The sequence below is a fragment of the Hyalella azteca genome, unplaced genomic scaffold (genome assembly GCF_000764305.2).
Source record: "Hyalella azteca isolate HAZT.00-mixed unplaced genomic scaffold, Hazt_2.0.2 contig8316, whole genome shotgun sequence".
Taxonomy (NCBI): Eukaryota; Metazoa; Arthropoda; class Malacostraca; order Amphipoda; family Hyalellidae; genus Hyalella; species Hyalella azteca.
This window is the reverse complement of record NW_025938413.1, coordinates 128,005-200,093: the sequence shown is the minus strand read 5'-3', so window position 1 is coordinate 200,093 and position 72,089 is coordinate 128,005. Positions and strand designations below refer to the sequence as shown.

Genomic DNA, 72,089 nt, shown 5'->3' with positions numbered 1-72,089 from the left:
AACAGTGCATTTACATTTCAGATGTCAGCTTTGATACAGGAGAATAAGTTGCTGAAAGAAGAAAATCTCAAACTCATGCTGGCGCTCCAGGACACTTATGCTACCAATACCAACATGGCCGTCAAAGACGTTCTGGTGAGTTCAATTCTCTATTGGGAATCAATTTAATATATTAAATGTTTTTTTATCAACTCTACCTTTTTCATTTAATTTCAGTTGCTGAATTATTGGTGGTATAGTATCAAACCACTACTCATACCTACTGGCTTCAAGCGCCTGTCAGTTAATTTATTGATTTTTAAGTTGTTAATTATTTGCAAAGGTCGCAACAGCTCGAGAGAAAATGGACGAGAAGCTTAATGAACTGCAAGCTCGAATGGACTCGACTGTACAAGATCTCAACGATACCATTAAGAGCAATGACTCGGCCGTCGCTCCTGTGCTTGCCAGTAAACTGGAGCTCATCAAACAAGTGCAGCAGCAGGTGGCGGATTTGCAGGTACGTTCACGTCACTCATTGTCTTTGTGTTTTTTTTTTTCTGCTACTTGTTTTTTGTCATTTCATTTTTTGTCAACTTGTACTACTTTAGTATAAGTTTTGGGAGCGAGTTTGGAAGAAATCTATTAATTTAGAGCTACTATTGTACAATCATACCTTATTTCTAACGATTTTTGCTGTTCCTACTCCTCCAGAACACAATTTGGAATGACTTGTCCTTCAACAGTACTAGTATCAATGCTGCAGATTAGTGCGAGTAACATTTAACTTCATAAAGACCACCACAACCTGATTTATAATTAATAATTTTCAATTTATTGAGTTAATGACGTATGTGTGTTGCAGACGATGCATCGTGAGAACGAAGAGCAGCTTGTGAGCCACGAGCTCACGCACCATCAGGCTGCCGACATTTCTGCTGAAGAAGACGAGCATCAGCAGCCATCAAATGGCGACGGCAGTTCATCTCCTCGAGATAAAAGTGAGAACTGCTGGCTAACTGAGAGGAGAAAATCTATTTATAAATTAAACATGTATGAACATTGTACATCAGAGCCATTAGATAGCGACGGTAGTTCATCTCTTCAAGATAAAAGTGAGAACTGCTGGCAACCCAAGTGTAGAGAATCTATAAATTAGACACGTGTACGTTGAATGTCTGTCACTATGAAACTAGAAACTGGACACGTATATCCAGTACTATATAGTTAGGTTTGAACTAGAATAAATCAGACTATAACGGAAATATGAATTGGTATGAGGTTGATTTAAATTATAGGTGAGAAGTCTACAGTTTGGTGCCTGCTGTCCACATTAATCAGTATAAATCTTGTGCAATAATTGCTAAGTTATGAAATCTGGACCAAACATTTGTCACAAGCCTTATCAATCCTAAATAGCAGTAATGAGATATTACAATTAGCAAATGGAAAGAAATTCAACAGTTTGATTTCAAATCATTATTTACCGGCTGGTCACCACTGCATGGCTGTTAAAATGCACCAAGCCTATTAAAAAGTGTAATCTATCTATCCATTTATGTGTTTAACAGGAGACCACACAACACATAAAAATAAATAATCCATTATAATAGCCACCTGTACCTATTCACTTATTCAAGACTTGGAAATCCACCGTGAATATCCGTTCTTGTTTTCTTCCAGGCCAGGACGAGTCCGCCTCTCCGGCCGCTGACTGCTCTGTGGCCAGCGCCCTCATGCGCTCACAGAAGGGACAGGAGCTCGCCGTCAGTATTTACTTCTTCATAATCAGAACTTTACTGATTAAACCTAAATAAAACTGTGCTGCTTCTTCTAATATAACTCGCCAGTTATTATTAAATTCTGGGCAGCTCCCTCTGATTTATTAGATTGTAACAAAGCTATGTTCTAATTACTTCTCAAGCGGAACTTCTCAAATGAAACACACCATACTTGGTTTACTATTAAATTTATTATTAAATTTAAGTAATCAAATACAATGTAGATATGCAATTCTTAATAGTCTCCAGTGTAGTTTCATAAGAAATGTTATTGCAAAGATATCTCTAGTACTTTTTATGGAGTGATTTGTAAGATAAGATTCGATTGTGACGTGATGTAATTTATCGTAACCTGCTTGTGAGAAATTACATCAAATCACGGATATATTTTTATTTCTATGTTGCTTTGATCTAAAGTTTATTCCATTTCAGAGTCTCAATCATGCGCTGGCCCAAAAAGAAGAACTAATGAGGAAGATGCTGAGCAATGACAAGGACATCGCCAACATTCGGTCGTCATACGAGCGCGCCATTCAGGAACTGCAAGAACGCATCTCCACCGTCGAGCATGAGAAGGAGAGCCTGCAGCAGCAGATCGTTTCTGCCCCCAGCAACCCTGCCAGCAAGTACGTGACTCATCCTTTAACTGATCTGTATTGTATCAGGTCGCAATAACGCTTTATTTAGTGATTGATTGAGCAGTAATTAACCATGCCAGCAAGTACGTGACTCATGCCTTAACTGATCTGTATTGTATCAGGTCGCGATAACGCTTTATTTAGTGATTGATCGAACAGTGACCCTGCCAGCAAGTGCATGATATATCGCTTGATTGATCTATTTTTCTATTGTAACAGATCACGATTACTCTTCCATTAGATCATTTAGATGATTGCTGAAGCACTAACGCTGCCAGCGAGTGCGCGGCTTATCCCTTTACTGACCCATATTGTATCGCGTCAAGTTTATGCTTCCACTAGATGATAGCTGAAGCATTAACAGTGCCAGAAGTTCATGGCATATCTAAACATACCCACTTTGTATCACCTCGAGTTCACTGATAGATGATAAATTTAAATTCTTTATTCTTGGACCGAGAAGCAAGACATACTCGACACGTTTTCTGATAGTCTTAGAATAAAGAGAATTTCATCATATGATTCGAAAAGTTTTTAAAATCTTGTTCCAATTGTGAGTTGCAGGGGACTGAGAAAGAGCATCAAAAACAATACTGTAGCTTCAAGCAAGCGGGGACTATTGCTATTAATTGCTATTCATGGTTAGTAGAGGTAATCTTTAACCCTTTTAGCTGGAGGTGATGGGTTTCCAGGCTAATTTTATACATCGCTCTTGCTACCTCTCCTTTTGTATGCTTCACTGATTTATATTCCATCTAATTTCACCAGACTTAATTAATCAAACCTTTATATTTCCATCAGCATTCCTATTTAATTCATCACATGACTTGCTGCATGTCAATTTGTGCAGACTTGCGGAGCAGCGTCGTAAGCGAGTCCAGGAACTCACGCAGGAGATTAACGACCTCAAGCAAAAAGTCATTGAGAGGAACAAGGCCCTCAAGATGAAGGAAATGTCCGAGAAGAGGGTCGAGCTTCTCTCCAATGAAATCCAGGTGCTGTGTTGCTCATCTGTCAGCAACGAAGCAATCACTGTTATTTTCTTGAAGCTGTGCCGTAAGCTCTCATGTATTTTAAGTTTATACGTCGAACTTCTCGTAACTGAAATAATTATCCTTTTTATTGTACCCATTTGATTTTTTCCGTCACATTCAAACGTGTATCCGCTCAAAAGTATTCCCAGAGCGTATCTAATTTAAAAAATGCTTGATAAATTTATAAAACCACACGCTCATTGACACGCCAATGACTTGAACCAAGTCATTTAAGTCAATTAATCTATCTTTTCCGATATATGTTAATTAATGTGTATTTTCTTTTGTGACAGGCGATGAAACAAGCCCGCGTCAAGCTCATCCGCCAAATGAAGGAAGATAATGATAAATTCAAACGCGCTCAACAACTTAAAAACAAAGAGGTATCAATGTCTTGTTCTCATTATTGAATTAATTTTGTAAAATCATCCCATTAACAGCTAAGAAGTAGGTCATTTTTATCTTTATTATTGAACTACTTATGTGGAATTACTCCCATTCCTTCCCAGCTGTGTGCTGGTTTCGGGGTTGCCATTATTTCATGTTTGAAATATTTGAATTAGGCAGTTAATGTTTCTTCAAATTTTGTGTCTTCCTAGCGATCAAATAGGTAGATCATGTACGCCAGAGCAAAGGCAAGGTATTTGAAAGCTTCTTTTCTTTAACTGCGTATATTTCCTGCAGATCGAGAAGCTGAAGATGCAGGAGCGCAAGAAAGACTTCAAGATGATCAAGATGGAACGTATGAATAAGATGCAGCAAAACGTCCTGAGGCGGAAAATTGAAGAAGCTTCTTCTCTCAACAAGCGTCTCAAGGTGCGATCACTTGTGGCTTCAGCGGCCAAATTTGGACGTTGTTCGCATCTCGGCCACTAAATTTGTGAAAAATTCAGATTTCCCTACAGAGTGTATTTTATTGAATTTTTTTCGTTCATAATAATACTGTAAATACTTTATAATTGAAGAAAAACTTTACCAATGGTGGCGCGCACGCGCATGAGGGCATTGGAGAGCGTCTCATTGGAGACGTTTTGTTTGTAATTGTGAGAAACATTCTTCATTAATTTGTCACTGAGATGCGCTGTAGGATTTATATGATAAAAAAAATATCCACGCTATAATTAGTAGTTGTTAATGCCAGAAAATTTGCTATCAATCGCTTTTAGTGCTAACACAGTGGAGAAGTTCGTACGAAAATTTTGCACTGCTCGTTTTCTACTGTGAAATTCCCGGTAGCATACCTAAAAATTTGTATCTCTCAAGAGCATGCCATTGTCTTATTTTTTGCCATGACAATGTAGCCACTGCAAATATCTTGTTCATCTTCTTGGGACAGCATCGCAATCAGCAAATTTTTATGCCCCCAGGATGCCCTGGAGCTACAAAAGGTATGCTCGGAGAAGAGGGCAACGGCCAACTTAGCTAACCGGCAGCAGCGTCTCAAGAACTGGCTTGAGAGCGAGCTTGAGTTGGTCTCCGTCAAGCATCAAGCAAAACAAAGTCTCGAATCCCTTAGAGAAGATCGTAAATTCATTGGCAGTAAGTATCGTCGAGGTTCCCGCCAGAAAGTAGGTAAGTATACGCGATACCTCAGTAGAAGATCTCGATGGCTCAAGCTCCCCTTAAACGAGTTCATCGGTAAATGCCTAGGTTCAGATAATACGTGCTATGTAAGGAAATTTCTGCGCTATTGACTTTTTTTCTTCCATCAGTCTGTTTCCTTTTGAAATCAATACTTTTAATTATTTGTTTTCGTAGCCACATTCACATTAATGATAGTCAGACGTTTGACTGACGATTTTATTTTTAATTTATCCTCTACTTACAAAGTTAGTGGAAACATACCACTCCTGTCGTTTCTTGTTCTTCTCGAGCGGCTCGGGAAATTTTATATCAAAACTATCGAATGTGTTTCCTAACTTTTCTTTGCAACTCTAGCCTTTGATGGTTATTGCATTATTCACTTGAGTTCCATTCATTTCATCACTCACAATTCTGAACTTTCAATTCTAAAATGAACTAGAATATATTTTTTAATACTAAAAGGTTACAAAATGAGTTTAAAAGCATGCTTATTCTTAAGTAGTAATTTTTATATTATTGTAGGTATTGTTTCATTTGAATATCTCAGGCGCGACACTACTTTAACGTGGATTTTTGACTCAGGACATAGTAAGAAATGAGACGATTATTATGCATTTTTTCCAGCAGTTTCTTAATGATGGGCTTTCATTTACACTTGTGTTATTCACGTTACAGACAAGCTGACGAAAGTAGAGCAGCAGTTGCAACACAACGACCTCAGTGAAGAGTTCAGGACGGAGCTCCTGAACAAGCAGAAAGATCTCAGCACAGATCTGCAGCTGCGCACCGCTCAGATCAACGAACTACAGCAGAAGGTCCTCGAGGGCGATGGAGAGTCCTTGCTTGGTGGGTGCCAGTTTAAACCTTTCTTACGCAAGCGTGGGTCTGTATTATAGATTTAGCCTTACGCTTGTAGGTCTGTGCAGACTAAGCCTTACGCTTGGGGGTTAGTATAGACCAGTGGTTCCCAAAGTGGGCGATATCGCCCCCCTAGGGGCGGTGGAAAGATTTTGGGGGGCGGTAAAGAAGAAAAGGGCGATAGGGGGCGATTTGATCAAGGAATATCTCTCAAACTAATGAACTTAACTTGATGAAACTTGGTACACGTATTCATTAGGACCTAACGGTAATGTAAAGCTCGTGAAAATTTTTTGAATTTTGCCTTCTATTGTTTTTGCCATAGTTATATGGAAATACGGGCTGAAATTCACAGTTATCCAGGAATTAATTCCAAACTACTGAACAGATTCGAACGAAATTTTGAGTTTACAGTCCTAACTACCGAACGGTGATGTTTAGCTCGTGAAAATTTTTTCGACTGTGCCTTCGTTCGCGAGTGTCATTCGTGATTTAAGCAGCAAATGCGTGCTTAAATTCGCAGTAATCAAGCAATTTCTCCCAAACTAGGTACTGAACAAATTTAAACGAAATTTAGTATTTTAATACCTAACCTCAGCAACGGTGATGTTTAGCTCGTTACAATTTTAAGCGCATTTTCTCATTTATGGAAAAAATGCACTATTGTGCTCGCCATGTCCGTCTGTCTGTCTGCCGTCTGTCCGTCCGTGACCTCAAGTTTTCGTCGACGAGAAAATGCGCTCTCTATCACTTACTGCAGTGAGTACTGAGTTACATTTTTTCGCTTTGCCTTCGTTTGCGAGTTATACGGCTATACGTAAACGGCTCTTGGTTAAACCAGCCGGTAGAAAAGCCGGTCGTTCCTTCTATATCTGTATAACTTGCGAACGAAAGCGAATAAGGAAGTGTGAAAACAAGAATGACGGTGAAATGAAAAAAAATCTCGCAAACGAAGGTAAAATAAAAAAAAATTTTAGAATCTAAAAGCACCTTTTGGTAGTTGGGAATGTTTATTCAAAATTTCGTTCAAATCTGTTCGGTAGTTTGGAGGAAATTCTTTGATCACTGCGAATTTCGGCCTGTACCGCAATATAACTCACGAATGAAGGTGATATTTAAAAAAATTTTTCGCATGCTAAACATCACTGTTAAGTTCTGATGAATACATGTTCCAAGTTTTATTGAGCTGCGTTCATTAGTTTGGGAGATATTACTTGATAATTGAATTTGGAGATTGGTCGTGAGACCGGCCACGAGTCCGGGCCGTAAATTTGCCCGAGACGTGTTAGGTTTCTAGTACTGAAACAGTTACAACAGCTGAAAAACATATTGGTTCACTAAAAGGGGTTTTATTTGTGAAATACACATTTATGTTTAACCTTTATCTTTTAAAATTGCTGCGTACTAAATTTTATAGAAAAAGGCGCATGATTTTATTTGTGTCTGTGGGGGGCGCTAGAAATTCACTAGGGAGCCAAAGGGGGCGCCAGCCTGAAAAAGTTTGGGAACCACTGGTATAGACTAAGGTGGCATCCATTAGATTGGTGAATGAATGGGACACTTGTGTTCAGCAGTGTGCGAAAAATTTGCTACAAATATCAATTGAATGTGTTACAAGTACAATGTTAGAAAATCATACTTCTATAACAGGAAAAATATTTGGAGAGCAAATGTAATACTCCTGCCCAAGTTTTTGTACGATTTATTCAATTATGGTATACTCCCGCTGCGAAGTCGTTTCCTTCGTTACCTCGTGCAGCTCGAGTATCCTGTTCACTTCTATCATTATAAATGCATGAGAATATAGACAGTTGTACTTCTCCATGTTTATGTACCACTCGTTATTTTTTAATCTTTTGTACATTCATTAACAATTCAATTTATTTGGACACTGACAAATAAGAAGGCCATGAGGCATTAGTTTTGGGTTTGATTTAGACATTGTTTTCTAACGCAAATTACAAGATTGTATTATAAACTATATAAGTGCTATATGTATAAAGTGCTGGCAAGTGTGGTTTTCTTCATTCGTTTTATATTTTGTTTTTATCTCTTTAATAGTTCAAAAAATATCCCGAAACTTCATGGCACTCTATAATTTTGTCTAATCAAAACTAATCATCCAGTATCTTAGAAGTAGGAAGTGGAGAATTGTTAATTTGTTATTGAATATACTTTTGAACAGAACGGAAGCGGTTTGAAGGCCTGCAAGGCATGAGCGAGACGAAGGCGGCGCTGACGATGCTCTTCAACACGGCGGTGCAACACAAGGCTCAGTGCGCCTCTTCCCAGCAGGAGCTCCAGGAACTACAGGTATTTAAAAAAATATATTACTCGGTACTTACGTCAGTGAGTGACAGAGAGCGCATTTTCGCGGCGACGAAAACGTGAAGTCACGGAAGAACAGACAGACGGACGGACAGACATGGCGAGCACAATAATATCAATAAATGAGAATGTGCGCTTAAAACACTGCATGAGAGTTATTTATACGCTCTAAAGTCCTTGGTTTGTGTACCTCGGATCACTTAAAATAATATGACTCGACAGAATACTGGTTCTGTTACTCAGTCAAATCAAGGATTATATTTCAGCACTATAGGGCCAGTTTTTGGCCAAGGTATTTAGCTATGCGATACTTAACAATTGGTACGTATAAGTGAGTATCTAAGTTTATTTTTCGGTTGTGGGCTGATTTGGTGTTATTGTTTTTGCTTTGGCTGCTTCTTGTTTTCTCATTTCGCGCTATTAAAATTCATGTAGGTAAAAGGCATGCCGTCTGTCTTGCTCGGAAAGCGGGCATGAATGAAGTGGATCAGTGAACAATGATATACAAAAAGGTTCTTTTTCCATCTCCTGCAACTCGAAAATTTTTACATCCACTTATGTCATTTGTTCCACCAGGCGCAGTACAAGGAGTTGGTGGCCGCATCAGAGGAAACGGAAGCCATGCTTGAAGAAATTAAAGCTGCTCACGAACAGCAAATTATGAAGCTTGAGAAAGACCACGAAAACAAAGTGTTGTGTCTTCTGAGGCAGAACTTGTCTTCTGATCAGGAGGTGAGATCGCTGTTGCAATCGTTTACTTGTTCTTCAAAATGCTAGTGATGTGCAAGTCAAATATGCTTGGCCTTTGATTACTTCTATCCTTTCTATGGTATTATGAAAGGAGAGATTTATTTTATCATATAAAAACTGATGTATAGATTTTTTACTGAAAGTACGTCTCCTATGTTCCACAATATTTCAAAGGTGAATGTGAATTAAAATCGTTTTGGTTTAGTTATTGTGTGCGGCTGAATTCTCTATTATCGTTCTAGTTTCAACATCTTTTATATAGGCTGTCGATCCATCGGTCTTATTAACAATCATTTATTTTTGTTTCAGAAAAATGAAACCTCAAAAAGTTTGGAGTCTTCGAACACTAATCATCAACAGGTTCTGGCTCTTCAGACGGCTGAACTTGCCAAATTGTCAGATCTGCGCGACGAATTAGTTGCCAAAACCCAGGAGTGTGAAGAGCTTAAGACCCAGCTTCAGCTTCTACAACAGAAACAGTCGAAGGTAAAGTTAATTGTCTCGCTTTTTCATTTAAAATATGCGTTATGTTTTAATTCTACAGAAGCCATGAACCCATTATTCACTGCAGTTGAATAATAAATTTGTGAAGAGTGCCTAGTAGGGTGGTTTTCACGATATCTGTTTGTTATGGTTTCAATTGTTGTAAGTATTTGAAATGACAAATTACCTCTTATTGTTTGAAATGCCCCATTTTGATCTACAGTTTGTTTTATTTAAGCTTTGATTCTGGTCGCATTATTTGAAGTATACATCGATGCTGGATAAATGATTTGTGCCCAATGATTGTGAAGCTTATTATATATGTAAATAATTCATTAGATACTCGTACCTACTCGGGAGAAGGCTGCTTCCAACTTCCAGGTGCCTCCACTTCCTAGGCCTCAGCTCGCTGCTGCCAAGAATGAAAAGGTAAGATAAAAATAAATTATGGTTGCATTACATGGCAAACTCTGCCTGGATCTTCGTATAGTAAATCTTTCTCGGATTTGAAAATATTGAATTTCATCTAAAAAAAATACTTCGCGTCTCATTTTGACTCATATTTTTGACTTTTGATTTTGCTTCTCCTTTTGATTTCTTGAGATATCATCTAAAGAAATAGAAATTCTATGGATTGTACCTGAGAGACTAATGCAAGTTTATGGATTATATTTACCCTTTTGATTACCCTTCTATTGACAATAGTCGCTCTATGGATGATACTTACCCATTGATGATTCCAACCTTATCGACAATACTTACCATGGTGAAAACACTTTCCCTCTTGGACATTCTTTCTCTATTGATAATATTTACCCTATAATTGATTTTAACCCAATGCTATTCTTACCCTATGGATGATACTTACTCTTTTTAACCTTATTGATAATAATGCATACCTTATGTACAATGCAGAGAAGAAAGACCCGGTTAAATGATGATGAGGACTTCACCATATCCAGCGAAGATAGCGACGAGGATGACGACTTCGACAACATGGATCCCGCCTGGCGTCGGACACCACTTTGTGTTAGAATTAAAGCTATGAAGGTCAGTTTTTTATTATTACAGATTACACACCCGAACGCCATTAAAGGGGGCAAATAGCTTTATTTTTTCGTAACCTAAAATTATTTTTACATTGAAAAGGAGTTTGTTATCTGTGATACGGCAAATGGTTACTTGTTGATGCTATTACCGATGCCACCTAAATTGCTTGTTGTTACAGTTAATATTAATCGGCTGCAAAGAAGAGAAACGCTAATTTTTGAAAAGCTTTAAGAAGTCGTTATTGAATAAAGACAAATGGAGGTGTAATTATGAAGGGACTATTTTGAGACTAATTGTAAATACACCTTAATAATTTTAGAAATACTTCTTTGTTCGCAAAATAGAAACGTCCCACGGCAATACCACTTTTTGAAATATGATCCTATAATTTTAATGCAAATGAAAATGTATCGATAAAATTTAGTTTCTTGATCGTTCTATGAAAGTGATCACATTGCCCTAGACAAATGAATACTCTTGCATTGTAATTCTAGGATGCGTTTCTATTTGCAGCGCCGAGCTCGACCAGAAGCAGCGTTGCCTGAAGACAACAAAGAAAATAATGCATCGGTTAACCAAGACACTTCAAGAAACATCTCTGCCACAAAGCGCGAATCTGACGGAGGTTGGTGTTTGCCTTAGGTTCCAAGGGCGTTTGCGTAAAATGATCACCTATCGTAATATGAACTGCGTCGTTACGTTCATTCAATTTTTTGTGTTGCTGGCGTTCACTGAGCCTTAGGTACTTTCAAAGTGCGTGTGCGTGAAGTGATCACTTTCACCATCTGAACTTGATGTAACAATCATTAAATTCATTCAGATTCTCACAAAGCTCTATTTCAGAGTGTGTTTGCGTGAAGTGATCACTTTCACCATCTGAACTTGATGTAACAATCATTAAATTTATCGTGTTGATTTCATTCAGATTTTCACAGAGCTCTATTTCAAAGTGCGTTGGCGTGAAGTGGCCTCTTACCATCTGAACAGTGATGTGATACTCATTATTAAATTCACTGTGTTGCAGGCGTTCACTGTGGCTGCATGACTGACTGCCTTAGTAAACGATGCAAATGTCGGCGCAACGGTTCGTCCTGTTCCACCAGCTGCAGATGCAATGCCCTCAAGTGCGCCAATAAGTCCATACTGCAAGACGACAGCTCCTCTTTACCGCAATTGGTGAGTATAAGCACGAGACAGGTTCGTTGTATTAGGAATTTAAATGATGTTTGATACATTAGCAATTGATGGTTCTTCGTATTGATTGGTTATATTTTCAGCGTAGATAGTCCGGTCACCGCCAAATTTCAGTGTGTATCCATACGGGGTATGAATTCGGTACTGAAAAGTTATTTATTGCACATCCTGTAAGGTGGTGGTAGAATTGAAGCTTGCCATCTTGCATTTGAATTTATTCCTAATGTTTGCAAATGAACATTTAGTTTTCTGTAACAGCTCATAAGTTTAGTCTAAGTGTTTTAAATTATTTACGTATGATATTTTGTTATTTTTTAATGTTTGAATTGTTCTATATGATTTGAATGCTTTAGTGAGCTGTGAAGTTAGCCATTGATTCTTATTTTGCTTCCTCTATGTTAATTCATTATTATTTTTTCAGAACGCCATTAACTCGACCTTCGATATCAGTCCCAACGTGTCTAAAAAACTAAAGTAAGTAACTCCACTCGTACATATTAATCAAGTGTGAAGCAAACGACAGATAAGCTGTAGTCATAAATATTTGAATAATGAATGTTGAGCCAATTTTGTTATTGTGTAAGTACCATGAATTTGTTTTTTTTTCATTTTCAGGCTATCTTCCGAGACTGAAGAGGAACTTTATCAGCAAGTATGAAACGGCTGAACATTCTTCGGCACATATGACTTCCATTGTCTTTCTTGAGGGACACTTGTGGGTATAGGATGCGAATATTTTATGCTTAGCTTAGCTATTAGGTTGTTGAATTGAGGCACGCAACTGCAATCACCGCGAAAACTGCTGTGCTGGAACCCTCTACTAACCTGTTATGGGGCTTTAGATGATTGCTGTGAGTTACTAGAATGTTACTTTTTATAACTTACTACGTGAGAAGCATTAAATTTTCAAACAAGTTTTTAGTGGTTGTGATCTTACAGTTGTACTGGCTTTTAAAGCAACAACCGAGAATTTTACGTATACCGTAACTAAGATTTTTCTTTTTTTCCAATCTACGAATTGTACCTGCTATTTAATATTATCTCTGTCTGCATTTGATTAAGAGGCCATTTACAGAGAAAATATAGAACGTTCTATATCTAATCCTTTAAGTAGAAAAAAGTCTGTCGCGATTATGCATAATTAACTTTGGCGGAAGAAATAACGTTATGTATTGTGAGGGTGTTAAGTTGTTAACATTCCTGAGGATCTCTCGCTAGTTAGGCTCTATCCCAGATCATATGAAGTTTATGATTTCATCTAGTTTTAATGAGGACCGTGATTTGCAGTCATTGCTTTACGATTGCTTCTTTTAAAAAACTATGTTTTGTATGTCGATAAAATCGTTTAAATCTGTGCTGACTATAATTGACCTTGCTTATAAAGCAGTAGAACGCTCACTCACTGAAAATTGTTATCGTTCAAATAGGAAAACTTTATAACGTGGAAGTAAATCGATGGGAACAGCGTTTGATTTGTTTTCATTGTAATATATTATTTCGATAAAAATATAAATGAATAATAGTTGCAATATTTCAATATGAATTAAAACTTATAGTAAATGCTGCATCAACTTCAACTTTGGGCGCTTCGTATGAGTGAGATAATTTTGATGATTGTTACTTTGGTTTTTCCACTTCATTGTTAGAGTAAATTGAGATTTTAATTGTTCCTCGTGATTAAATTGGACGACGCGACAATTTATTTGGTTGGGTTGTCTTTACTGCTGGCCCCGCCCACCACACAATACATCCTCGGAATCAAGGAAGGGCTCTCCAAGTTCAAGGTCGGTGAGATTTCGATTTTTCTTTTCATAAAATAATGAAAGCACTCTCTCTAACGTATCTCAAAATGATTGATGAGTAAAATGAACGAATAACTCAAAACTGCTGCGTTATGTATAGGAAGAACGATTTTGTCAGTTTGAATTCTCGAGAACAAACGGCCAAGCGTGCGTGTACGCGCATGCGCTGGTTCCTGCCGCCCGAAGCGACACCACAGGGCGGGAGCTGTACTGCTGCTACACTTCAATAGCGCCACATAACTTGGCTCTCTAGCGCTCTACTTCCTGAGCTAAGGAGGTGCCTTGTATGACTTCTACTCAATTGCAGTGCGATAAATCTTTTTGATAAGATATCATATATGCATAAAAATAAACCGGAAAATGTTTAAATTGACATTTTTTCTTTCAGTATCATTCGTCTATACATTTTTATACAATTACTTGAAAATTTTCTTTTTAACTGCAAATAGTCTGAGCTTATTGCCACTGAAATATGTAGAAAAAAATTAGCTAGTTTTGAATATGTTTCAACGAATGTTTATTGGAACAAATTACTTAGACGCTGACGGATACATGAAGTTTCAGCGAAATCATCAAATATTAATACTGAATATAAATAATCAAAGAAGGAGGTGGAAAAATTAATTTTTTTACTCCTTCACTTTAAGTATTTTAAATACCCTAATCTGTGAATAAAATGTGAAAACACATATAATTACCATAAAAAAGCATTCGGCCTAGCGAGTGATACCATAGTGATAATGTCATGCAGTAACTATAAGTACAACTCATTTTATCGACGAGTCAATTAGTCCTTCAAAAACTTGACCAAATTCAAATTTCAGAAGATCGACTTGAAATTTTCAGCTAATTATATCATGTAACGTATAATTTAGAACCCGCCTATTGAAAATGGCCATAAGCTAACTTTTATACCGGAGTGACAAACGAATATTCCCGATTAGAATGAATATATACATATAATAAAGAAAATAATGAATATATTAAATAATAAACCTTTTAAATAAATACATTAATTATTAATTTTACTAATAATTATTTTAGCCAATGAGGCAGGTAGCAAAAGCAGCAAGGCAAAAAAAAAATGCTGTCGGTAGTCGGAATGACCAAAATTTTCTTTGAATGTTAGTCGTCATCCGAGTAGCATCAGGTCATCCTGCGTGTCCCGTTCGAGAGTTTCAGTCAACAGCACCACATAATACAGGGGTACCGGATTAGCCCACTGTTGCAGGGTAGACACGTTGCTTTAGGAAAAACACTTTAACGCGTAATTAAAAAAAATCCACGTAAACCATTATTATCTACATAAACTAATTGAAAATTATCGTATAAAATTATATATACATTATTAAAATTATTTAATCGTTTTAAAATAAACAGAAATTAACATGAATAATTTTGGATTAGTTTGCACCAGTAATAGTTTTTTACGAAAGATAGTATAGAAAATTTATAGCGTAAACTGAAATAAATAATTATGTTATATATAGTTCAACTGGGAACAGCTTACATTACAGAGGATAAGTTTTAATATATAAAGTTACCTAACCATATAATGATGGGTTCATTCGTGTGTAAGCGATTTTCTAAGATAAAATGTGCATTGAAGCTTTAACACAGATTTATAACAATTATTTTACAGGCTGTGGGTGGCTTTGACGTTCGATTCGAACTTCGATGAACCGTATAATTTTAGAATTGAACTCATTTTACAACACTTCTCTTTAACTTCACTTCTTGTATGCCTGCTACAAATCTTGTTATTGACATTTAACACACTTCTACCTGTCCAATCGATCTAAAATTTTGCGCACTTGCGTAAAGTCAGAGACAATGCATGAATGAATCAATTGACAGATCGAATAAGTAAAAAAATCAAATTTTTTATATAATAAAAAAATATTATATATTAAAAGAAAATTGTTTAAATAATTTGTTAAATATATGGAAATAAAGTAAAAAAAACTCATTGTACAAGTGTAACATCGGAGACACTGGACTCTTTAGAAGTGTTGTCCTTAATAAAAAGTAATTTTTGAACGCATATTATTAAGAATTATTGTTCACCAGAATGGCATGAAACAATTTGATTCATAGCAAAATTATTGATCGAGTTTATTGTCATAGTTGGAAAAAATCTATAGTTTAACCGTTGTAAAAAATTCAATCTTAAAGAAACGTACATTCATTGTACAAGGCTTCGACGGAACATGCGCTTTTGACGGTTATTTTCATCATACACCTATAATGACCTAGACGCCAGTGAACTTGGATATCACTTTCAGCATGGAGAATGTCACTCGGGAGCTGTAAATACTCCAGATGTTTCATTTTATAAGCCGGTGTACTAATACAGCGTATGTCAATTATCAAATATTCTACGGTGCCGATCAAGTGACCTCGTTCTATTCGGACACGGCGATTCTTTCGACGGTGACTATTCGGACACTTTACTAGAAAGTAAAGTGTGTATCGTTTTCTCGTGTAATATGGAGGTAAAAAGTATATTCTCACCACTCCTCTCGCTCTGAATGCATACTTAGGGGATGAGGTGTTTCACCAATGTAAAAATCCGAACGTATTGTCAATCAATTGCCTCCGATTTTGTTATTGGAAAAAGGATAGTGTTTGTTTGTAATATGTTACAGAGATTCCGTACATGATGCTGACTAAATTATGGCTTAGCTAATAGTACTCTGCAACTTTATATCAAGATGAAAAAATATAACTTAGTACTCACTGCAGTAAATGACAGAGAGCGCATTTTCTCGTCGACGAAAAGGTGAAGTCACGGACGGACAGACAGACGGATGGACATGACGAGCATAATAGGGCATTTTTCCCATAACTGAGGGAATGCGCTAAAAACGAAGCTTTGAAAAGGCTCATTTTCATTGAGCAGAATTATCCATGAATCAATCTAGAGTTAATCATCAATCTTATTATGAATATTTTAATTTTTTTAGGTCCAAAATGATATGGATTTGGGTCGATACTACCACCCTCACTGGAAATTCTGGATGTTGGAACTTTGAATGAGAAAGTTATAGACGGTGATGAAGAGAAGTCGGAGGTATTTGCAGCAGAAAGAGTTGCTAATATCACATATCAACGGTTATGATTTTGAGATACGTTATGAAGTTTACGAACACAAAACGACAACAATATTTACTGCCTACGGAAGGAAGAGACGTGTGTGGAGCAGTTGAGTATTCCAGCATCATATAACGTTGTGAAAATTAGTTGATACTCAAACACAATGGAAATTTAACCTTAACACATGCGAACGTTAATTCCGGTCTGCAGAAATAAATACAAGTAACTTACTGCCGGAGGCTGTTAGGAAAGTTGTGCCTTCAAGCGCGTGAGGTCTCGCTGAGAAGCCGAAAGCAGTTATTACACGGCAAGTATTGGGCGAAAAACACATATCTTGCACATAATTACGAATTAAGTAAAGCTATAAATTAATACGGATGGTTTAGATACAAATTACCTTCAAACATAATAATAATTACATTATTGGAACTCGTGTTTTAATTAACTGTTTGGCATCCTTGAATTATTTTGAGTAGCAAAAATTTCATTATTTTGACCTCGTTTGTGTATTCGAAGACATACTGTTGGATATCGGGATTGTGCACTAAAATTAACAAAGCCCTTTGATTTTACAATTCTCAAAAATGTTCAAGTTTAAACGAGGATTTGTGACCAACCGTTAAAGCGAATATACAGAGGAAGATTCTTTTCGTGCTCCAAAAAACTAGCGAAATCTGTTCATATATGCCCAACCAGGTCTCGACTGTGAACTTTTCCGCGAGAAAAATAGCGTTACAAAGTATGTCTTATAAGTTTCAAATAAAATTATAGCATTTCACAACAGTTGTGATGCATGAGATCGCCACATCACTTAAATACAGCCTGTACAAGCTTAACTCCCCTCAAAATGGCGTAATATGCCGATGCAGGATAACAAATCGAACGTAGGGATTGTTCATGGTGAAAATTTAGTTCAACCATAGGGATAGTTCATCTTATTCGAAGCGCACTAAGGACCCTTTCACACAAGGCAGTAAATACCGCCAGCGTCCGACGGTATTTACCGTCGAACCTTAGCGGACATACGAAATGTGCACTGCTCTTCACACTGCTTTTAACGCGGCGTAGAATTTGACGCCTGACGCCCGCGCGCGTCGTGCTAAGCTAAGGTCCACGCAACGAAGAACTAGTCGACTGTCGCATGCCCACGAACGCCGTTCCAGTTCCCGTTAATCATAACAGCAATTGAACGCTATGTCAGCACCGCAGAATATTGCTAATATCTGCCGGTAGTGACTAATTTACGCCTTTAGTTCTCTTGTGGATCAGTCACTTGCCCCTTATTCAATTGTTAACTTCTAACAATTGTGTAATCATTTGAAATCCTTACCTCTTTCCACCACAGTCATCGGCAGTTCGCGTCAAGTACTACTCGGCACAGTTTTCCCAAATCGAGTTAAGTAGACTGGTATAAGCAGTACATAGAATTAACCCATAAATTACTCAAACCTAGAATGACTCCTTTGACCTGCTCCGTTTAGGGTTTAGTTCAGGTCTAGGAACACACATTCACTACTGTCTTTCTTCTTCTGACAGAAGTTAAACTATACTTCGGCTAACAAATTATTTCCGAACATTATCAATTGTTCTAGGCGATGCAAGAATTCTCTAGAAATTTACCAGTTTAGCAAGTCACTAGGGCCCCATGCAATGTAATCAATAGCTTCATAGAACCACGAAAGCACCGAAGGAACAAGCGAATCCAACTGGAGGGACCTTTACAAGGCCTCAAATAGTTCTCCACGACCCAAGCATTTGTGCTGCAACTGAACTGAACCTCACCGTGGGCATTCAGCCAGCATTCGTTCTCGAAATGTAGTGCGTGAAATATCTGGACCATACTCAAGTTTGCGGTTGCTCACGTGGCGCGGATTATAGAAGGTCAAGGTTGCTCGCATGATTGATTCCGGTAATGACCTATAATCGCTCCAGGAGTTACGCAACGAGCGAAGCCAAATTAGGAGAATATTAAGAAGCGCAGTTATAGCTATCAGCTAAGAAAGGTGCAAATACATCTTGGATGCAAGGATGTTAAGAAGCAAGGTAGGGAAATTTTTAATATTAAGGAGAAAATCGGACACTGCACCATGGCTAAAATTTACATTACGCACATTAATTATGGCGATTCCATAGGTAAAACGTATCGCCTAGAAGAAGGAGTCTAAATAAGGTTAAAATTACAGGATGCGAACACCGTCACATGCGAGGTTTCACGCCATCGGCTCCCCTGCTTCAGTATTCGCTGAACTGTTGCTTGACGGAGTGGCAGGGCTCTCTTTTCGGTCTTGCATATCCTTCAGGGTTTGCATCATGGATTTAATGTACTGACTGGCCGCGCAGACGAGATCAAATTCGTCGTCCACCCTCTCATTAGTGTAGCCTCTAACTGCATTCCGCAGGTCTTCATAAGCTGCGGCCACTGCCGCCTCGTCTTCGCTTCCCCGACTCGAGCTGCTTTGATGGCCATCCCCGTCGGGACCTGTGGGTACACCGCGTTGATGGCTCCTCTCTCGATTGACAAAATTACCAATCTCCGATGGCAATCTGGGTTCGTATGTAGCCATTCGAAATTCACGGTTTGGACGATCTCTTCTACCAGAGGGCCCCGTATTAGGCAATGCAGCCGAACTACTCGCTCCGGAAGGTTCAGAATATGCCTGCTGGTAGACCACCGCATCAGATGTACTTCTAGACCGAAGCTTCCTCAGGCAACCAGCGTAAGGTAGAGGTACTAACTCTACCAAGGCCTTTAAGCTTTCCAAGAGTCCAGCGGTTTCGTCGCCGCCGGCATCAATCCTGTGACCTGAACAACGCCTGCAAGAACGGGCAGTGGCATCCATACTCTGCGGCGACAGGTTGCAACTACATTGGCGGCGATCCATCTGAAGAAGGTTATGTAAAGCAGATTTAAAGCTCCATTTAGATTACATCTGCACCTCCAATAATTATTGAACGCACTGCATTCAATGCTATTAACCTACGTGTACAAAAGTAAGAAACCAATCACTACGGCTACCAAATCTGCCTTAACATGCCATGCTACGAATAGAATTGATCTGCCTTAACATGCCATGCTACGAATAGAATTGGACGAGCAATGCGGGCCGAAAGACACTTCACTACCTTGACCAACCGACTGCATACAGATATGACCATCAGGCAAGGAAGAACAACACCATTTCTAGCTTCGCATGTCCATATCACTTATCAAAATTTGCTACACTCCTCACTATAGCACCACAATTTAAATTCCTATACTTCCAATAAACTCACATTGGTTAATTATCAAAATTTGCTACGCTCAGCACTATAGCACCACAATTTAATTCCTATTCTTTCATTAACTCACCTTTGTTAAAAGATTGCGCTTGTTCTGAACAGAAACAGCGTGTCCGTGGTTGTGACTTCTGACGGACTCCATTCAACATATTAACTTCGAATGAGAAATTAAGGTCGGCTTAGAATGTTACCCTCGAAAGACCTTGGAGAGCTATTTTCATAATCTTGAAGTGAATCAGCTCAGAGAAGCTAGAATAATTTTGTTTCGTGTCTGAATAATTTAAGCTTTTTCAAATAAAGCAGGGAAATTTTTAGTTTGTGTATTTTGGCGCATTAAAGATATTTCAACTAATATAAATTTGCGGTTTATTTTGATCTTGTAATGTTGACGAGTTTCCTGTTGCGTAAAATCAAATGAGATTCTTAATTAATGTTTTATTGCGGCTCTGAAAGTGAAGCTAAATCTAGACATATGATACGTCACGTGATACGATAGGATTTATTACAGAATTTTACGTCATTTTGTTTTCAATTAAAATGAAATAATATACGTTTAAAAATTACTTTTTAAAGACAACACTTCCAAAGAATCCAGTATCTTCAATCTTACAGATGTACAATGAATTTCTCATCTAATTTTCGAAAATTAAAAAAATTTATTTTTACATTTTTTAATAGGTAAATATAATTTTTTTAATATATAAATTTTTTCAAAATTATTTATTCTATTAATTGATTCATGCATTGCCTCTGACTTCACACAAGTGTGCAAAATTTCAGATCAATCAGACAGGTAAAAGTGTGTCAGATATCAGTTATAAGATTTGTAGCTGACAAAATTATTTTTTCAATTTTTTTAAACTTGAAAAAAAAATTTTTTTTATTTTTTAAAATCTTTTATTTTGACATTTGATTCATGCATTGTCTCCAACTTTACACAAGTGTGCCAAATTTCAGATCGATTGGAAAGGTAGAAGTGTGTTAAATATCGATTATAAGATTTGTAGCAGACAGACAGACAGACAGACAAGAAGTGAAGTTAAAGAGAAGTGTTGTAAAAACACAACTTTTGCACAACCGATCAGCTAGTAAGTCCCTCAATTCTGAAGGGATCTTCCTAAAATTTATTACATAGCTAAAAGTTAGCAATAGGCCTAGATGAGAATTATTACAGATTTTTGCGACATTTTAATTAAAGCGGAGAGTTCAAAAAATTTGCTTAGGATATATTAGGATAGGTTAGATTAGGCTGTTTATTATTAAATTGTAATGGTCTAACGTAGCTAATCCTAGCTAAACTTATCCAAACCTAACCTATATTAGCCTTATTTTTCGTAAGTTTTGTCCTATTTATATACAAAATAATTGCAAAAATTCTATTATATTTTCTATTGCGGCGTATTGATGATGATTACTCCTGATTTAAATTAAATGATATGTAAATCTGGGGCTTGCAGCGCTCAAGGGTGAGTTCCAAAAATTATAGTTCTTCGTTCGCAGGCGGTTGTAGAAATAAATATGTACCTGAGTTCCCTTCAATCTCACGTGTCGGTCATTTTTTAGCACCGTCTCTTATTCTAGGGAAACATGGTACATGAATGTATAACAATACAGATACCCGATGATGGTAAAGTCATGAGAATTTTTTTTTATTTCGACTTCCCTCACGAATTATAGAAGTAATAATGGAAAAAGGTTCTTAAAATATAGCAACCTAATAATAACGTCAGATTTAATTATCTTCAACTCTGGGGCTCGGGCTGCGCCATTAAGTCAGTTAAACTGAAAAATATATTAAAATACTCATAGCTCGCAAGAGAAGTCAAAATTTAATTTTTTTTAAATCTAAATATCACCGGTAGGCTGCTACGAATTTATGAGTGTAGCTACATTAAAATTAGATGCTATTTAGGCTCGCTATAAATTCTGGCAAGCACTACCAAGCCCACTTTTGATACTTTAAAAACGATCACCATGAGGAAAACTCCAAATCCCGTTGATTTTGCGACATTTGTAGATTGTTCCCGACTGCACTTCAGAATAAATGAGACATAAAAGTTGTGGGCCTTCTAATCAGGAATTCAAAACTGTTTTGTTAACTACATTTCCCTGCATGACTCTTTAACCAACAGGAGCAACGACTCCCAATTCGCTTACAAACAGCAATGCCTTCTAAACCAACAGATATTACGATTCCTGATTCGCTTACAAACAGCAATGCGGTCCCAACCAACAGAAATTACGATCTTAATTCGCTTATAAACAGCAATGCCTTCTAAACCAACAGAAATTACGATTTTTAATTCGCTTACAAACAGCAATGCCTTCTAAACCAACAGGTATTACGATTCTTAATTCGCTTACAAGCAGCAATGCCTTCTAAACCAACAGGTATTACGATTCCTGATTCGCTTACAAGCAGCAATGCCTTCTAAACCAACAGGTATTACGATTCCTGATTCGCTTACAAGCAGCAATGCCTTCTAAACCAACAGGTATTACGATTCCTGATTCGCTTACAAGCAGCAATGCCTTCTAAATCAACAGGTATTACGATTTCTCATCTACTTACAAGCAGCAATGCCTTTCCAACCAACAGGTAATACGATTCCCAATTCGCTTATAAACAGCAATGGATTCTCAACCAACAGGTATTACGATCCCAAAGTCACGTATGAACGGAAATGTGTTATTTGCTCAACTAGAAAATTGTAATAATATATTTTTGCAATATCTTGTAGAATTTGTAAGAAATAGATGTCTGGAGATTGATAACTGACGAAGATTTAACTACTGTGTGATTTTTTTTTGTCTCCGCGGTTCTCTGTTTTTTGGTTCTCCGCGGTTCTCTGTCTGTTTTTTTTTTTTGTCTCATAGTTTACATTGCATGAGATATGAACAGTTCGCCACGGTTCAGCGAGTTTAAACGAAGTATTAGGTGCCACATTTTTGAAGAGTTTGAGTCTATTAAATGGTAGTGGCTCAAGTCTGTCTCATGTAGGAGGTCAAAGAGAACTTGTAACCAAATGTCATTGCAAGATTTAATTTGTATTTTCTAACAGAAAGCTTTGTCTTTTGTGAGGAGAATTTGATTACTTAAGTAAAAATATAGTTAAGTCTTACTTTTGCCAACGAAATCGTTTGTTTCTTTGTCGAAAAATCTCTGCCTGTTCGTCGGCTAAGTACAAGATTCATTTATTTGAAGAGTAGGACTTTTTTCTTATATTTTCAAGTCCCATAAGTGAGCAATTAAGAACTATCTGAATGATCGCATAAATATCATCAAAATAGATTTTACTTGACATCGCATCGTGCATTTGTAGAGTTTCTTGGTTTTCACCATATGTCAGCAATTCTAGAGATCTAGATCAGGAAAAGAAGTGGCAGCTATATATATAGCTGTAGCAGTAATGCGGCAGTTGTATGAACAGCAGTAGTAATGAGACCTGTACTAAAAATAACTGTAGTAAGAGCGCAATAATAAGAGCATCATTATAAATGGCAGTAGTATAGAATAGAATAGAAGTGTCGGCACTGAAGAAATAGGCCCATGGCCTGTTGCCGATTCTTGTTCATAGAATATAATAGAAGTGTCGGCACTGAAGAAATAGGCCCATGGCCTGTTGCCGATTCTTGAACTTTTCGTGACTTGATTCACAAGGGATCCGGCCTTTGGAACCCGATCTTTCTATAGCTGACGATTGATTGAGATAGCTGCTGGACTTATTGCCTGGTCCGTAATTTGCTAGGCATTTTAAGACTGAACATATGCTCCTGCAGAATAGATAATCAGAATAGATAATCCTGCAGAATCCTGCAGAATAGATAGTAGTAATAACAGTGGTGGTCACTGCTAGTAGAAAATTGGTAGAAAAAATATAACTCAGTACTCACGGCAGTGAGTGACAGACAGCGCATTTTCTCGTGCATAAATCAGTTTTCATTGCGATTAGTACAGTGCATTAGAGCTAGAGATGTCGTATCTTTGATACGGGCATGCCCGCTTCTTAAAATCGACGAAAACGTGAAGTCACGGACGGACAGACGGACATGGCGAGCACAATAGTGCATTTTTTCTATAAAGAGAAAAGGCGCTAAAAATTGTGCACTTCCTATGTAGATGACCTACAGTTATCGTACAAGAGAGTATCTATAATAGACGCTCGTCGCGCCTCCTTCTACCGCTAAAGTTCAAAAAAAAGTTTTGTCACGAATCTACACTTTTTATCGAACTTTAATGGTCCCGTAGAAATCCTTTTTCATTACTATTCTTTTCTCCGTCCTGAAATTGGTTTTAATAAGATATAAGATTATAGCCCTGCATTAATAATTACTTTCTTGCCCTGATTCCCTATAATTTTCTCGATCTTTAATGCATGGATCTGTAGAAATCCTTTTCATAAGTAGTTTTTCCATGTTCTGAAGTTCTTTTTTATAAGGTATAAGTGTGAAGCCCATCATCAATTAAAATAATGACCCTTATTCCGAAATCGTTTGCATTAGAATAGATTTTATCATCAGAGTCACGATCTTGATTTGTAAAAATTTTTCTCAGCTGCTGAATTGTAACAAATTCAATGAATAAAACTCGCCCTATTCTCCTCACTCCTTCATTCCTTTTTCGATTCTAATCAATAAGATGAGATGTAGTGAACCTTTATTGATATTAAATCAGACGTTCTGATAAGTTATAATATAATATGTCAAATAAACTTTAATAGTAACATTTTCTCGGAAGCTTAAAATTTTTTCGTTTACCTTCGGAACAAATCCCAGTACAGCCAAAATGTTCATAATAGTAATTTAGATTGTTATTGTTGTCACACTCAAACATTTGACATCGCACATTAGTACAACTCTTCTAATGTAGCGGTGTCATCTCCGTCGGCCTGTCGCCGATTCTTAACCACCCAGGCCACTTAGCTGATTTCGACCAGAATTATCACATCTTGTTACGAGTTTCGGAACCCCCAACTCACTGCTCCATCCTAAATGATCTAAACAACTCGATCATCCGAGCTGTTATCTGTTTTGATAACGCCACAAATCTAAAACTTACATATCTTTGCATGCATAAGAAAATTGTTAAATTTTCATAATATCAGGTTTTAAAAGACTCGATCTGAACTGATCAGACACTCTATGTAGTTATCGGACAATAGTTCGAAACTATCAAGTCAATCCTGTTCTTGATGGTATTTTATTCTACTATTATGTAGAATAATTTCAATGCCAATATTATTTTGTAACTATTATGTATAATAATTTCTAAATAACTTAAGCCGAGCATTTATTCATATATGAAGTTTTGAGTGGAAAATGAATCCCCTATCGCGCGTTTTGATCTTTGCACCAATGAAGCCTTATTTTAGACAGGACACTGCATACCTGAATTTGAACTGGGCAATGGGCATGGAGGCGTGACGCGGTGACCGTTTGGCTTCATTACACGAGGGACTGGAAGTTCATGTACCGTGCGGAAGGCCGAAAAACAAACACAGCTGTGTTGCCTTTAGCTTGTAAACAAATAATCCCAAGGTCCCATACTGGACGATGACAAATGGTTACAGGTGTCCTTATTTTCGAGAGAAAAACAAACTGTGGAACACAGCAATGGTGTTGTAAGAACTCAAAGGCTTGTAGGCGTTTTTTGTTCCAGCCACGATTTCTGGATTTAGTGAATACAAAGTAAATTATAGCGTTATGATCAGGGCAAATAAGCAAAACTAGACAAATTTTCAGGGTTTTATATGAATCGATCCTACTGATAGTAGGATGCTTAAATAGCACACAAAATGTTTTGAAGATAAGTAGAGTAGAATCATTATCATGAATAACGATACCAATTATGCGTGAATAATTCTATTTCCATAATTGTAAGTACTTCACGTGAAACTTGAACAAATTTTTGAAAGAAATTGAAATAAATAATCGAATTAGCGCACAAGTACCTTAAAATGTACGGAAAAACCAAAGGTGATTCAGTGAGTAGTCTCAATGTTCTGCGTGTAATACTCATATTCTCAACGACCTAAATTAAAGCCTTACAATTACCAAATGATAATTGCAGGTGTATGTGCCTAAAAACTCACTTGATCGTACGACTGTATATGTGATGCAAAGCAGTCAAGAAGAGCTGCGTAGTATCACGGACTGCGTCGTAGCGACGATTGAATACAGGCAGACNAAAGTGTGACCCCGGGCGTCTCCCAGCACGTTTCTCGTGTTAAGTAATAAACAACAGGCGCGTGGATACAGCAGTTGACAACAAAACTATTTGTAAATATAGTCTTACAAAGAATTTGTCATGCTGGTACTAATATGAATTTGGATCTAATTTATTCCACAAATTTATTCAGGGTCTCCAATTTATTCTGATTCGAAAATATGCCAATATTATTCCTACCATAATTGGCGGTTAACAAAGTTTCATAAGTATTTTAAATTTCGTTATTGAATAAGTCGCACGTTGACCTAGAATTTAGTACGTCATATTCAGACGGCTGAAGAGTTCGGCGAGCAGCTGATACAAGCAGCAGTTTTTGCTGTCGTATGGTATGGGACGATACCGATCAGCCGCTCTGACTGTCATCACTCTCCACTTCGAAGAAAAAGTTTATCTTGAAGCCAAATTACTGAAGCGACCACTCAACCGCGCGACCCCATACTCGTATACCTGCTCAAGCCGAAACTGGTTCAGACCAACATTACGGACGAGGCAGATGCAAAATTGATATTATTATAGTACACCACTTCAGGCGACGTGTTTCGCTGTAGGTAAATAACCTGAGTCAGATATGCGTGCTTTTATGCGACTACTTCGTGCTAATAATGAACACAGCGTTGAACTATAAGCTTGAATCTTAACAATTAATGAACTCTACGCATTACAATAAGATTAGCAACACACTTAGCGCTTAACTATAAGCTTAGCGCTTAACTATAAGCTTAGCTCTGAATAATAAGCTTAGCGCTTAAATATGAGCTTAGCGCTTAACTAAAAGCAAAGCGTTTAACTATTAGCTTAGCGCTTACCAATATACTTAGAAATGCGCTACAGTGGAACAAATTTAAAGTTTAATAGTGAATATAACATAAATCTAGACATTATTGTAGCACAACTTGGTCATCATGCTTAAATTTATAAGTTATTCAAGTACTAATTAACGCGTCACGCATAAACTCGAGGAGCCGTCAATTGCTCACGAAATTTGTACAACAACAACCGTAACAGTGCAACTTCAACTTAATTGAGAGGACCTGCTTTCAGAAGATAATTTAACACAAACTAATTGATTTAATTGTAATTATTTCATCATATGCAGAACAATCCATCTATTTCATCTACTCTAGAATCTAAGAATATCCTCAAATAAAAAAATCAAACTAAGTATAAAAATTTTATTACCTGTATACAATATATTGCTGATTGTGTGTCGCCAAATTATAAAAGATATCTCAAAATGAATTTCCAATTTACCAGCTGAAATTACAGGTAAAATGGCCAAATTCCCATGAAAACATTGAAACGATAACTGTGCTTAGAAAATATCTGAACCTGCCTGAAGTTACTTTTAGGATCAAAACATCTTAAAAATAATTTATTTTAAAAAATATTTACCTTGAAAACTATTTATTTTGCTAAAAAATTTTTATTTGTGAAAGAAAAAAATATTCACATTCTTAAAATCGGATATCATTACCTCGTTGTTCACTCATCCTACTTTATTCTCTATGTCTCCGTTCTACCATTATATTCATGAAGCAAGTGTTCCAGTATATACATAGCAAACCTCGCAGCAAGAACTGCTTCTCCCTCTACAGGATACACTTCACCTCCCCCCACTCCTCTATAACGCACTCCCCCACGGACGTCGTGAGCCCCCCGCTCTAAAGGACACCTTTTATACGCCGTTGGAGCCATAAAATCTCGGCAGGAGATGTGTTAATGTGCGCTCGACACTGCTATTTAAACTGGTTTACGGCTACCCACGGTCAGGCCCAGACTGACACGGCACCAATGGCTACATCGTCTGCCTTATCAGGCTCGAATTACGGGTGAATCATCGGTGGCCGCCTGTACGGACAAAGGCCTCTAAAGACGCACACAATAGACATTGGAGCTGGAGGCGTATTATCATTGGTCATTAACGGGCAACTGATGATGCTTTTAAACACATTACACGATTCTTAACGTATCAATTATAAAAGCCGTGTGACGGAAAAGTAAAAATTCGAACAGTTTAAATTAATAAATTAATACATGGGATAAACATGGGATTTATCAAAATGATGATGGAACACAATCAAGAATTGAGCAATTTGAATTTTATATTATATAATTTATCAAGTGCGATAGGAAACAATCCGTATGCCATCAATCCGTACAAAAATCCAATTCTACACCACATAATGTTTTTATCTTCTATACGTCTTTATTTACTCATGGAACTCTTTAATAAAGAAATTATGTTGATTAATTCAAGGGAAATGGGAATGTTCTACGAGATCCAATCGGCCTTTTCCGGAATTATATTCATCAAACTTTTAACTTTTATTAAATATGTATGAGTATAAACTCTTTCTAACAACCCCCTTTACCAGCCGTTCAAGTTCTTTGCGAATTACATGAAAAAACTAGTAAAAACTTCTAAAGCATCGAAAAGTTTTCCGCGCTAAAGCCTCAAGAAACAATAGGATTAATATTTTCGTAATTATTTACGCTCAAATTGGACACTTGAAGCTCATGAAGTTGGTAAAATAATAAAGCAGCTACGCAATAAATCAAACATAAAATTTGAGTTTTCCGTTCAATCAGCAGCATGAATTTCAAAGAGAGCTTGTGTGTGATTTAAACTTTTGAAGAAAACCTAGTTTTTAAGCTACCGTAATGTCACGCAAGAATCTACAAACACATTTTAGGAGATCACGACCCAACTAGATTACCTACTATAGAGGAAATTTGCTTGACCAAGTACCTACAGCACATAGTTTATTTCAATGAATATTCCAGTTTATACGGCATTTTTCTAAAAATGACATTAGGAAACGATGAGAGTGAAACTGTGAGTGACCATTTTTAATGGCGACCAATTCAGGCTCGTGAGGCTACAGTTAGCGACGAAATTATTCGTACACCTCCTTCTTTTCAATGTTTTCTTGAAAAACTCGAAAATTAAAGAATGTGTGACCTTAAGATTTTATTGAACTAAGCAGTATATAATTTGGAAAATAACACTACATTTTCAGAACTAAATGTAATTTCAAAACGTTGTAACAAAAAATGCAAAAATTACACAACACCATATAAACAGACACAATTATTCCTACACTTGGAGAAAAGGAGAAAACTGTGTCGTTAAATAAACATGAACCAAAGAGTGGTGTTGAAAGACATTGCCACATCTTTCCTTCCGAAGAACACAATCCCAACAGTCAAGCATTGGGGTGTGTCAATGATGTATATTGTTTTTTTTTTCTCTTGAAGTGGCACCGGGAAGTTAGTTTCAATTGATAGAATAGTGAACTCAAATGTTTATATATCGATTTTGAAAGAAAACCTGCAAACATCAGTTCTGAATTTGGGTCATGGATGACGATATGGATCTTAATTACAGCAAGACAGGGATTTGGAAGCTGCGACCACTTGTTTTAATAAAACAAATATGACTGTTCTTCCATGACCAGAAAATAGCCGCGGCTTGAACCCGATTGATAATTTATGGCAAAAATTGAAAGTTTGAATGGGATAATATCAAATCAGATACTACTTCGAATCTCATCAAGAACTATAGGAAGAGACTGCTCGAGATTATCTAGATGAAAGTACCTGCCATTGATAATAAAATGGAAGTTGTTAGTATTTTACAACTGTACGAATATTTGTGTCTGAAGGTGTCGGGAAATTAAAACGTTTTGAAATTCAATTTTGTTCTGAAGTTGTTGTATTATTTTCCCTATTATATACTGCTTAGTTCAATCAAATCTTAGGCTGTACGAATAATTGCGCCACTAACTGTACAAGCGACTTCTCTAAGTTCAGACGAAAGTACGATCGACCCAAAATTAATTAATCGTTTTTTTTTCAAATTTAAACGTCATGAATTTAACGAAAGACTCAACAATTAAGAGTTCTTCACTCTTGTACCACCAGTAAGCCGCAGGCGGCCAAAGCTGAAGGCAAGCAGCGAGGCGGTCTTCCTCCAAGGAGCAACAATCCAACTAAAAATTTCCAGCCGTCTTGATTTTTTGTGCGTTTCTGCGGCGTCGCAGCCTAGTTATTAGGGCGCGATTACCGGCCTTATTGAAGTGCCAGCCATGCTCTTTTAATTAGAGCTCTATAATTATATTGTTAAGACGCTTACTAGGTTATGAATTAGCTACCTCGGTTTCCGCGATTAATTGCTAGGCCTCGAAAGCTTGAAGAATCCGGGCTGGCTTTGGAGCAGTCGCTTGATAAAAGAAGATTGAGTCCTCCAAAAATGACATTAACTCCTACAAGTTATTGGCCATAAAATGAACGGGGTGAGAGTTGTTTCATTGTGTTCCCAGCTACTCGATGATTAGATGCCAGAGATACGAAATGAGGCCTCAGGGTTATTTTTTTTAACGTTGACTCGTGATTTCTCGTAATACGAAGTTAACAATACTTTTACAATAACATTAATGAGAAACGCTTCTTTCCGACCTGGAATATTTCGTGTTAAGCCACAAATAATATTTGTTCGTTTAAGATTAATTATAAATTTCATCACACAGCGCAGTCAACAACTGGCAACAAGTCTAACAATTTATTTTCATTATACTGTAAAAAAGTTAAACAAAAAAAAAATTGAATTGAACTAAGTAAACTCGAATTAAGAACTCCTAAAAAATATAATTTGCAGTCGATATAATAGCTAACACTCTTTGAGCATCGAGGAGCTGTAGAGAATATCATTTATGGGTGTCAAATAATGCTCTCTGTTATCATTAGACACCTTTTCGTTGTAAAATGATGATTTCTGTTATTAAAAGAATTTTAATAACTTTAATAACTTTAAGAATTTTAATAACTTCAATAATTTTAACAGCTTTTCGTGTTTTCTGAGAGTATTGCATCTATTAGTGGCAAAATGTTCATTTTTGTTCCTTAGGATCCATTAAGTCGCAAAATATATGTTTTAGTTTCTGGAATAATTTTTTATTAACAAAATTTTGATTTCAGTCATCAACTGAATTGATTCATTCCTGAATTATTGGTTACTATTGTTATTACAATATCTTAGTTACAACATAAAGTTGTCTAGTATTACTAGAACCGAACACAAACAACTCAAATGGATGTTGCACAATAGTTAATATGACTAACAAAGGACAGAAAGAGACCTGATGGCCTCATAAAAATTTCGAATCAGCGAAAATCTGAACTCCTTATACGATGAATAGAAGAAAACATGATTGCCTTGAGAAGCTCATTCTGGTATTTTGATTAATTGGATGACCAATCATTATTAGTACCAAGAAAAAATTCAATTAGATTCCAGTCAAGAGTTTTAAAATTCTCACTCTATAAGCTAAGTGACCGGAGTTTTCATATGTCCTCACCTAATCAAAGCAAACAGGCTGTCCATGGAACAGATTCCTGGTGGGAATGATTATTGACATGCTTAGATATGCCATAGTCAAGTACCCTACCTTCACTCCGGTATCTTCATAAAACGCATTCTTAAAATTATGGTTTATACATTCTTAGCTGCATGAATAACTAAAGTACAGGAGTTGGACCAAATAAAGGAAACACCTGACATTTTGATATCTTATTTTTTGAACATGTTATAAACAATGAAAATGTTACATATCTTCATGTTTTATTGTTTATTGTTGCTGCTATATGATATAATTTATCTTTGCAAAGATACTCTTAGTCGATATTTCTGTCAATAACCTAACCCATAAACTATAAATAGCAAACCTTTTTGGCTTTCAAAGAGGCCAAATTTTTGGTGCCCGTATGGGCAACAAGTAAGTTCACTCCCTTTATTATGTCACCTGACAACTAAAAGAACAACGCGATGGGCAAAAGTTCACTCACCTTTATTATGTCACCTGACAACAAAAAGAACAACACGATGGGCAACAAGTTAACTCACCTTTATTTGGCGAGCTGCCGTAATCAACAGAAGATTTGACGGTGAGGTTTAGCGGCTCGTCCTCAGAGACGAGCCGGGGAGGATGCGAGTCCGGTAGGTAATCTAGTCTTGGGTTTTCTTTCCGGTACCCCAAAATATCAGCGATGCTGTGGGACGTTGGGGTCTTTACCGGTGGGCCGTATACGTGGGGATGCCAGGTATGGGGTGCTATTCCGTGGTAGGAGGTATTCATCATCATATGTGACATGTAGGAGGGCAGCATATTTGTGATCGGTGAATGAGTCATGAGGGAAGTGTCGGTGACAGGAGGAGTGGTCGTCGGAGTGATAGGCATGGCAGATGGATATTGGGTCTGATGAGGTGACAATCCACCCCCTGTTCTGAGTGGCAGCGGATAGATGGGTTGGAACGGAGGAGGCGATGTGGTGGCAGTCATCGGAGGAACGCTGGTGTGCACATGAATAGGTGAGGAGGTGTAAAACCCAGTGGTGGGGCCAGTCTCTGTTTTGGCGCTCATCAGATCCCTTGGACTGATGGAAATATCAGAGGATGGAGCCCTGCATTCGGGGGATCTTGCAGGATCAGTAGGCGCAGGTGATCCCGAATGGCTCTCGTCCGCGTGACGGTCAGGCGACGAGTTGCCGCCGCTGTCAGACCTCAACGACGGCGAGCGCGACGAGGGTTCGGGTGACGACGAAACGATTGTTGTTCCTTCTGCCGAAGCTGACGACGAATGCAAGTTGTTCCTTAGCTGTAGGGACGCCTCGTGAGGATAAGCAGCCTCAAACCTAACCCCCATCACTCCCATAGGCGCATCCACCACCACGTTCACAGATGATGAAGTGCTTTTCAAAGAAGAGAAGCCCGAGCTCATATCGAACTCGCCACTACTGGACTAGGGCTCGCGTCCCGCGGATGTCAAACAACATTCTACATTAACCGTGCTCTGATAACAAATTTTTTGCAGCAAAGATCGTCACAAAAAATCTGTGATGTATCTTCTTCAAAACTACCTTACGATGAAAGATTTCTCAAATAGTAATAATTTTTCACTTGAATTCAACACTAAGCGTTCTTGTGGTCAGTGTTCCACTTTCCAATTCACATCAAAGCTTCGTCACTCGCAGACAAATATTCGCGGAACGCGCCCACAGAGCTGCGCCCTCGCTTATTAAGGTTTCGCTAAGAACGGTTTCAGATTAAATTTACTTTGCATAGAACATTTTTTCCGAGCGTTTTTCCCATCTGAAAAGTAAATATAAGTGAGTACAAAACTGTAGCCTTTTTCTTGGTAGATATATTTTAAAAATTCAAAGACCATTCAAAAAATATCTCAGTAATTTCGGTCTAATTCAACAAAATTATTTCGTGAAACAAGTGATTTATAATTAATTCTCTATTCACATTTCCCACCCATTCATTAAAAAGAATAAAAAAGAAGAGCGATAGAAGGATGATTATTGCGTAAGGTCTAAGCCTCAAATGCCTATAAAAAGTTATCAGATTGATGAAGGAATAGTTCGCATATAAATGAAAAAAAATCTTACAACGTGTCACTCAAAGCGCCTGCAATTGTTTCGTGCAGGGTTAGTAGGTCGGCTTTTGGCTCATTCACGAATTCCAGTATATGAATCCCAGTGAGACTAGGTCGTGCTTGCCGTAACCTATTCCGCTTTTCGTGCTAAAATAGCGCCTGAGGATCGTATGGGGAATGGAGGACCCAGAAGTGGCAGTTGAAAGTTGAATAATGTGAGATTAAGAGAAATAAATGATGAACGTCGTGGGAAGCTCAGACCTCGTCAAACCAAAGCACTACAATCTCTCTTTGTTTATTGAGAAAATCTAAACGGAAATTGATCCACTGGCCGCCCGCGTCTGCTTAATAAATCAAGCAAGATGTACAAGACGTGCGTGACTGCACCGCGTCACGAACTATACGTACGCTTTCAGAATACAGAAATTTAAGAATAAAACAAAGTAAGATTGAAGAATTAAAAAGAAAGGTGATCATCAATCGGCGCTTCAACAAACTTTAATAACAGCAAACAATAAATTGACGCTGTAATTAAAAGGAGTGCATCATTCGTACGTAAACAATATACCACATAAATTAATAAATAAAGAAAAAATGGAAAAAAATTATGACGGCTGAGACAAAAATAATGAATATTGTTTCAATTTTGGGCGTTAAATCGACACAAAACACAAAAAATTGTAATCATCCATGAACAGTGTGATTAAGAAAATATAACTCAGTACTCACTGCAGTGAGTGACACAGAGAGCGCATTTTCTCGTCGACGAAAACGTGAAGTCACGGACAGACGGACGGACGGACCGACGGACATGACGAGCACAACAGCGCTTTTTTCCATAAATGAGAAAATGCGCTAAAAAGACCCTCAAACTTTAATTAGGAAAATATGGAATGACAAAATTAAAAGTGTCTTAAATAATGGCTAGTTATAAATAACGCCTTGATTTCATAGTTAATTAAAAAATAAATTTATCGGGAAATCCAACGTCTAACAGAAAACTAACTTTTCTACCATCAACGTCTGGAACATATAATCTGAAATTTATTTGATCACAAAAAAAATCCAGCAAGACGCAAAGCGTTCACATCGTTCATTTGTTTGTATCACAAATTGGATGAAAGAACCAATAAACTTCGGGGCAATTCATGGCAGCAATTAGAGCCGGCAGCGCCGGCCGTGCCTTCAACGGACCGTAAGTTAATTGCGAGTCAAGACGCGCATTCACCGACGTTGCGGTGGCGTTATGACTCGTCTGTTTCAATTACCTCATAATACTCATAATACTCACTGCCCACAACTTCAGTCTGTTCTCAGCGTTTGAACGTTTGCTTGGGATACAGCGGCTCGAGGAGATAAGTCTGCTTGATGCCGCGAGCTGACCACACACTATAATAAGGTAATCGATGTCTTGAATGCGCTCGTGGTTCTACAGTCAGAGGGAACGTATATAATTGCGCTAAGAGTTACGTTTTGTATTGGATTATTTCTAAGCAAGTAAGATTGTAGCCAGTCAAAATAAAGATAAAATCGTTAAAATATGGAAACAAATTTTTAAAATAAAATTTACTGTTTACTTTTGTACTTTTATCGAATATTCAAGACACTAATTGAGAAAAAATAACGCGAAAATCATAAGATATACAGGGGTTACAGAAAATTCTGAGTCGAAGTCAGAGGCGAGCCTGGGCCACAAATAGACTTGTAATTACATTGATTTTTGCCGCGGCGGAGACGAGAGAAGCGGCGCACTATACGTGGCCGTGGACGGAGCCCGGCAAAATTTTTTCCTAGTTTCCGAGCACATCTAGTAAATGTTCAACAAACACGTCACAATCATATTTAATAATAAGAAGATGGTCTGAACCTCAAGATGAGCACAGTGGTGGCCAGGAATAACCTTATGACTACAGGCGACAGCTCTTATGATGTTACCAAGTCCTATAGATACGAATAGCAGTTACGACAGTTAATGTACCTGCAAATTCATGTTGAATAACTCGTATAAGAATAAACCACATATTTATCAAGAAAACGTAGAATCTTGACACTTCTGTAAGAAATTCTTATATTACGAAAGATGAAAATGCAAGGTTAGACAAATTTCACTCAGAAGACGCATAATTGAAATATTTTCTCTGTTGAGGTGTTTAATAAGCACTTATAGTGGCGATCGACTGCAGCCGTCGCTTGAGATCTCATTGAAAACACAATGCTAACGCACAAAAATGGTACAACAGGTTTCATGTTGTGGTATACATTTCCGCTCTGGCAACGAGCACTCAAGATGCTGCACTTATCGCACAAGTTGAGGTGAATACCGGAAAATAGAATCAATAAAACCGGAGTTTAGCTTGGATCATCAGTAGAGTAGCGGTTCCGCAGATAGACGCGCTTGCGCATTTCATGCGCGGCTGGCGCTAGTCCGGACCTGAGGGCCAAATTTTCGTACGATGGCCGATTGCTGTCGTCGTAGTTCAAACAACACAGGCTATTATGCATCATTAAAGCACCATAAACTGAGCTCAACTCCACGCAACGAGTAACTCATCTAATAAAACTGTGAGTTTCTCACACTCCTCAACTGACGCTCTAAACCCAGCGTATTATAAAATATCCGAGAGCTCCATTGCAGAGCCGCTGTAAAGAGTCCGTTTTATTCATATGCCACGCGCGCTCTGAGACGCAATCAAACTGATTTCATTCTTGACGCAAGCATGCACAGTCTAGTTACGATACGGTCCGGACATTCCGTTCCGGTATAGTCAGTGTTCCTTTCCGGGTACACTGAGTGTACATACTGGTTACAGTGCACAAGTAACGCAGACAGCCTCCAGATGCGGTGCACGATTCTCAGATACAGTATAAAACTTGTAACTACTTTATGGAGAGTTTAAAACAACATATACCGTTCAAAACGTCTCGAAACCCTCCAATTGATGAATGCAATGTCTATGATCCATATACAGCTTCCCAATCCTGAATGCTACAGCATGTAAATGCTGTACCAAGATGAATGCTACAGCATGTAAATGCTGTATATAGCGTCCATACTTACATTACAGAATTTGCACATACTGCATAGATCAAAAAATAAAGTATACAGCATCTAGAAGCAGCACGTAGCAATCAGATAATCATATTACTGCTTTCAATTTATTCAGAGTTTAGATACTAGAAACAGTTGCCAGATACCGAATGCAACGTCCAAATATTGGACATACATACTTACAGAACACAATATCAATATAATCCATGAACTGTTCACACACGGTAAACTGGTTAATGAACTATGTATCGTCGTGATGCTATTTAGGCCTCTCAAATAACTTACGCCTTTCCAAACATACCATAGATATTCTATGGTATTTCCATACCTTCCAGATAGGGTGTGTACGTCGTCTATAGCATCACAGTTCAGTAACATACCGTGTAGATAAGAGCTGTGACTGCAACAAATATGAGGTGAGGAGGTCGTCGCTGGTGGTAGCTGACCTCATCACAGCTACATACATTATACAGGGTGCGGCGTGGGAACTTACTCTTTTAAAAAAATCACAAAGTAAAAAGTATTAAAGATAGCGTTTTAATTCTTTCTTTTTTACAAAGAGCTACATTTAAAGTTTCGTTGGGTTTACTTACAAGTTTAATTCTTGAATATTACATCTTGTAGGTGACCTCCATGCTGTTCAATACATTTTGTCAGACGAGTGGTTGCAACGATAGACCGGCCACTAGAAAAGTACACAGAGACTGCGAACGCGCGCTCCTCTCTCGACCACTGCATGGTCGCAACTGAACTGAGTGGACGAAAAACTTCATAGCCCGCGCACCATATTGCGCATGGCGCCACCTTCCTAGGACTAATGGCCGCCACGTGGCGCGCAATTCAAATAAGTAAGTTCCCGCGCCGCACCCTGTACTTGTCTATTATTGAACTCCCCTTGAGTAACTCCGGAAGTAATGTCAGGAGATTAGATTACAAATGGAGTGAGTCATAAATGAACTTGCACTTCTTATTAAGAACTGATGGATAACATAAGCTTGCAATAGCAGAGGCACAAACAGAAATTACTCAGTCAACAACCGATATCGCATATTATTTGCGGAAATTCGAAATATGGATTGAATTTCAATGAACGAATGACCATGATGAAATACATCACCTAAACAAACAAATTAAAACCATTAATATTTTCTTGAGAATAGTACTTCTTGAATGCCCGTTCATGGCAACAAAATTTCACTCATTATGAAAGAAAGCTACAGTAGGTGCTCGTTTGGAAACAATTCATTTAGATTTCTTTAAAAAGTTGAATAGGAACAAGTAAAAAACATTACCAGTACTTAATGATTGCTGAGGAAAATAGTATAATTCTGTCGGCAGAGCCCCCGAAATGTAAAAAAATACGTTGTTATGAGACAAAGAATCTATTAACCTCAATCAGGACAATTGTGGCAGAACAGAACGTATAGAGCTCCCATCCACGATGATTGAAAGCTTGCTAGAGTAAGAGAAGACAGATCGAGGTAGGCTCAAAACCTCCAGATTATTAAATTATTAGTTTATGTGAGCACATCATTTCCAAAAGTAGACAAACATGTCTGCTTTTGTAAAAAACTTAAAGATAACGTCGTACTCAGAAGGTTTAACCCTCTTTCAAATTACGTCAAATATTTGGTGGCCATGCGATTGCCGGCTGTGATTTTGCAAGCGGGTTCAGCGCAGGCAATCAGTAGAGATTTATGGTAATTAGGAGGGAGTTCAAGAACGGTTGAAGAGGCGCGTCAAGTTAGCAAAGCAAACAAGCCCGGGGCCACTGGCTTGCCCACGCCCTTCGTTTCGCCTCCAGCGACCATCGTAAAAATGCAGTCAACCGTACGGGGAGGGATCGCTGCAGCCCCTCTATACGGGAGCCCACTGGCGGAATGAGAGAACCGAGGATAAGCAACACTTGAGGTTGCAATACAAATTTTCAAGTTTATAAGGACGTAGAGATAGAAATCGTGTAGAATTGACGAGAGTGGACTAGTAGTGAGACTGAAAATAGTATTGTAGCGCTTAATACATCAGGGTAGCTTTCATTGTTTCTGAGTAAACTTTCCTCCATGGCTTTCTTCCCTGGTTTCCGTTTTAAGAAATGACTATCTATGTTTATGTTGCATCTCTCCTGCGTCAGTGTTTTTGTAATAAGTAGGATTCAGTGAATTTTAAATCCAAACTAAATAACAATTGAACATCTGCAACAATAATTGTTCGCTCATGAGAATATTCAGTGAACTCTTTTGGCGCGATGAATCTGAAGCAACGATCGCCGAAAACAAGGTCGTTGTGTCGATTGAGTTTTCAGTGAAAATTCGTGATCGCAGCGGAGGACGATCGTTCAAAATCGCTTAAATGTGCGAGCAAATCTATTTGTTAGCTACAAAAATATTATAAATTATTATAGTTAAAAAATGCTTCAGAGGAGGGAGGGGCTCAATGCAAAAACTTTAACGTATGACAACTGAGATCCAAGTAAAAATTAAACCATCCCATGAGTAACTTTCTCACAAAAAGAAGACATGATTTTCAAAACATAATTTGTAAAGTCAGAATTTGGTCAAGGGAGATCATTTTCACAAAATATCGAGACAGTGTACGTTTGTTGACAGTGGATGTTATCTCAGCAACGATTTTGATCTGACCATCATCTTCCGAAATGCTTTAATCGAATCAGACTGTTGTTTGTCGGTGTTTGCTCTGACCAAATAGCGATAAACTATAAGGACAAAACGAATTGTAAATTTAAATTTCGATAAAAATTTCATATGCCAAAATACATGAGCAGATATTTGTAGACGGCAATCGAACGTATTCCACCAAAAGCCAGTTTGGAAAGGACTATAGACTTTTTATCTATTTTTTACACCAAATATATTGACAAAAAGTATATTTTCACTATAAAGAATTATAATTAAGGAAAGCATTTTGAGAAAGAAACTTTTCATTGCACATTATTTAAGTTATAAATTTACCGAGTAACTAAAAACGTGTGTCAGAGTGTCAACAATTTATGTACGCTAAAATACGAGCTAAATTACTGTAGAAGAATAACTCGCGACACAATCTGCTCTTTGATGCAGAGAAGAGCCATTATCTGTATAGGATTACAAAGTTCCCCACTCTCTATAGGCGAGTTGAAAATTTTAACCAAAATCCGAAATTAAATAGAAAATACTCTAACCCCGTTCCAGATGACACCGAACGATCGAACGAGTCTACCACCAACGCATGCAATCCGTTCCGTTTGTCTGACCAACGCTTCATGGGAAGAGTTTCAATAAACAATTTTACCATTGACGGGATTGTGATCGTTTATCCCGGAAGAAAATGAAAATGATTATTTCGATAAAGAACGAATGCATACAGACTCATTCCTAAGCAATTCGAAAGATAGATCACTCAAAAAAATATTTCAATTGCTAGCTGAAACAATAAATTAGAAAACTATATGGAAAAATTTGCGAAAAAGAATAATTTTGTTCATATTTTATATTAGAGACTAGAGAAAAAAGAGACGGCAGTAATCGGATCAGAGTTTAACTATGGAAAAAGATTGAAAAATAATAATTTAAATAAAATAGGAGAACGATGGTGAAGAGACTGTGCAGATGACAGTGAAAGGGAGAAAAAAAAAACAATTTCTATGTTATTGCCGTAAACAAATTTGCGATTGTTTGGCGTGGACGCGATGAAGTAAGATCGTCCGACTATTTGAGCAAACTTGGCAGGCAGGATCGCGCGCGTACAAGTACACAATTAATTTTTCTCTTCAGTCGGTGAAAACGCAGGCAATATTTCAGAATACTTCAATGGAGTGTATTATGAACCGAACTTCAGAAATATATTAACGCTAAAAATGGCTCAGGAGTGTTTCATGACCTGAACGTCTGGGTGGGGCGGAAGCAATGAAAATGAAAGAATAATATAATAAGATAACTAATTCGCAGACGAGCTATTGCTGGTAAAAACTCACGAGAACTTAACGGCGAGGAGAATGGTATGCACAGTAAACGGAGTCTTCTGCAACAAATAGAAAATTAATGCATTTAGCAGAGCATGAATTAAATAACAAGTGTTACGAGTAACTCGAAAGTATGTTACGACAATGGCGGCGCCACCAATACTAACTCAAATTCGCTACATTTAAGCATGTAATCTTCGAGGAGAATCCGGGCAGGAGAGGGGCGGTGGAAAATGCGCACGAGAGGAAACGGTGCGCAGAGGAGCACCTAATTAGTCCGATAGGCGGCTGAGAGCGGACGCCCAAACGAGACAAGACTGAGCCAATCTCAGGAGGTCGGCCAGCTTGTTGTCCTCTTGGGGCAATAGGTACATCCAAGAAGATATGAACACGCGCAATTGGGGCTGACAAGCAGCCCTTCAGCAGCACACTCGTCACATCCGCACTCCCTAAAATGCCGTTAGCTCTGCGAAATTACTCCTGCCGCACGGAGTAAGTGGAACTCCTGAGTCGGGGTTCCCCGCCCTCACACAATCGTGGTAGAGTTCCCGCCAAAATGAGTACAGCACGTGTATTTCACCTACCCCTTCTGTCAACGTACAATCAAAAAACACCAGGACTATTTGACTTATAGCATAAAATAATCAATGCTTGATGAAGGACACTATCGTGCGACAGCTTCAAGTAATCAATCCGTCTATACGAATGGTGCGTCCGCTCGTTATGTAATTTTCCCTTTCACTCAAACGCTTTAATTAATTGGCATTTAGCAGAAGCCAACAACTGGGTCTCCATTGATAATAATTGAAGCGTGTTTTTTTAAACACATCTTCTGTCATTCTGTCTTGCCACGTCCAAGACAGAATGAACTGGCTGAGATAAATCCCATCATACTCTCCGTATCAACTGTCCCTTGTTTAATTTCGACTATTAGCCCTGAATGAAATCCAATTGCAGTTCGGCCTTTAGAGATTGTAGATTAGTAGAACAGTCAGCGAGTGAGGCTTATCTTGTTTCCCTAGAAAAGTAGGCAAGTCATGATCTATTTGGCACTTTCATGATATATTTGGCACTTATTATGGGCACTTTCGACACTCTCATAATTTTGAACCTGAATTTGTTGCAACGGAAATAGAAGACTCGTAAAAACTGAATAGAAGCCGAGCATCGTGAATATATGATCTCAATATATTGATTGGAGCAGCAGAGAACGAGATTAGCGCGTGTATCCTGGGGATGAGCGAACCATGCGTGTACGTAATCCAGCGGAAGCCATCACTCGATCATACTAAACTTTGCATGAGCAATAATGCACAACGACGCCGCCCTCCCTCACTCTTCTTCTTCAAGACGAACCCTGAGCAACGGGTGTCAGATAACCTGTGACTCGTGAACTCCGTGCCCCCGGAACCCTGATCTGGAGCAAACCTAATCCGTGAACTCATTTGCTCAAAGTTCATAGAAGACTTCATGAAGCCAGGTCGATTAATTTATTCGCTTATCAATGAGCGGTTAAATGCAAACGATTCTAAAAGAGTACCTACTCATTTATGTAAGATTTTCAGGTCACTTCAACTGAGCTAATCGATGTTTCATGCAGAAATGGGCATGGAATATGACGAAGATTGCGGGCACACACTGGTACTACAAATTTAATGAGTACCCTTTACTATCGCAGTGTTTTCAGAATATTGCTCATCTCGATATAGATAGTAAATTAATTACAGTATCAACAGAATGTGAAATAGCACCCATGTTAAATTTTTATTTCGCTGTAAATTTAAAAATTTGTTAAACGGAAATTTCGACAGCGTGTCTTTCATTCGTCGCGTTACTCATTAAATGATCCTCAGAATAATAATAATAATAATATCAACATTAAATTACTAAACGAACTTTTTTTGCCGGAGTCACGGTGGACAGTGCAATCTAAATGTCTTACATCAACCGTTGAATCGTTTCTTATGTCATTTTCCCTTAATATTTGTAGCATTGAAGGATATTTTTACTAGGCAGTGAGGAAACTGACTCATTTTTGTCACTCTTCTTCACCAAATTAAAGTTCCCGCACTTGCAGGCTCCAATCCGTTACCGTGCAGATCAACTGTGATTTGAGCTCCCTATCGCCCATTAGCAAATAAACTAAAACCACTTCCAAAGTCTTCTGCTGCATTATGCATTATTTTGATGATGATGAGCATAGCGTTAATTACGTTCATAATATCCATGTATACAAGAATAAGTGGCAATTGAAAGGGGGTATTTAAAGTCGTCGTATCACAATGATATTATTATGAACCAGTGCAATAAGAATTTCGCTGTCGCTACAAAGTAGGGCATTTCAATTAATGCTGGGTTAGGTGCGTAATATTAGCCCACTCAGGATGCGCTAGAAAGCGAGCAGAGATCAATAAAGCGATACCCTCCGGAGATAACCTGGTCTCAGGGTAATTTGATGGAACTGAGGTAATGACGCTGTTTGGGTCATGAAGATGATTAAGGCGATGAAGGTACTGCGGTATATATAGATGATGCTGCTGCATGAGCATGATCATAATTTTAACGGTAAAGAGGGTATCTAATTTAATATAATATTGAATGTGATGATGATGTGTGTTAGAACAATGAAGATGCGGAGAGACAAGGGGTGTAATGGTGTGCGTATGATTCTGGTGCTATAAGGGCAGAAAGGAGAGGTAATGAGTAATCCAGCTGAATAAAATCACCATGTTAATCGTAATTATGGTACTAATGATATTGCACATGCGGATGATACTGCGAAGGATGATACTAAAGCCAATGACTGTGCATGGGTAATGACGATGGTGAGGAAGATAATATCTATCATAATACACATGCTGTTATATCAAGAGCCACTAATCCAGAGATGACATGGACCGACGTACATGCCAGACGTCTGTGTATACATAATTTATATTGACAGAGCATGCACAAACGAGCCTATACAACTATTCAGTGTGAAGAAAAGTAGCTTTGTTCAAATGTGTATTTTTGATTAGTGAAAAACCACTGGCCCAATTACGTGACAGAGTGTATAGATACGCTCATGCTTAGCACAGCAAACAAATCTTTGTTTTTGTCGGTCGCTATGAAATCTCAAACCCGCTTGCTTGCCTTATACGTCTCATCTGAGAAATCTTGAAGCCTGTGTCAGCATGCATAGTAAAGATGGATGAAATTGGGTTTAAAATCATAAGGAAAAGTGACTGCTTGACATTTAAATACAAGAATAATTTAGACAGACGCACATAATTTATTGTATGAAGTTTGCATGTGTCGCGCGTATCCCTTTATTGACACCGGGACTCCGTAAATGTTTCACTCCACACTTGCCATAAATTCAACATTTAAACATTGAACGTTCCCAAGCTTACATTTCTGTAATTTAATAAGTAACACTAATATTCGTGCATGCTACTGGGACGTTGGAATCTCCGGCTGCATATGCATTTTCTTTTTAAATACAGAGTGAAGTTTGATCAAATCTGAAAAGTAACGTCACTTAGCCTGCAAAAATTGCCTGAAAGAATTTTCACGATGAAAAATGTCAGGATAAACTGTGAAATGTAAATAACTTGATCTCATTTCATGCATTACTAAGTGAATATAAAACGAAGAAAACAATGATCTCGTATTGATCATGAAGTGAAGGCCTACACTCGAAACAAACCATCAAAGATTTTCACTCAAAGAATATTACAGTCTCTCGCTACGAGCAATTAATAAATGACAAGTTGAATGTTTTAGAAAGCGTTTCGTAATGAACGCTTGTAGACTAAATTCATGCCCTAATTCTTGGAACTTTCCGCTTGGAACACACGAGTTAAAAGTAATGGTCATCAATTAAACGCACCCATAAAAACGTGTTCAGCGAGTTAATCCAAACGCTGCTTCTTTATTACAAGGCAATCAATCAGAGCCGGAAACGAGCGTCAAATACAGAAGTCGGATCAGCTAGGTCCTTCGATCATCTCATCGAGATCGAACAAAGCATTTAATAATTGAACACATCAAGTAACTTAGAACAAATGTCTGCCGCATAATGATTTTAAACACGACTGGGAAAAAAATAACTTGTGCCAAATTTTTTTTTCCTCCCAAATCATAATTAAGTACCGTATTACGCTCCACTGCTTTGGGTTCATTTTAGGCCTGGGCATAACTGGAATGATTCTATCAGTTTAAAATAAGCCCATGTCTTAAGAGTGTGCAACGTCTGCTCTCTCTCTATATATATATACACGAGAACGAGTCTAATTTTAATTATTTTAAATACGAAAATTCTCATTCAAATATCAAGCTCGAATTGACGGGACTGTGCATCAAAGATCGCCGAGGAGATACGAGTAACAGACTCAGTAAGTGACGTCACTGGACCAAGAAAGCTTAGGGCGTTATTTGTGTACAATTACGTGGGAATTAGTCACCGCATGACGATGCCACACGATAACGACCGCTTCAAGAATCCGCCAGGAAGCCATGCTGGTGATAGGCATCGCGTTGCGGCGGAAGCAGCGATGATTTTGCGTGCATCGCGCGGGCTTCGGACCGACGGTTCAGCCTTATGATCGCAGGCTTAATTGATGCCTCGAAGGATGGCAAGGACGTGAAGAACACAGCACTTAATTGCGCCTGGAAATAGAATTGCGGATAAAATAGCATGAAAATAAAAACAATGTTGGGAGTAGTACGCAGGCGAAAGAAATCATTCGCGAGAAAATCTGAATGTAGAATCCATAAAAAATGTTTTATGTGAACTGAAAAATAAATATTGACAAGAAATTACCGCTTATAGGATAGTAAAGAACTAATCATTAGTACATAGATAAAAGGGAATAACAATTGAAAAACAGAAAAAAATCGCAGTAGGTACGTGATAAAAGATAAAAAACGTATCTGAGGATTAGTACAGTTAAAAATACTAGCCACTCTAAAAACAATAAACAAATTCAACTTGATAAGAGATCTAGGTGTAGGAGAGGACTTAGGACCATACATTGTTTTTGGCTTCTTTTTAGAGGACTACCAAATTGAGTGGGATTTAAAATAAACAGTCTCGATGAAAGTAAATTGTCTTGGGCCTCTTATTAATGTTGAAAATTTCCAAATATTTCTTGTCCACCGTAAAATATGTTAGACGAAGAAATTAAAATGGAAGGAGCGATAAAATTGGTTGGTTTGAAAAATAAGTGAATCATCTGCTACCAACTACCAGCTCACGTGACCTGTGATGAGAATTGCTCCAGCAGCTGGAGCTTTGTCCTCGAGAGTTGGGGGACGGGGCAGCGACCTCGGGATGGACCACATACTCCTGCGCGGCCCGCAGGAGTGTGTGGTCCAACGGGAGTACCACGACGAGGTGCGTGTGTGACGAGGTATCGTCATGGTGTCCATGGAGTTTTCACGAGTGGAGTGCATGACGTGATAACTGAGCGCGCCAGGGGTCATACTTGCAAAACTCGCTAAGTGAACGTAAGTACTTACGCTCTATTTTCTTGTCTACGATTGGTGGATTTTGCTTGAAAGGCCGTCAATGATTGGCTGATGAACTTACGATCTCTTAACTTTTTTTGAAAGTATAAGCCCAGGGCAGCAGTCGAGAAGGGAAAGGAAGGGTACGTGCGACGAGGCAAGGGTACGTGCCTGGGCGGCAGTCACGAGTGGAGCGACGAAGCGGCTTGACGAAGCAGGACAAGAGTGAAGTGAGGTGACTTAGCGAGATGTTGTTCCGTCAATGTTCACTTGTGGGGTAGCCGGCCGGACACGCCGCAGCTGTAATCAGCTTGTATGAGGTCATTAATGCCTAAGACAAAGTAGTTCCGCTATGCCAGGTTATGATATCTCACTGGATAAAAATGACAAAATTGTTGTAGTGAGAACCGCTTCACTGGTACCATAAATAACAAAATTGCACAACAGCCACATTAGAAATATAAATAAAGATTGATGTCACGGTTGACGAAAAGTGAACAACGTCAGCGCTATTACGCTCATTTAAGATTCAGAGCGCAGGCACCAAGAAGGTACAGTAAAAAACTCGTGAGCTTCGAGTAACGCAGTCAGAACTCAGAAGTGACGCCGGACGAGACGTGAGGAGCGAGCGCACATGGGGGCGGTAGCGGCGAGCGCAGCTCTGAACTGAACGAGTCTTTGTCGTGGCCGCCCGACGCGACCGTGGAGCTCATTAGCACCACATAAAGCATCGCTGCTATACATAAAGCATCGCTGCTATATAGCACTCATGTGACGTCACCACAGCGTCCTCCCTCCTACACGCTTATGGTGATGCTAGCGTTTGAATAACTGCACTTGTGATGAAATTGTCAGTGTCATGGTGATGTATTGTGCACTACGACACTTATCCTTACACTGCCAGTGTAAGGTGATGTTACAGCATCCATCAACACAGCATCCATCAACACAGTATCCATCAACACATTAGCCACGCATACAAATAACCAACAACACAGTAACCACTAGAGCCGCAAGGATGACACGCTCGATGCTTGTGGCAAGAGGCGGTCATTAGAGCCACTGACAATTGAAGTAATCCACGCAGGCATTTAGCCTTTGCTTCTGCGTGCGAGTAATGAAGAGGAGGCACAGAGGTCTCAATGGCAGAGCTCGGCCACGAAGAAGCCGCCATAATGGCTCCCCTAAGTGGCATCCAGAGGCGTTCTCAAACAAACCCAAGGGAGCTGCTAAGCGCTCGCCTTTTTGTGCTCGTCAGCAGCACTAAAAATATGAAACCTTCTCGGGCTTCATTTGCGTCCTCTTGCTTATCAAAGTAAAAACTCGAGACGGGCTTAGAATGTAAGCGCGTACAAAAAAGTTGGTTGTATGATATTTGAGGTAATGCCTTAATGCCGCGCCCGATAATAGTCATGATTATTTGAGAGGTGAATTATAAATACTAAATTCTCGGTGATTTAGGTAGCTCTAAACATCGGCTTTATTGGAATTTCAGTTTGATATGAAACGCTTTTGATGGCTCGCCAAAAAGAGTAGTAAATAAGAAAAAGCAGAAACAGGAATATTAGAAACTGTATAAATAATTTGTACTACGAAACTTGAATTATTCTGGGGTTTCAAAAATTACTTATAAATAAAATAAGTAGAAAATACGCTTTGCATTGTTAGAATCTTCGATCGATGCGAATTATTTCCAAATCAGAAACTTAATCATGATGGAACGATTAACATTCGTACAAAATATGGCATAATTCAAGAAAAATCTTAAATAGTAAACGATCATACACGTTCGCTCACTTGGATTGAAATCATGAAGTTGATCTCACGCCGAGCGATCATAATCTGTTTGAAATCTGACTCTCAGAGAGCACTGCCGTAGTCTTTTAATACTTCTCGTGGTAACGGAAGCTCAGCGAGTGAAAGAGAACGAAGATATATCGCATATAAGCTATAACGGCCAGGCCTGTGCATGGAAAGCACTGCAGTAATTATCGGATAGATTTTAATCGCGCTCGTTCGTCATGCGGGAGGCTTTTCAAATAGAGCCTGCGCCTCCCGCTGAGGCTCTCAATGGCTTTCGAGAGAGAGGACGCGTCTTGCCAATAGCCCACATCCACCCCCCGTCGTCCAGTTCTTCTCTGTCATTAACATGAGCAGCAGAGCCATGTCCATCAAATCGTCAGCAAGCGGACCTGTAGCGACCGCTCAACTCGCTCTAGAAGCAGGCATGATGCGCAGGATGCATGTTAATACCGTCTATTAAGAGGGAACTAGGCTACCGTGCTGAGCCAATAACGACCTTACTGCGGCCACCCTTTGCGGTGGCAGGCCTCAAGCAAGCTAAAATAGACCTTAAGGACAAAGCCCTACGATCGCTTTGGTCTCGCTAAGATTGTCTTGGAAGGTCTATTAGGTCTCGTTAGATGGCAGCTTGTCGGTCTCCGTCAGGAGGGTAGACTATTGCTGTTGGGTCGGCAGTACTTTTATATGATCTCTTTAATTGGAACTCAGAGCTGAGTACACAGTCGCCAGCCCGAGGGTGAAGCCCTCGAGAAAATGATCGTCAGGATCATGTCTCGAGACCTCCGTGTGAAGTAGAGAGAACTGATGCAATTAGGCTTACCTATAAAACATGGAGGAAAACAGAAGAAAAATGTGTCTTAAGACGTTATATATTATAACCCAGAGCTTGGTTGCTTGGTTGTCTTGCAAACGACTCTTAACAGCAAATTTTTTTTTGTCGAATTGTGTTGTCAGCGCATACCTCGCAAATTTTTGTTGGTAAAAATGTTTTAAAGAAGCTAATTAATGTTCTTGAATTTTTCTGTGCACTAATCATAACCGTTTCTTATAATGTGACTTCAATTAAACGTGAATGTTGAATGTTTCCTGATAGATTATCTACGTTTAAAAATTTCAATGTGTCATATCGCCCTTATATAGCGAAAAGAATTCTAATATAATGCACAAGTAATGAGCGGACGTAACACTAATACGCTCTTTTGACACGCCAAACTGGGTTAGGACGAAAACTCAATAACAGAAAGTGTATCGCAATTTAATCTAAATCTCATTAATTGGTCTGAATGTTCATTAAGTGCATGTGGACGCAGTCGGTACCTGGCAATACAATGACGACGCGGTATATGGTCGCCGTCGAGGGTGGTGCTTTCAGCATGGCCTTGGGTCCGTGTTTCTAAACTTTGTGTACATAAGAACGTAGCGTATGTGCCACTACTACGTGACGCACGTCGGGCATTATTATTCGACATGGAGATGCCAGAGCATTAATTGCATGCATTTGCGGACAATAGAGTTTTGCATGCGCAAGTAAAATTTCGTGGAAAGCTACAAAGTAAAAAACACATGCATCATAACCAGATGCATGCAGCGCCTTACACGCATCACAACCGGATGCACGCAGTGCCTTACACGCATCACAACCGGATGCACGCAGCGCCTTGCACGCATCATAACCGGATGCACGCAGCGCCTTACACGCATCATAACCGGTTGCACGCAGCGCCTTACACGCATCATAACCGGATGCACGCAGCGCCTTGCACGCATCACAACCGGATGCACGCAGCGCCTTGCACGCATCATAACCGGATGCACGCAGCGCCTTACACGCATCATAACCGGATGCACTAAAAAAATGAAGAAAGCGGAAAAAAGAAAAAGAAAACTTGACTACAGAATAATCTTAACCAATACTAGATTACAAAAAAAATACTCCGAAATGACGGAGTATAACAAGGTTTGGTATAGCAGCCTAGACTATGATGATATAGACTTGTAGACTTGTGATAGTAAACGGTCATCAACCCTGTCATGTTTTTAAGCGCGCTTGATACGATCGTTGTGTGTTCAGTAGCAGCGATGAAGACCTATTGACAGATTTTTGAGCGCTGTGCAATACGTTGGACACCGGCTGCCTAATTTATGCATCAACATTATAAGAGCAGCCGCAGCGTGTGTCACCAAGGCCCATTGTATTCCACAAGCACTTAATAAAAACATGCACGGGCGCGCATGTTTGACCGAGGGATATTATTCATTCACGACCAGCATGTATTATAGCCACTGTTCAAATGTGCGCGATGATTCGCATCGCAACTCAAATCGAAGCTGGTGAATAAGCTAACGGTTAGCCGAGGAGGAACGAACTTGTCTCTAAGGGAGTTATGACTGTGTAATGAAGGTACAGTGGAGTACAGGTGATGTGGTGTCATGCTATTCAGCACTTTAATCATGACCGATTGTGGTCATAACTGTGTAAAGAAGGTACAGGTAAGTACAGGTGATTTGGTGACATGCTATTCAGCACCATAATGGAGAAGAGTCATGACTTTGATGAGAGTACAGTGAAGTACAGTTAATGTGGCGTCATTGCAATTCACCACCTTAATGTGGGAGTCATGACTGTAATGAGAGTACAGTGACGTGCAGGTCATGCAAGTTATCACCTAAATAACTATCCAAATCAGAGTTAATTGTAGTCTCTCAGTCACAACATCTTTCGTATTTCAAATTCAAACCTCGCAAAACATTAGTACGACCGTTCAGATTGTGCGACCACTGAAAGGGCTGAACATACTGCCGGCACAGTTTTAAAACACTCCATTGTATAACAGGAAAAAATGTTGAATTATTGTAATTGTTGAAGCAATGAAAACTTAAATGTGTTCATGCAAGGCGAAAGAGTTTCAAAACATAACCAGAGCCACTATTAACTGAGCCCTTGCACCAAGCCAGAGGATTTTATTCTTCGTCAAGACAAAAGAGTATCGCCGGCCAGTTGCGCCGCGCAAAGCACGACAAGAGTGGCTAATTTGAACGCCAAATCACCAGATTGCGTTCAAATAAGTCGTCTTTATTGCCGCAGCTGCAAAAAGCCCATGCATATTTTTTTATGTGCCGATTACCGTCGTTGTCAATTGGAAGAAACGTCCATGGCTGATAATCGCAGGTGCTACTTATGGCGAATGAGCTCTCTAACTTCTTCGTACGGAGCTCCGCGCGTCTCAAACTGGCACGGTGTCGGCGTCAGCCAACCATAGGTCATTACAAACCACCTATGTAATCAAGATTTTAAACTTGAAATGCAGATAAAATTATTCCGTCAGTATTTTTAAATAATGTAGTCGCATTTGAAATTGAACAATGATTTGATCTTTATTTCATTTCCGGCCCAACCTACTTATCTGTGATACATGTGGGCTATAAAATATGAAACTAAAACGCAGACATTTTTTACACGGTGACAAAATACTTTCGGCACTCGACTGATTGCGAAATATGAGGCATCTTTCATACCACGTTTCAGCTGTTGGAACGATAACAATGTGCATGCCAATTGTTTGATCATTACCGGTTCAAATGCAAAAAAAACACATTTAACAAATCTTAAGAGTTTAGCTACAAGACTAATTTTATGAATTTTAAATTTATGAAGCTTAGAGGCTCAAAAAAGTTAGTTTTGCAGTAAAGCTACGCAAGGAGTGCAGGGTTGTGAGTGAGCCTCACAGAGAAGTCATTATCTGCCGCCATCGCTTACTTCTGCCGCGCGTCTAGCAGCTCAAGTATACCTATAGCGTCCCGCCGCTTCTATAAGAAAATACCAAGCTTGGCGCAGCAACAATAAACGGCATTTGATTTACCAGATGAGAGTGGTTATAGCGAGCTGCCAGATGGCAACGACTTGATCATATGATAAATATTTACGAATCTTATTCACCATTAATTTGAGTTGATAGTGCTAACAGAAATGTTTAAACATTTATTCGCAAACCCTTTAACTTCGTAGATGATGATGATAAATAGAAGTATACGATAGGAAATTCGACTATTGGAGATTGTACCTCATTCATTTTAGTTATAAAAATTCGAAATGAATAACCGTTTTTAGTACTTTATCATAAATTTCAAATTACGCCACAGTTTAATCAAATTATCAACTTGAAAATTAAAAGGAGCGACCAAAAAAGCTTTTAAATTAGGCGCAAAGCCAAAAATCATCTAAATAATTCTCTAATCTCACACTGTAAATTATAATTGCTTCATGAGACGAAAAAGCTTCAAGAGAAATGCTGATTGTGGACGAGATGCGAGGCTAATAGACACACCTCGACACCACAAGTGACATCCTCAAAGCAAATAATAATAATCGCTTCAAACGACCAGCCTCTAATTAACGAATTAATATCGTTGACTGCAAACGCCGTGGAGCAGCGGGCCAGACTATCGCGACGCTGCGTTCCCGCGGGCGTCGCGGCAAATGACAAGGCGTCTAATTCGATTAGCGAAGCTCGATCGATAAGCAGATTAGCGCCTGAAATAGAGCGAGCTGCGCTAAAATAATACGCGCCGCAGCAGCGACGTTGCAACGTCTTCCGAATAAAAATGTCACCGCATAAAAACTGCGAGCAGGGAAAATTGTGTTAGTACAAACGAATCTGATGAGGAAAACAAAGTGGAATTTGTTGATTTAATTATCGAAGCTTCTTTATAAAGGGCAATTTATAGGCAATTTTTTCGAATCCAACAGAAATTATTAGAAATTACTCAACCTAACATTATCAAACTTCTAACATCTTTGAAATAAATTTTACATAACTATTTAAAACTTGTAAATTTTCCAGAGTTTTAAAAACAAAAACAGAAAGGCTGTTAAATAGGATCTCAAAAATCATGTATCGATCAAAAATAAAGGTCAAATGTTCACCGATAACAATCTTAATTCCATGACTTTTTTAAAGCTTAGTATAATCTTCATTTGGCTACTTAGGAATATTACAAAAAATATATTTATTTTATTATCGTAAATATCCGCGCAAAATTTGTAAGCCAATACCCGAGCGGTCACGACGATCGATCAGGCACCATTTGTGACACTGATTAAGTCGAGTCTGCGGCGTCCGCTAAAAGAAGGGTTCGCTTACTTAATAATGACAGATTATTCTGCACGGCACTTTGTCGAGATGGATTAGGCATAGACTCAAATTCATAACAAATGAAATAAAAAAATCCACGCATATTTTGCCGATAACTCCGATTTGCGCCACTGGCTATGGATTTTACTAGTCTAACGGCAAACAGAACTAATTGATAATTATGCATGACTCATTGATCATCACGAGTCTCAACTCTCGCCGGGCTCTTATAATCAGCACAAGGCGAGGTCAGGTCAGCTCAGCCACGTTCACACGCATCCATCAATGCCATCTATCAAAATCAGACTGAAAATCAATCGGTCACCACATGCAGTCACACCGAGTGCAAGTCGAACAAGCCACCATTAGATTGCTGTAGTCCGTGCTTTTAGCAGACATTTTTAGATAAATCTCTCTCTTCGAAAGAATAATGGAAGATTGCAATTGAATTATTGAATATCTATCGTCATTGATCTTAGAGGCGAATAAAAAACTTTACGGCTCTGAACAATACGATTGAACTGAACAAGGGTAGCGGACACTTATAAAATAGCAGTAATGATTGCTGAATAATTATGACCCAAACGATAAATTGGCCTAGAATCAAATAGAACCTCACCACCCGGCCTAAGATTCTCAAAAGCCTTAAATATCATTAAAAAGCAATGATATTCTGGGTGGTATGCGTACACCGAACAGTCGTAATGATGGCAGCAGTAGCATAGATCAGTCGGTGCCAAGCGTTCCGGTTGGAAGTGCAGCAAGAAGCAGGCAGTTCGTGCAAGTGTCGTCCGTGAGCTACAGCTCGGCACGCATCATTTGGTCTACCAGCGCGTGTCGGCGTGCCAACGCCAATCGGCTTAAATGGTCTGTGGAGAGCCTGATATTATGCGCAATAAAGCGACAGTAACGCGCGTAGTTTCTTCCATTAACAGTTACAGACGTAGATAGAACCTAAAATGTCTAAGCCATTTTGCACCGCGATAGGGTGAAGAGACCAATCCGCTTATAATTAATATTGAAATAATTTAATTCAATAATCCACCTACATTTTAAATGTGGCACTGACTTATTGGGCAGATTTATTAAGTGCTCCTATATGCAGCAATTCTTTTACTTTTATATCTATTCATTGGTATATGGAGTAAAAAAATTATCCGGATTGCTTCAGCGCCACACTCAAAAATGAATTAATTGAGCCATCCTTTCTCAAAATCACTCTAAAAAATTCCGTTAAATAACAAAAATTTAAAAATGTTATTCTAATAATCATTTAGATCTGAGTGATGTATACTACATTCCTTGAATGTAAGACTTCATGTCCAATAACACCAATGCTTCCTTCAGCTCCACCGCTCCTGACGAGTTGAAGTCGCCAGCGCTCGCTGCCACCGCTTAGTCTCGTGAAAATATTTTTGCACGGCTTATTGACCAGCAGTTTTTGCAGAGCCTAATAATTGTCTGCCATCTATAGCAGGGGAGTTGCTAGCGAGCAAGACCCCTTAGGCAGGCCATTAATATGAATTATCTTGGGTAAGGCGTGACTACAAGTGTCTTTCTCACAAACTCCTGCGCCCATTAAACATCATTTGCAAATTGACGACAAGGTACGAAAGTGAGAACATGGTTTTTTTTCGGAAATGACTTGCGGCGAAGTAAAAATAATTTGCTGATCATTTTCGCGAGAAAATTTCGCTGCTTCCGCCCCTCTACCGAAAATAGAACAAAATTAAGAGCATCAGTCGCTCAATTAATATTTTCGGACAATAAACCTCTGATGTAGAACTAGGTGCACATGCTCAGAGTTGAAAGTAAGGCGAAGTTGTTGATAAAATCTATTAACGAGTTGCGTGCATCAGACGCCGTCGCGTGGGAGCAACATCGCTTAGAGCAAAGACTTAACCGTTGGTATTACCTCGAGTAAAAATGCGGCGGTTTTTTGAGCGCTGAAGGTTGTTATTAAGATAGAAGATTGTACTTTTTGAACCACTCTGCTCATCCCGTCTGACGCTTGAGCTGGCATGACACACCGATGGTCTGAAGACCGTACGCTGGTCTCAAGAGCTGCTCTTACATCAGATGTCAGACTTGGCATCTTGAGCTCAGCTTCAGCGAATAACAAATTGCAGATCAATGAGATCAACAGAAAAAAATATTCCAAAATACAAATTTAAGGACGCGAACTAATGCAGAAATATTGTTGGTTAAACTAATATTAATTGTAAATTAAGTCCAATACAACAAAATTACTCCAAAAATGAAGTGGTAAATGCATGTACCGTAACGTAGTTTGATATATTGCGATATTATTACACAAAGAAAGTTGTTCAACAAAAAGATAATTCGCGATACATAAGTATGTAAATAATACGTTTTCACTCCGGTTCCAGTCAAGACACAGCATTGATAGCAAGGTAACGTGCATGAAAAATCTGAAACCAGAGTTCGGTCAGTGGCGGTACATCAAGTTTGTTAACAGGTAAAATTAATTTCTTAACACTTGAGAAGAAAAACGCGCAAAAACTTTTGAACACGCCGGTTAGATGACGTGCATTCAGAAATATATAAAATATTTGTTCAAGATGAAGCGCATTACGAGGCATAATTTTTGCAGTGCATCTTCATGCAACAGAACCGAGGCCCTCTGATGAATAGCGTCATATGATAGCATGAATGCGATAGCCTTAATTGCCCTCAAAACAGCCACAGTTTTCCCTCATGCACCCATATTAGCATACATTGTGCATTCATAATTTATCGTTGGCCAAAAAATGCAACCTGTGATCCATTAATAAATGCATGCATAATGTTCACAGCGTCGTTCATTAGGCAGCCTCAAGATTACTGATGTCTCCAGATCGTAAATAGAAAGTCGCGCTCAACAACTACATAACTCGTGTTTATCAATATTAATGCATGTAAATCCTGCATTCATTGGGAGGATGCATGAATTTGTGAATGATTCTTTCTTGGATAAAATTTTACTGATTCATTGTTGCGCAATGATAGATAAAACTTATGAACTTTCTGAATTTGTTTTCAATTCTTAAATACCTGGTTAAAGGAAAATAACGAATCGAAATTTTTAAAAATAAAACGTTCACATAAATTCATTATTCAACCAAAATAGCTTATATCTCAAAATTTTCCTTCTGTTGATTGATTGGATGTTCGTGCGATACTAAGACACATTTTTAGCTGTTCTTACAGTTCCAAGGCCATAAATTGGAGGAATATAAATCTTGGAAACTGACTGCATAACATTGTTGATTTGCGGGCACTTCGTCACTCACAGCATGGATTGTTTTAGTTTTCAATGCTGCTATAGTAACGTGGAAAATAAAGTTTATAAAATAAATCTGAATAATTATAATGAATTCGAGTCAGTCGGTAAAAACGTTTTTGCAATTCTAAAGTTTGTGATGACCTCAAAAAATCAGTGTAGCGTATTTTGCGTTTGAGACACTCAAGTTGTGCAGGTCATGGAGCAGGTGTTCACTGTACAGTAATCTCTCACTTTACGCGGGTGTTACTTTCGATACCTTGGCCGTGATATGTGAAATACACGATAGGGAATTGATGAACTGATACTACTTATTTAGGTATTTATTTAGTTTGGTAAGTTTTCGTCATTTTAATTGTTCACAAACCCTTCCCAAACTCTTACTGCCGATCGAGTTCAGCGGGCTCTTCAAATCTGCCGATTGACTACCTCAGAAACCCGCGTCCCGGCGAAGATCCGCGGATGATTTTCTCATCAATATTTCTGGAAATCCGCGATGAAGTGAAAGCCGCGGTGGGTGAAGCGCAATTTAGTGAGGCATTCCCGTAACTTTGAGCCGGAGAAGATAATGACTGCATAGAAGTGCAGACTATCACAAAAGTTGAACGCACCTCCTTATATTGTTCAGGCTCTAAATTTGGTTATTATTTTCCTCAAGACGACACTAGATAATTTCATTTTTACAATCTAACCAGCAGTTGTAAAATTAACCATGTATTCATATAGATCCTTGGCTCACAAATGTAGGAGTCCAAATGTTTTTACACAATTGTGAGTAATTGCATGTACAAATTTGACACACATAAAAAGATGTACGAGTATCTATCACCCTAAAATCAACCATATATTATATTATGTCTCTAGAAGATCATAACTGCACAGGCCAAATAAACTGTAAAAAATAAAGTGGCAATTCTATCAATCTATCTAATTATTTGTACAATGAAGGAGGAAGCATATATAAACTTGATTTCAGCTGTTCTTGCGGAAGCCGCAAATTTGTTTAACCAATCCACAAGATTTTACTCTACAGTGCAAGCAAACTGACAATAATTATGATTACCGTTAGATGCCAACCAAACTATGATCAAAATCCACAGAGAAATAAACTGCGCCAGTAGCTCTAAAATTGCATAGTATCGAGGATAAGTGATCTCGAGGATGTAGGGAGTGTCAATCTCGCAGCGATTTATCAGACTACGAAGGTGTGTCGCCTCGCTCCACTGAAGGTAATGAGGAGGTCTTGACAAACACTGTATCGTTTGTCAAGAAAAATAGGCACAAAATACAGCAGCTCGGCGGCTGAAAAAAAAATGAGTTTTATGTGCGTCATGTCGCCTTGCTCAGAGTCACGTGCAAAATGGTTCTTAAAGAACGCACCAACTTCAAGTTGAAATAACGAATGAATAGTATACAATTACAAACACTATATTTGTTTCCTTGTGTTTAATATTTTTCGACGTTACAGACATTGCGCTAAAAACTTTTTGTTTTGTTTCACACAATGAAATCTAATGGAAAAAAATGCTTCCAAAATAAAGCAAAAGATACAAGTTAAATATTCGTCTATTCTAAAACTCTTTTCGGTGATAATAATTTTCTCCCTCAATTTCGCTCAACTTCCTCATTTTTGCGTCATGTTTATGAACCATTTTCTTAAAGTAATTAATTATTCACGAGCTTGTTAGGGCTAGAAGAGAGAAAAATTTCGAAAGAAATACAAGCAACAATCAATAATTAAACGATTTAGCACACGTACAATCATCTTCAATTTAAAGAGGACCCAGTATAGATGATTTATTAGAGCAAAATCCAGGAAGATCATAATGCCTAACTATATTCAATGCCGAGTACATACTACTTCAGTATCCGCAATTTAGGGTTCGTTATTACGGTTAAGCTTTCAGGACCCAGCCCCCGTCCGTCAAGGTAACAAGCCCGGGGCTGATGTCTAGATTCAAAATTTTTGCCCCGATCTACCTTAACGAGTATTTTTAGCACATTTTCTCATTTATGAAAAAAATGCACTATTGTGCTCGCCATGTCCGTCCGTCTGTCCGTCCGTGACTTCACGTTTTCGTCGACGAGAAAATGCGCTCTCTGTCACTCACTGCAGTGAGTACTGAGTTATATTTTTTACATTTCATTGTATCCAATTATTTCGAACGATTATTTAGCTATGAATTGAAAGTATTTAATCGAACAAAATGAAGTAACACTGAATTGATCCTTGCCAAGACGATTATTCAGCTCCAGTATTCAGAGGTCATCAATTTGCAACTCGGAATGGAAGAGGAGAGAAAAAAAGACCAATCTATATAAACCACAACCCGTCGACGGCACTTTGAATAATTGATTACTTCGCTCACAAGATTAATCTCTATAATCTCATTCTCTTTATGAAATGATAGGCATTGAACGTTGAGGATATAGTGCTGATATACAAGCCAATAATTTGCGAGCGTTGCGAAAACAAAGAAAAAGAAATCATGATCGAGGTCGGCTGCATGAAGATATCAAGCGTTGATAAAGAAGTCGTTCCAATTTTATGAGAGTCTCTGCTGGTCGCACCAAAGATTTTATCGGCTCCGAAGTGACGTTTTCTTTTAATTATAGGTATTTGGAGGTTTATGATTTGACAAAACAATATTCTTTTTCCTGGTGCAGATTCATCCTGGTGCATAGTTTTTAAGCTTCAAGGCTGCATATGCCTTAGACGTCCACAGACTAATATGATTTGAAGTTTCTACTCGTACTCTAGTGTATACATAAAAAGTTCAATTGCACAGCAGATGGCACTATGAATAAATCATTCAAATGTCGTTGAATTACTTAACCCAAAACGGATAACACGCTTCTAACTGAAACCAAATTAATTCAACGACAACGTTGAGCCAAATGCGGGAGCACGCCGTATCAGCGTGATTCATCTAGCAACCGTGCTAATTTGGAGTACCTGAAAAAATGCATTAGAACACAATCGTTCCTGCTGATAACGCTAGCTGAAATACCTTTGACAATAATAGTTCATCTTTAAAAGTTGTGTCGCCGTAAGTTTTTTACGAAGAACGACAAGTGGCCTTAATCCACTCGTCGATGGTTCTATACGCTACAGATGTAAGAAACAAAAAAATTGAGTAATCGAATGAACAGAACTTTCTGCATGACATGAATAAAATAATAACTTTCGGTCATATATCATGCCAGGCATAAAATAGTGGCACAATTCTAGCCATGTGTCGTTGTTTGGCAGAGCTTAGGTATTTTTTCTGATCGATGATGGTGCGGCAGCGTTTGCTTACTCAAGACTTCGCTGCTCCGTTCCCTCAAATAAACAGGGCTGCGCGCGCCTCGCTAAGTGAGCGCTGGGGTAATATCCTCGAGGGTAATTGCAACGTTGGTAATTTAGTAGTAAATTATCGTTCATATAAATAGAAATACTCCGACAACAAGTTTGATATGTGATCATTATAGAGGAAAAGATCAAATTTGAAAATGTTCTGTAAATCTAACAATGCTAACGAGGAGGGAGCTGTTGCTAGGTTTCGTTAATTGGGCAGTAGTATTACCGAGTGAACAGAGCGCCAACGGGCTCGAAAAATCAGTTGAAATTCAGAAATACGTGCTTAAGTTGGCTTCGATGGAGAAATGCAACAATCGCTTTGCAACAAATGCAAAGCGATTTATGAATCGTTTCTTCGTAGTAAATAGTAACAGACACTCAGTTCAGACAAAGTTACAACATATATCTCTCACTGTGAAACATTTGACGTACGGAGGGGCGTCTTTGTTTTTTTTTTCTTTGCTGCCAATGCAATCCTGTTGTAGGATTATACCGAATTTGACCGGCATAAGGAGCAGCAAATAAAGAGTGAGTCGCTGCCGGGCAATGTGAAAAGATTCCATGCCAACCAGTTGCTCCAAGTAAGCCTGTGCCTTGGAAAATTTCCCACTCCGGTAGGAATTTCGAAAGAATCAAATGAGTTGCATTCGCTAATGGTGAGTGTTAAAGGACGAAGATTAGGAACGACCTGACTATGTTTGCAAAACTTAAGCAAATTTATCTGTAACAACTTCTACGATTCAGTTAGCTGCATGTGGAAAATTACCGCGATGCGTTTCCTTTGCCATATTTTAATCAATAAAAGCTTCAGTGTTTTGAAATTGAAGAGTACTACCAGAGCTTCATATTAATCTGACGATGCAAAATTGATTGGAAAAACCGTAAACGAACATTAAACCGGTTTGAACACTTTTAACAAGCTTGTCATTTTCCATAATAAATTGTTCCTAGGATAATGTGATGAAATTGTACGAGCTTGGTACGAGGACAATGTGAAGAATTTAAGCATTGAAACTATCGTTTATTCTCAAAAATTAGGAAACAATTGGAAAGAATGAATAGATTAATTTATCCGTTCGCTTTTTGGAATGAATAATAGTTTGGATACCCAAAAACGAGCATGTAGAGCTGCTAGCTGCATGTTCACGCACATTTGTGGTCCATAATTGCCTAGGCATGATATTTTGCTATTATCAATATTTTTTAGTATATTTTAAAAATTTAGACTAAATAAATACTAATTATTATTAATATTTTTGCATTGATTGACGGCATGTCAGTTCCCAACAGAAGGACTAACAAGCAGGCTGTAATTTATTTATTTATAATATTCGATTCTTCATATGTACTCATGCACAAGATTTAAGAGTGGAGATGTTATCTTGGAATGATTTATTAATGTCAACGCAAACAAACGTTAGATTAATGATGCTATCACCAAACACAGGAAGATGGTATGCTGCGTGTCTGCAATAATCAATTATCATGCGTGCCAATGTTTGCGGGGTCAATAGCAATGTCAATATCAATGAGCATCTCAAGACAATAAGTTCAAGAAACGTATTCTCTTGTTCTGGGCATAAAATAGAATAGCTTAATCCTACGTAAATAATCTAAAAACAAAATGTAAGAGAATCAATTCTATCGCTATTGCGCCACCTCATAATTTGCAGCATCTTTTGAAACATCCCTTGCCATCAATGTTCACGGAAGCAGACTGAAAAATGTGTAATATGGATTTTGAATTTTCAATGTTCCGAAACTTCTCTTTTCACAAAACGCGTAATAAAATTTATAATGTAATTAATTTTTTTAAATTTCCAATTCAGTTGTTAAATTAAATTGTTGCAAGAAAAAATTCAACATATTATTTTCTATAATCTTAATGGACAATTTACTCACGATGTCGAGGGTAAAACGCATTCACAATACGAACACGTAATGGAAATACTCAACAATTAACAAAATGCATGAAAAGAAGCCCAGCCGCTTAATGTGAAGTCAAAACAAAAGAGAGCAGAAGACACGCGACGTGCGCAATGCACCGGGGCCAGACTGCAGCGTCAGCACACCTCAGCTCAACATGCCTCACTAATCGTCTGCTTGCGATCTCCCTACAAACTTGCACGATTTACAATTTTATTTATCTGAATTCCAGGATCTAAATGAATTTTTTTTTGTAATCAAAGTTCTACTTACAACCTATGTAATTTCGTTGTCCGTCGTATTTGGTTTCGAATTCCCTCAGAACCCGTTCGGGAACAAACAAATTATTTATAGCAAACTTATTCCTAACAATAGATCAACTATTTTGACATAATCGAAACCGAACAGTACATCACTTGCATTTAAGTTATCACAATTTCCGAATAGACGCTATCATTAGCACTGTAATTAAAATGTCATTACAATTGATATAATTACAGAAACTGGCATTAATTGATACAGTTAATGATAACTGGGATTTTGTTCAACGATGTTCAAAGTTTTTTTAGAATAAATTTGGTTAGGAGGACGGTTCTTTAATCTACAGGAGGCAGGTTAACATTACAAATATCGGCGACGGGCCAAACTTGGCCTATTCTCCAACCCCGACACTGCTATACTATAATATTGTGTTCAACATCCTTTGATTTATACTACACAATTATACAAAAAGTCGATGGAATTAAATCCATCGTTGAATTTATCTGAAAACTTACCACACATTCAATTAAATTCGTTGGTAAGTATCTTTAATTTTATGTCCTCTATGCCATGATTTATTCTTCCTACCGGAATGTGAGAATAAAGCTCATTTACGTCCTGATAACTTCAATCTTTGAATTCTAATATCAACACTAACGGAGGCAGAAATCTAAATGAATGAGTTGTTCTCTTCGACCGTTGTGAGTAAATGAAGCAGGTAAGTGAGCTTAGAATTATTTTTGGTGAAACGCCCAGGTGTGGACTTCAAAAATGGCGATTTACAAATCGAAAAAAATTCCAGTACGAAATATGAGTTACTAAGCAGTTAGAATTTGAGCAAGACCATCTGCAAATTAAATGAATAATTGCAGCTGATTAGCTTCCTGCAATTTGAAGAACAAAATGTTTCGTTAATATTAGTGACTGACGAACAGGCGCAAACATTTATAAACATACTAGTTATGGATTTGCATGGAAGATTGAAAAACCTTGGTTCAATTCGTGATGGCGAAGCACTCGCTAGAAAGACAAGTAGTCGTACTTAAAACCATTACCGCATCCCCGGAGGCTGCGTCATTGGCCAGTAAAGAGACAGCCCTTCGAGTCGACTAGCCCTTTGACTCAAGACACGGACGTGAAGCGATGGTTGTCCGCTTCACGTCCGTGACAGATGAGCACGGGTGATTATAGCGGCAGTCTCGGTTGATGGTCGTGGATGGTGGCCACAGGCGGTGATCATATAGTTATGGGAGTTGAACATAGATGGTAATGAAGAATGATTATCTTGGATGGTGATTCCGGTAGGTGACCAGTGATGGAAATCGAAAGTTGTTATATTTAAAAGTTCGTCACAGGAATTATAAATAAATAAATGGGAAACTACGAGCCATAGAATCTATTACGAGTACCAGTACAACACAGCAAGTCAATTGACCTCGGATTAGCAAAATAAGTGCTACGAAACATAACCAATTAAATCAAACCCTCAAACGCAGGATGCAAGATGCAAGCACCCACTCCTCTATACAAATCCTTTAAATTATCTACAAACAGCGTCATTACTATATAAACGTATCCCATTTATCTTAACTGACCTTTCCTCGACTTCTAGTGCAGTGGCACTAGAAGCACGGCCAAAGCTCAAGAGCCTCCTACGATAGAGGCTAGCCTATCAGGCGTAAAGAGTTGCCCGATACGTGCGCCTATAAGCAGACTAACATCTGCTACTTAACACCTGGACCGGCAGCTCGTACAGCTGTTAACGTTTGACAGCTGTTAACGCTCTGCTTGACAGCTCTCACTCGTGGTTATAATGCTTCGCCGGACTGTGCTGGGTTGGTAATAGGGCACGAGGCTAAATTTCATATAAGCGTAGAGAAAATTAAGCAGTCAAAATTCGTTTTTAAATCATATTAGAAAATGAAACTCTCAAATTTGAAGATAAAAAATCAAACAAAAAAATTATTTATCGGTAGATTTGCATTGGGGTGATCAAGTCGATGCTAAAAAGCTACACTCCTGTTATATATGAGTAACACTGAAATTTTAGCTTACTATCTCGAATGTGCGTGTCGTACGAAATTAATGCAGCAGAAACACATTAGCGCATGATGCCCAAAAATCCTAGTGCAAAAAATATTGAAGCCTTAATAATTTAACACTTATTTATTGAACACTTATAATGGGAATTATATATAACTACTATATGATGTTTCAGTACACTTTGAAAATTAGACATCAATCTGAAATCTTGGAATGATTTTGAGGGTTTCTACACCATATATACGGGTTAAAAGAATACTGCCTACACTTCGAAATTTCCTTTATAGTTTATACATCTCTACACAGAGGATCAAGCACCTAGCATGTGCTATCCACCCCATAATATTTAAAACTATTCAAGAATTTTAAATACACATGGTAATTCATACCTATAAACAATATACATTCCGAGTAATTCGGCGGTAAATCGTCAATCTCAGGTTCAGGGTAAAAATTTTCGTCGTCCGATCTTTCGCTTAAGTTGGCAGGCTTTTCATTCACAACTTATATCACTAGTCTGCTTAAATTCTCCGTACTCATATATTAAATGAACTTGAATATCTATAATTATACACTTTGTCATTCCAGTCATCACGAAATCCAACAGCAAACCTTTCTCTCCATGCAATGAGTTGATAGTTATAAAATTATTAACCCAGTTATCCTGCTATCACGAGTCACATTATCTTCTTTTCTATTCAACGAGTTTAAAGTTATCTAATTATCACCGCGGTTATCATGGAAGCCATTAGCTAACCGTTCTAGCGGCTGCGCTTCCCTAGCAGAGAGAGTAAAACAGAAGCTCGTCTTGCAACGTAAAAAAAGCTTGCGCGCCGCAGGCTCGCCAGATGCACATTATTTGCTTAAAATGTTCTCCCTCAGATCAAGAGCTCCCTCATGCGCGGTGCTGTCAAACCTGCGTTGATGGCTATGAACAGCCGAGAAATACCTAGTGCATGTGGCTAATATTAATCTAATTTTTCAGATGAGAAGAACTGATCTCGGTGTCACTCAGACTGTGGGCCGGTCAGTTTTTAGCTCAAGCAAAGCTGAAATACTTCATAAAATATTATGTCAGCATAAGCTCCTGCACCAGAGAAATTTTAATTATTCAAAATAGAATTGAGCTCATAAGTCAAAAATTATGTTTTTCCCTATGCTCAGGCGGTATGTGGAAGCATTTTATCTAATTCTTCAAGTAAATGATTGACAGCCAGAGTCATATAAGACTTATTATTGAAATTTTATACATCGCGGGGAGAAGGTAATCATGTCGACAGTCTTAGTCTCTAAGAGATGGTCACCAATATGAATATATTGGTAAATTCTGGCCTCGTGCGGGATTTAAGGCAACCGGGATTGGTTTACATTGAATTTAGTATTCAATCTTCCCAAGTATATTTCACTTAAGACAGTAAATTTTCTTCGATAAAAAATTGAGAATTAGCATAGGTTTGTTTGATCGAAGTGGACAATATTTTAGAATTTATTTCATATATAATACAACAATTGTGAGGTATCCCATTCTAGGTGATGGAAAACATTCGAGACTATAACAAAAATTATCAGTTGTTCATGCGAATAAAAGAAGCGTTATGCATGATCAACGAAAAAAAAAACAAAGTTACCAAATAAATCTAGATTTTTCATGAGTTAATGCAACGATAATTAAATTATATGTAGGCAACCGTTAACTTCGAAAATTTTATTAGGCTATATCAGAAATTTTTCTTCATATTGATACAAAATCTGACTCAGTACTCACTACAGTGAGTGACAGAGCGCGCATTTTCACGTCGACGAAAACGTGAAGTCACGGACGGACAGACAGACAGACAGACAGAGACAGACAGACAGACGGACGGACGGACATGGCGAGCACATTAGCGCCTTTTTTCCATAAATGAGAGAATGCGCTAAAAAGTCAGAGAACATATCAAACTTGAGCGATAATTCAAGTTTTTACGTACGAACAAGCTGACCAACGGCAATATTTAACACAATCAATATGAGTAATGTCTTAATAGCATTAATTATGCACAGCACGAAGAACCACTAAATCTTACAATCGTAGACACATAACTTGAATACATACGTTAATCACAGTAATTACGATCAGCGTGAGAGTTGGAGAGCGCACAGGCGTCTGTAGCTCGCAAATCAGAACGTCATTAACCCAAAATTGTGAATTGACTCGTAAACGCAAAAAATGTAAAACTATAAATAGATCATGAGAATTATCTTTGACTCTTTGTGATAAAATTTGTGTGGTAATCATTTTAAATTTATATTTAAGTTTTAATTATCATATATTGTATTTAATTCGAATACTATTTTTTCGGGAAAAAACAGCGCAGTGTCAAATTTCATTCGTCTGATGACCTATCGGGATATAGTGGCTGCGATCGCCGCCAAGCTCGAGTCGGTGGAGCTAGAGAATACATTTACCGCACGACGGGTTTTTATGGACGACCTCGACAAAGTTTATCCATGAATTTTATGGTCGCTGGTCAGTGTTTAGCGCCACGATACACGTCCCCTGAACGCCATTAACACCGTGTCGATCAATACCTTTTATGGAGTGGCTTAATAGAGCCTGACATACGCCGGTCTCTCGGTGATTGACAGATGTAATGCTTTCCGAAGCAAAGCTAATACAACATGTACAATTCAATAATCAAATGTTATATATTCAAATAAAAATTGCTTCTTCGATTATTGTTTTATTTTAAACATTTTTGGTAACGTACCACACAACAGTATGATGCTTCTAATAATTTATGACCAGGGATATGATAAATATTTTGTATGAACACGAATTTGGTAACAATAACTTGTTGCTTTACAAAGGTTAAAATAGAACAAGAAACTAGCGGGAAAGGAGTTAGAAAAAGCGAGAAATTACTTATGCATGAGGCTCGCGCTCAATGAACAACTGCACTGGTAAAAAAATCGGATCCACGAACACTTATTTATCTATCATTTAACCTCATTTATGACTTATATTTTTAACGCTAAACTACTGAAACGCATCAATTAATCATCTATATTGACTTGTGCGCGATTTATGACATATATTCGTTGAATTTTGATACATTACTTTATAGCACTGTAGCTAGATTTATTATAAGATATCGACTCTTCAAAAAGTACTGAAATTAACCCTTGAAGAATGTGTTGAGTGCAACCTACTCTGCTGTCAGAACGAGCTCTGTAGTGGCCAGTTGTAGGCGTAACGGACACAGGCGCGGTCACTACAATTAGGTGCTCTTCTCGTGTCGGCTGCGGCAGGCACGCAAGTGAATTCTTCGTTAATGACACCGCAACGTTCGATCGCTGCACGTACTACAAATGGCTTCTTTACAGTCACTCATACAACCTGGTAATGACCGGGACATTTGGGTGGCTTTTAGGATTATCGGGTTTATAATGTCGCGGGATATTAATGAAAACTGGTCGTGGTATGCTGAATCGTCACCTGAAGTTGGATAACTAAGAGCGTTCTTAGTCAAACCGTCAAACGTCGTACATTCTGTTTTACCAGCCGTTGTTAACGTAGCCTAGCGATTCTCACATCAATTGCCAGTCGAATTTATGGGGAATGAACGCAATTCTTGCCAGCCATCAGCGAAGTAAGGAAGAGCTGAACGTATATCCCGTTAATAATGCTGATCGAACTACGTCTTTTCAAATGTGTTCAAATCTGAGTATTCATAGAATTCAATGCGCGTCATGAAAAATCAACCCGTTATATTCTTTCAACCCGTTATGCTCGAACCCAGTGTTCTATTATAGTCTTATAACTTGCCAGCTAAGTAGATGTGTGGTCAAATCATCCGTGACGTTTAAACTTATCGGTTCAATTTGTCGACAAGTGTTAAGTCGTGAAGTCCAACTCGCATGCGCTGCTAAGCAACCTAACCAAGAGCTCTTGTTATTTGAATTAAGCTCATCGCTAATCCACACAGTGCACCTCCTAATATATTCCAAATGCCGGTGCGTATTTATCGAACATTAAAAAATCATAGGGTGACCACTGGATAAAATATTTGTTTGAGAGAAAGGAATTCGCGAGAGTGCTTGCATTTTATATAAATTTGGAAAAAATTACATCCTCAAAATATGATAAAACAATGGACGTCACTCAGGCAGACATCGCACAAAAAACCACGGTTGTGTTATTAGCTAAGGCTCAGAATATTCGCTCTTTATATTACAATGATAATGTGAAGTAAATGACACTGAATTCTGAATCTTTAATGACAAGCTGTGCACCAGATGGACAATCGAAGATCGAACCCACGACCAATTCCAATGATGTCGTGCAATCCCTGAGGTATCAAGGACTAATAAATGATTTCATATAATAAATTATTTTCATATCGGTGCAACACTGCAGTAAAGCAGAAAGCAGCATCGCAAACCATGCATAGTTAATTGCGAATAGCTAAGACAATCAAAATCATTCGATGCTATTGCGTTGTGGGTAACAATGGCCAATGTTCAGATAGCAAATGCCAATTTTCCTCAATTAAATAAGGAATTGGAGTCGACGCAGGAATTTACGCGATTAGAGACAGGTTATACGGTCAATTAAAGAGCATCAAGTGTGGCAATCACAAGATATCAATGTATAAAAAGCAGTTCTAGATTGCTAAGGTTTGCCTTAAACATTCATGACATGCATCACCGTATGTTCAGCCAAGCGCATTCCACACAATCTCCACTTATGTTCATGATATGTTCATCTATGTCATACATGTATAGATCTGCTACACAGGCTGAGCGTTAAATTTTGATCAGATATACGGACACGATCAATGCACGTTAATTCGAGTGCGTGGTTGGCGATTGTTACTTATTAAGGCTTATTGGGCTATTGCCAATAAAAGAATGTAAGATAAAAAGCTTTTCTTATAGATAATAGTATTAAGTGACTGAATTTAGAAAGGAAGTGCATTTGGTGGCAAACCATCACTTTAATAACTGTAGACTTTATGTCTGGAGTTCACGAAATCTCTACACCAACGAAAAAAAGGTCCTGACTGAAATTTTTACAAGCAATATTAATGTTTATCTATACAAATGTGTTTAAAATTAATGAAAAACAAAAGTTGATTTTTAAAAGTTGAAGCGTATTAGGTTCTTAGCAGTTTATTGAAATATAATCGCATAAAACAAATGAAAATTAATCCTACAGACGATATTCGACAGAAACAGAATCTGTTTAAAATTCAAATTGAATTTAAATCAAGATAAGTTATACTTTATTGTCGTTTACTGCTCCGAATATATGCTGCGCTAACTTCGGAGTTACGGAAAAGTTCGAAGATACACCGGCACTGAGCGAGAGAAAGGAGACCACGAGCGAGCAGCACGCGCGCTCGTCGACAGCTCGAAAGATCAAGCCATCAATCATCACGCACGATTTACTAACAGATTTATTATCATTGCATTTACGCCGATCCCTCACGTGACATTAAGAGGTATAGATAAATATTCCCATATTAAGAAGCTATAAATTGTCAATCATAATTCAAATTTTTCAAGTCCTTGCAGCACCGCATTCAAAATCTTGCACAAGAAGGTAAATTCAGACAAGCATAACAAGTCTGAATTGCTGCTCAGCTATATTGAATTAGACTAGGCAAGCTATGTATGGATAAAGCCAAGGATTAATAAGTAAATGTAAATAATAATAAACTATGTGCGTACAAGCAAATTATTCCATACATTGTTACTTTTAAACTATGGAAACAGGACTATCGGTGCCTGGTGGACATATATATAAGTTTTAGGCGTCTGGGCCGTTTTCATATTATTATAACTTACTGCAGACACGTGTGCCTTCGTACTCGTACAAATCGATCATACAAAGATTGAATGAAATTCATTTGTTCTTTTATCGTTCGGTACTACTAACGTCTGTATAGGTAAGCTGAAATCATATAATCGTCCTTAGGTATCGCGCAGAGGGCCTTAATAGCCCCACATGCAGTCCAGCTGAGTCTCCCAAGAGTAAGCTGGAGGAAGTTTCAGCACGGCAGCGATAACAGGAGTATCCTGCTTACAAATTAAGTCCGCTGATCATGCGGTGCACTATTGACGCGACATTCAGACATAATACATATGTGGGACATGCAAGTTACAAACTGCGCCTCACGTAACGCTTCGCTCTTATTGACGCACCCATCAATGTTTAATGCATCCTCTGTTCTAATCTTTAGCATCCTTCGATTATTCTTTACAGTGCCATTGATATTCCCATACAATGCCTACGGTACTCCATATGAGTGCACAAACAGAAGGAAAAAAACTCATGATTTACAACAGAAACAAGAAAATTCAAGAATTTAATCATGAAAAATAGCCCATGTAAAAAGTCGGGACCACTGCACGAAAACAATGTTATTTACAAATTATCCTGCACGAAAGAAGGTTGTAGACTTCTCCAAAATGTAAAATTCGTCGGTTTGACCAGCACAACTCTGAGCCGCCGACTCACATGCCACCTACAAACTAAAGGACCAAAGAACCATAAGGAGAACGATCATAAGGAAACCGTCACCAGCATCATCATGTGATACCGTCACCAGCATCATCATGCGGTACCCCTACACTGCGAGACTGGCAATAGCAGAGGTTCACATCAAGAGCGAGGTTCTCCAACTCCAGCTATCAATTTGCAAACCACCGGATTTTTCAACTTTCAAGTGTTGTAAATAGTAAAAACTCTTCACCTACGTGAGAATGAAAATTGAATATTCGCATAACTGCCTAATTTATGGTTTGTGAAGCAATAACCACTTTTCCCCGTGTGAACATCTAATTCCCATAATATTTCGCCCGCTGGTATAAAAAGTAAACTAGATAATTAAATTTTCGCTGTAAACACACGTAACCACATACCTATACGATAGCCTATAGATTTCAATGATCAAAACTGAGAATTCGATTAAATAAAAAATGTCTGCACTCAGGCACATAATTATTACAAATAACGATGATGCCAACGAATATTGTCGTTTATCGCTCATATATTGAAATATACGTAGAATAAGACTCATGCAATACCGTTTAACTTCTGTCTTCTAGTCTCAGTCCACGGACAATCGTCAGCTAATCCTTTTTTTTAAATAACGATTTTATTTGATCATAATTCTCCCACTTGGCATCAGGAATTTAGCAAATAAATTGAACAGGCCGATAAACGAGTCTAAGAATTCTGTATGTAATTGAAATGAGAAGTGTTCTTGCGAGACTTACCTAAAATGCATACAACCAGTCGTAAAATACCCAAAAACTTTTTTACAAAGTTGCAGGAACCATTCCCGAAAAGTGAAAACTATAGCGTGAATAAAATTGCACATGGCAATTAAACTAAATAACTGAGGAGAGTAAATCAGGGAACCTACTACCTAGGACAAAAACTAAAATAATATGAAATTTGAATAAACTCGTTGGTTTTTATGAGATCTGCGATCTCACAAATATGAATAGCTAGTGAATGCATGGTCACTAAAAGATAATCAAGACGAAGGCGACAACTGGAATGTCAGCGTGTCAGTTAAATCGGCACTACGCTGCACAATAACAAATTAACAAGTGTGCACTACATAATCGTGAGCCTAGATACTTGCTGTTGTTGAACTTCATGGTCAGGTGTCCAGAACGAGTCGACGAAATTTAATATCTCCAGAGCCAACCGCAAGTACGACGTGTATGAGAATTTGATATTTTCACTTCATTCGGTTTGTTCTCAGACACAAACTATCCATTGTGTCTCACGAGTTAATAATTAGTTTCACAACTCAACAGCAATTTGTCATTGCTTACGTAAGTACAAAATCCCAATAAAGAATAAGCTCCTTCTTCTCAGTATTCAAATGAGCAGTCTCTCTACACACTTCATTAAAGAACAAGCATGAAATGCAGATGTAGCTTCCCGGCACCTTTGTGATGACAGCGCGCGAAAAGTCTATCCAAGTTAGGTTGCTCAGCAAGAGCTGAACCTACAACCAACCTCATCGAGCGTTGCAACCACACTGAGACAAATCGCCTCTAGTCTTCTAGTAGAGGCGGAGCATCTCCAGCCAGTAACATCACACGCCAATATAAGAAGAAGAGAACAATCAGCTAGAAAAAAAAAGAGGACAATCGCTACCGCGGCTCCATGTGAATTGAGCAATTTCGAGAGAGGGATTAGCCGCGGCGTGGAGATGCGGGTGATGATGGGCTTCCGAGGCTGATGAGCGAGTTGATCTTGGAGGGGCAGTG

The 72,089-nt window shown here is 38.3% G+C and overlaps 3 protein-coding genes and 1 non-coding gene across 4 annotated transcripts in view; 2 read left to right on the top strand and 2 right to left on the bottom strand.

Moving 5' to 3' along the window:
• The window catches only part of LOC108675419 (chromosome-associated kinesin KIF4A), an 18,416-nt gene extending 5,383 nt beyond the window's left edge, over positions 1 to 13,033 (top strand). Inside the window, exons 8-26 of the mRNA XM_047881571.1 lie at positions 22 to 135; positions 323 to 499; positions 845 to 980; positions 1,663 to 1,745; positions 2,193 to 2,386; positions 3,249 to 3,393; positions 3,726 to 3,815; positions 4,117 to 4,248; positions 4,800 to 4,971; positions 5,692 to 5,862; positions 8,060 to 8,187; positions 8,779 to 8,934; positions 9,262 to 9,438; positions 9,775 to 9,864; positions 10,351 to 10,485; positions 10,999 to 11,110; positions 11,510 to 11,661; positions 12,101 to 12,153; positions 12,295 to 13,033. Of these exons, the coding sequence (XP_047737527.1) occupies positions 22 to 135; positions 323 to 499; positions 845 to 980; positions 1,663 to 1,745; positions 2,193 to 2,386; positions 3,249 to 3,393; positions 3,726 to 3,815; positions 4,117 to 4,248; positions 4,800 to 4,971; positions 5,692 to 5,862; positions 8,060 to 8,187; positions 8,779 to 8,934; positions 9,262 to 9,438; positions 9,775 to 9,864; positions 10,351 to 10,485; positions 10,999 to 11,110; positions 11,510 to 11,661; positions 12,101 to 12,153; positions 12,295 to 12,337 (2,460 nt within the window). The 3' untranslated portion in view covers positions 12,338 to 13,033. The remainder of the gene's footprint in view (positions 1 to 21; positions 136 to 322; positions 500 to 844; positions 981 to 1,662; positions 1,746 to 2,192; positions 2,387 to 3,248; positions 3,394 to 3,725; positions 3,816 to 4,116; positions 4,249 to 4,799; positions 4,972 to 5,691; positions 5,863 to 8,059; positions 8,188 to 8,778; positions 8,935 to 9,261; positions 9,439 to 9,774; positions 9,865 to 10,350; positions 10,486 to 10,998; positions 11,111 to 11,509; positions 11,662 to 12,100; positions 12,154 to 12,294) is intronic.
• Positions 13,034 to 18,621: 5,588 nt separating this feature from the next.
• Positions 18,622 to 19,983, bottom strand: LOC108675415. The gene is made up of 2 exons (XM_018163423.2): positions 19,927 to 19,983; positions 18,622 to 19,459 (listed from the first exon to the last, which is right to left on the bottom strand). Exon 2 carries the CDS (start codon positions 19,457 to 19,459, stop codon positions 18,788 to 18,790), a length of 672 nt encoding a protein of 223 aa, XP_018018912.1. The 5' UTR covers positions 19,927 to 19,983; the 3' UTR covers positions 18,622 to 18,787.
• A 10,771-nt stretch (positions 19,984 to 30,754) lies between these two features.
• LOC125178251 (integrator complex subunit 6 homolog) lies at positions 30,755 to 71,864 on the bottom strand. The gene is made up of 4 exons (XM_047881569.1): positions 71,836 to 71,864; positions 31,988 to 33,232; positions 31,930 to 31,943; positions 30,755 to 30,859 (listed from the first exon to the last, which is right to left on the bottom strand). Exons 2-4 carry the CDS (start codon positions 32,859 to 32,861, stop codon positions 30,755 to 30,757), a joined length of 993 nt encoding a protein of 330 aa, XP_047737525.1. The 5' UTR covers positions 32,862 to 33,232; positions 71,836 to 71,864.
• LOC125178256 lies at positions 54,570 to 54,635 on the top strand. The gene has a single exon (XR_007156836.1). It is a non-coding gene; the product is annotated as a small nucleolar RNA SNORD2 (small nucleolar RNA).
• Positions 71,865 to 72,089: the final 225 nt, after the last annotated feature.

Bases quoted from the DNA above. Each gene is read 5' to 3' on its own strand.
- LOC108675415 (XM_018163423.2), bottom strand. From the start codon at position 19,459: ATGGATCGCCGCCAATGTAGTTGCAACCTGTCGCCGCAGAGTATGGAT.
- LOC125178251 (XM_047881569.1), bottom strand. From the start codon at position 32,861: ATGAGCTCGGGCTTCTCTTCTTTGAAAAGCACTTCATCATCTGTGAAC.